Here is a 59,405-nt window from a genome sequence, read left to right as displayed (position 1 = left end):
AGAAAACCTTCTTCACTACCCTTTGAGAAACATCACGTGGTAACAAACCCAACTATCACTATTACACCACTTCTTCAAGGACTACCTAAGACTACAAAAAAAAAAAGACATTGACTGACTAAAAGACTGAATATTACTGAGCTCAGTAGGACTGTGGTATTATTTTTTTCAATTGTGAACTATGGTACCACATGTATATAGATGCCGGCTGTTAAGTTGTAAATAGTTTTTGTTGTTTATATTTAATACATTTATTCTTGTTGCTCAATTCTGTCTCCAGCTATTTCATTTGCACACCTGCCTTACCACTATTGTAGCCTTCGAGAATCTAGAATCTGGTCCAACTTACTTGATATCAAAATAACACTATCTTTGAGTAGTCGGGGGCTACACCAAGCTCGTTTCATTGCGGAGGATGAAGAAGGTTGTTTCGACTACATCAACAACTACATGCACAGTAAGACCTTACTATAATTAGAGGATGCAGGGATTGCACATTTATTGAGTTTAGAAGATATGATTGGTAACCTCATTCAGGCTCGAGTTTCGGGTTCAAAAGAGTGTAAAAGGTGTATCACAAAATTCAGTCACTAACGGTCAAGTTGATGGTATCAATGTTGAAGCAAGACATGTTAATGATGTTAGTGAAGCTGTTGAAAATGTGATTAATCCTGATGTAACACTGCAGAAGATGCTTGCTAGTTATGAGGAACTGAGTAAACAAATAATGCAGTACATACCTACACATACCTCGCCAAATGTTCTGCAACCAAAGTCGAAAGTTCCGTCCGTCCATGCCACTGGATAGTAATACATTAGAGACGAAAAGCAAAAGGGTACACTCCACACCAATGACGTCAGATATGCTGGTGTTGCTAAGAGAACTTTCATATCTCAATCGCAGGGAATTTAAGGTTCAGGGAGGTCAAATTGGCGGTCAGGGGTCAGACATCAGTTACAATAGTGTTTGTCGACAGATTGAAGAAGGGTTAAAGGAACACTTCGGCGATGCAGACGTTGTTAGAGCAGTCTTGAAAATTATCAAACCTGGGGATTTTAAGGACATGTTGATGATTAAGGAAGATTTAACTGTGGAAGAGCTAAAGGAGTTTCTTCACTCGCGTCTAGGTGAACAAAGCAACACAGAGCTGTTTCAAGAACTTATGTGCACAAAGCAAAAAGATAATGAAATGCCACAGCAGTTCTATATAGGGTTATAGGACTAAAACAAAAGATCTTGCTAGCTTCAAAACATGCTGACACTGATGTTAAACACAATGCAAGTACAGTACAGGATGTTTTTCTGCATACTTTGTATCAAGGTCTAGGGCACACACATGAAGACATTCGCAGAGAGCTCAAACCATTGCTGTCAGTAGGGAACAATACAAAACACCCAATCACTATCCCAAGAAAAACAGCGCTTAATCACAATAGACTCACCTGGAAACTCCCATCCCTTGGCGACCATCAGCAGTCCTGTAACAACACCAACTGTCACCAGTCCAACTCCATTTCAACCGCCTGTCGATCTCAGTCACCTTGATGACCAACAGAAAGAAATTGTAAACAAGATGCTATGTGAAGAGGCTGGAGCTTTTGCACGTGATAGTACTGACATTGGATGAATTCCGGGCCTACAGATGACAATCAACCTCCAAGATACAGTCCCTGTCCAGAAAACGTACTCATCAATCGCAAAGCCGTTGTTCAAGGGGGTGAAGGAGTACATACAGGAGTTTCTGATGAAGGGTTGGATACTGAAGTCCAAGTCCCCATATGCTGCCCCAGTTGTCTGTGTTCGGAAGAAGGACGGCAGCCTGCGTCTTTGCATTGACTATCACCTCCTGAATAGGAAGACTGTCCCAGATTGTCATCCATTGCCCAGAATACAAGACCTGACAAACACCCTTGGGGTACACCTGGTTTAGTATTTTGGACCAAGGGAAAGCCTACCATCAAGGCTTCGTCGCAGAAGATTCACGCCCCTTCACCGCCTTCATTACTCCCTGGGGTCTTTATGAGTGGGTCCGTACTATCCAATGCCCCTGCAGCATTCCAATGGAGTATGGGGGAGATGCTAGGACCCCTCAGGGATGATTGCTGCATCCCATATCTTGACGACATGCTATGTTACGCAAGAACATTTGAAGATCATGTTGAGACAATGCGCAAAGTCCTTCAGGCCCCTCAACGTCACGGAGTGAAGTTGAGACCTGAGAAATGCGAGCTCTTCAAACAAGAAGTGAGATACGTAGGTCGCCTCTTGTCAGCTGAAGGAGTTAGAGTAGACCCACGGGACATTGAAGCTGTGCGAACCTTGACAAGTAAGACACCAAGAACAGAAGGTGAAGTGAGGAAGGTAACTGGATGTCTGGGCTATTGTCGATCATACATTCAGGATTTTTCCCGGATTGCCAGACCAATCTATGAGCTGCTCCAAATCAAACCAGGGCAGGCTCTGAATCCACCCCTCAGTTGCCCTACAGAGAGCCCGTAGCATGGACCGTTAAACATCAGAAAGCCCTCGAACTGCTGGTTAACCTACTCACAAATCCTCCTGTTTTAGCTTACCCTGATTTCCACTAGCCTTTTACCCTGCATACAGACGCTTCAGACCAGGGCTTAGGAGCTGTTCTGTATCAGCCCCAAAATGGAAAACTGAGAGTCATTGGATATGGGTCGAGAACACTGCCGCCGGCTGAACGTAATAACCATCTGCATAGTGGAAAACTGGAGTTCATCGCATTGAAATGGGCAGTGTGTGAAAAATTCCGTGACTATCTGTACTATGCGCCCCACTTCACGATATACACCGACAACAACCCGTTGACCTATGTCATGAGTACAGCAAAGCTCAATGCTGTCGGTCATCGATGGGTTGGGGAACTCGCAGATTTTAGATTCGATGTCAAGTACAGGCCGGGAAAGTCAAACGCTCGGTCTCGCCTACCATTAGACATGGAGAAGTATGAAAAGACCTGTACAGAAGAGCTCTCCAATGAGACCGTGTATGCGACATGGGATGGAAGCCAAGCAGCAGAAAGAGAAGATGTGCCATGGGTTGCAGCGTTAAACATCTCTTCCTTTGACTCTAACCAACAATCTTATCATCATCTGCAAGCCATCAGTCACGATGCGTTAGTATAGGCCCTGAGAGAGGATCAAGCTATCAGAAGAATTATGGAGTTGAAAGAGTCAAACACAAAGTTAACAGACGAAGTGTGCAAAACTGTAAATGGAACGACCCGAAAGCTACTTCACGAGTGGAGCCGATTATTCATTGATAATGACCTTCTTTACAGAAAGACAAACCAACGCAAGCAGTTAGATCTCCCTGAAAAATATAGAACACTTGCTCCAAAACATCTGCACAATGAGATGGGCCATGTTGGAACAGAGAGAGTGCTCCACCTGGCAAGGGAGAGCTTCTATTGGCCATTCATGTCAAAGGAGATTGAGGAATATGTCACCTGTAAATGTCCATGCATTGAGTCGAGGAAGCCTGTTGTACATGTTCGAGCATCACTTCCAACTTTCCTTTAGAGCTCATATGCATCGACTACCTACACCTAGAAACTAGTTGTGGAGGGTACGAATACATCCTAGTGGTGATCGATCATTTTACCAGATTTGCACAGGCATACCCCACAAAGAACAAAGTGGAAAAACGGCAGCAGAACGTATTTTCACTTACTTCATCCCCAAATTTGGCTACCCGTCTAAATTATATCATGACCAAGGCAGAGAATTTGAGAACAAATTGTTTAAAACTTTGCAACATCTGTCTGGGGTCGGCCACTCCAGAACATCACCCTACCATCGCCACAGCAACCCGGTTGAGCGTCTCAACATAACTCAACAGATGCTGAGGACATTGACTGAGAGGGAGAAACTACAGTGGAAGGATCATCTCCCACATGTAATACCCGCTTACAACTGCATCAAACACGAATAAACTGGCTACTCACCTTTTTTTCTTCTTTACGGCCGTCATCCGCATCTCCCCGTTGATTTGTTGTTTGGGTTAGCTAACGAAAAGGAACAATACTCACCAAGAGGATATGCAGAGAAATGGACCCAGAAAATGTCAGAAGCCTACCGAATAGCCACCGAAAATAGTAAGAAATCCAGTGCTAAGGGAAAAGTGACCTATGACAAGAAAGCAAGAGGAGTCGCGCTACAGCCAAGAGACAGAGTTCTGGTGAGAAACCTAAGTCAACGTGGAGGACCAGGCAAGTTATGGTCTTACTGGGAGAAGACTGTCTATGTGGTCAAAAGTCAGGTTGTCGAGAGTCCCGCTTACATTGTTTGTCCTGAGCACGGTAACCAGCAGAACACCAGAACACTTCATCATAATCTCCTGTTGCTGGTGAATGATTTACCTGTGGAAATTACCCCACCCCAAGCCAAAACTGTTTCAAAGAACAAAGCAAGGAGCACACAAAAGCAAGGACAAGTGTCAGGCACACTAAGACAAGCAGACATGGAAGACAACCCAGAGAGTGATTCAGATGATGGAAGGAAACTGTGGATACTAACTGAGGAAACCTGCTGCAAGTGATCCAGCTAGAGGACCAAAAGACATTGTCATTCCGATATCTGGAAGGAGAGAGTGCTGTGCCCGAGCATGTCCTGTTGGGGGAGGGGAGTGAAGAAGAGGAAGGGCAAGAGAGAGATGGAGACTTACCTGTCCTGAGTAGACCTGAAGAAGCAGTACAACCTCCAATAACCCAGCACAGTCCTCAATTTAAATCCCCAGATTCCCCCAATGAGCAGGTAGAAAGCCCAGAAAGGTTCTTACTTATCACTCTTTAGGTGACCGTCAGTGCAGGAACATGGGACAGCCAATTCAGTGTTAGGATGCACTTTACAATATCCACCAATACGTACATATTCCAATACCCCACTACCACACACACTGATGCAGTACCATCCACCCTTCGGAATGCCATACTCACATCCTGTTTTCTACACCAACACACCTCCACATACATACCAAACACCCACGTCACATATTCCACCCACAATACTTGCATATTAAGAGTTTTAAGAAAGGACAAGAAGGTTCCACAGTTAAAGTCGAGTATAAGAATTGTTTTTGAAGGGTTAGGGTTAGGGTTAGGGTTAGGGTTAGTCATGAGCCATTTTTATTTGTCAGGGAGAATGTGATGCCCACTGAGTGTGATCACAGTGATGTAGGTTTTATTTATTTTGCCAAGACTTGATCCATAATGGATGGATGGATGTTTTTCACAGGACAGCGACGATATGCAAAATTTGGTGCAAGTGACAATGTATTGTCAGCAGATTCTACACTCAAATAAACCATTAATGCGGAAACAAAGGTTTGGACTCAGCTGTACTTTTTACAGATATCTGAACTTCGTGTATGGGACACTTTTTTTTCTTTTTTACAAATTTTAATATGTATCAGACAAAGTATCCATGTTGTAATGAGCGGTCTCAAATTGATACACATCACCGAATGTGCAATAGATTTTTAGCATTACGCTGATGTGATCACAGTGATGTAGGTTTTATTTATTTTGCCAAGACTTGATAGTATTTTATTTAAAATCTATCGTCTCATTGTTTTGGTTTTAAATGTCAGACGACGAGTACTCAATTTGGTCAGTAGATGGCAGTGTAAGACCACTGGGAAGCCTGAGTCACCTGCGACTGTAGTTCAGCCATTTTCTCATAGCCGATGAGACCTGGCGAACAACAGTCAACAAGTGTCGCTGGCCCCTTTTGTCTAAACACTTTAACCTGATTTCAGGTGGGTAAAACTTTATAAAGTATTTATAAATCAATATCAAATCAATATTTGCAAACATATTATTGGTCATTATATTGTAATACAGTTTATATATGCCATCCATCCATTATCTATACCACTTATCCTCACAAGGGTCGCGGGACGTGCTGGAGCCTATCCCAGCTGTCTTTGGGCAGTAGGCGGGGGACACCCGCTACAGTAGCTCCGGCTCATCGGTGAGCCTTTTCGTGTGTTTTTGTTCTTTAATATTACTCTACCTCATACCTTTTTCGTATAATTGATAGTCATAACTTGCGTAGCAATGGACACCCAAACTGCGGTATTCTTGCTGCTGCTGATGGCTATTTTTTGCGCGATCGTGTCCGGCGACTTGGCTCGGAGCCGAGCCCCCATTGTTTACAGCCGGAATCAGCTGTTAGCACTCCGTGCTAACCATGCGCCGGCTCCCGGGGCGAGACCCGATATCCCCCGTGAGCTGAGGAGGAAGAGACGGGGATCTCGTGCGGGGGTTAAACGCAGGGAAAGGAGGAGACGATACCATCCCGTCCTCCCGTCTGTTATCATGGGGAATGTTAGATCGCTCCCCAACAAGATGGACGAGCTAGCGGCGCTTACCCGGCACGAGAGGGACTTCCGGGAGGCTAGCCTGATGCTATTCACGGAGTCGTGGCTAACAACGCTAACACCGAACGCGGTCGTAGAATTGGACGGCTTCCAAATCATACGCGCGGACAGGACGCTGGAGAGTGGAAAGAGGAAAGGAGGAGGGCTGGCTGTGTTTGTGAACGATAGATGGTGTAATCCTGGACACATCACGATTAAGGAGCAGCTTTGCAGCAGGGATATTGAGCTGCTAGCTGTTGGCATGAGGCCATTCTACATCCCGCGAGAGTTTAGTCACGTGATCGCGGTGACCGTCTACGTCCCACCAGCTGCCAGCAGCGACACAGCCTGTGATGTCTTGACTGCAGCAGTGAGCAGGCTACAAACACAGCACCCAAATGCCCTGGTACTCATCTCTGGTGACTTCAATCATGCCTCCCCTTCCTCCTCTCTGCCTTCATTCACACAGTATGTCACCTGCCACACCAGAGACAATAAAACACTGGACCTTTTCTATGCCAACGCCAAGGAGGCATACACATCACTGCCCCTCCCCCCGCTGGGCAAAGCTGATCACAACCTGGTGGCTCTCCAGTCTGTGTACAAACCTCTGGTCCGCAGGCAGCCAGCTGTGACCCGCACGGTTCAGAGATGGTCTGGAGAGGCCGAGGAGGCCTTAAAGGACTGCTTCAGCACAACTGTGTGGGAAGTATTCAGCGATGCTCACGGGGAAGACATTAGTAGTCTAACGGACACTGTTACAGACTATATAAATTTCTGCATGGAGAACACCATACCCACCAGGACAGTAAGGTGTTTCTCCAACAACAAACCCTGGATCACACCAGACATAAAAGCTCTCCTGAAGGAGAAGAGGAGGGCTTTTGCGTCAGGCAACATAGAGGAGCGGAGGACTGTGCAGCGCCAGCTGAGGAAGAGGATCAGAGAGGGGAAAAGGTCCTACAGGAAGAGGATGGAGGAGCAGCTGCTGCAGAATAACGCCAGGGGAGTCTGGGGGGGCCTGAAGACCATCTCAGGCCACGGACAACCCAAGACCCGGACTGGGGGGGACCTGCAGTGGGCAAATGAGCTAAATCTCTTTTTCAATAGGTTCGATCAGATGCCTGCCTCCACTCCGTCTCTCCTGCTGCAGTCTCCACCTACTCCTCCTGCTGGGCGTGTCACCCCCTCCCCTCTTTTCTCCAAAGTCTCCAGCTCCCAGCTACACCAGATAGCCACCACTCCTTCCTGTCCAGCCTTGGCCTTCACAACATCTCAGGTGAGGAACCAGCTGAAGAAGATGAAGGCGAGGAAGGCAGCGGGTCCAGATGGCATCAGCCCCCAGCTCCTCAAATCCTGCGCAGACCAGCTGTGTGGAATTGTCCAGCACATGTTCAACCTGAGCCTGAAGCTGGGCAGGGTCCCCCAGCTATGGAAAACATCCTGCCTGGTCCCGGTGCCAAAGACCCCCCACCCGAAGGAGCTCAACAGCTTCAGACCGGTGGCGCTGACGTCTCACCTGATGAAGACCCTGGAGAGACTGGTCCTTGTCCACCTGCGCCCCCTGGTGAGCTCCTCAATGGACCCACTCCAGTTCGCATACCAGCCTGGCATCAGTGTGGATGATGCCATCATCTACCTCCTCCACACTTCACTCTCCCACCTGGAGAAGGCGGGGAGCACTGTGAGGATCATGTTCTTTGATTTCTCCAGTGCTTTCAACACCATCCAGCCCACCCTACTGGGAGACAAGCTGGAGCGGGCGGGGGTGGCGCACCACCTCACCACATGGATCCAGGACTACCTCACAAACCGGCCACAGTATGTGAGGACACAGGACTGTGTGTCTGACGTGCTCCTCTGCAGCACGGGGGCCCCACAGGGAACTGTCTTGGCTCCCTTCCTGTTCACCCTCTACACCTCGGACTTCAACTACAACACCCCTACCTGTCACATGCAGAAGTTCTCTGACGACTCTGCGATTGTCGGCCTCATCACAGGCGGAGATGATCGGGAGTACAGAGAACTTACTCAGGGTTTTGTGGACTGGTGCCAGCAGAACCGCCTCCTGATCAATGCGGGGAAGTCAGAGCAGACTCTTCCTACTCAGGAGACTGAGGTCTTTTGGGGTTCAGGGGACACTCCTCAGGAACTTTTATGACTCGGTGGTTGCATCGGTCATCTTCCAGGGAGTGGTCACCTGGGCAGGCGGCGTCTCGGCCCGGGACAAGAAGCGGCTGGACAAACTGGTCAAGAGGGCCGGCTCTGTCCTGGGCTGCTCCCTGGACTCTGTGGACTCGGTGGGGGACAGGAGGATGTTGGCCAAGCTGTCATCAATGCTGGGCAACCCGGACCACCCCCTCCAGGGCACCCTAACAGCACTCCACAGCACCTTCAGTGACAGACTGTTACACCCTCGCTGTGCAAAGGAGAGATTCCGCCGTTCCTTCTTGCCTGCTGCTGTCAGACTCTTTAACAAGAACATTGTGTAGTCTCTACAAACTGGCGGTCATTAGTGCAATTGTGCAGTCCTGCACCTGAGCTCGTATCGTCCAATACCCAATATTCCCCACTACTGTAATACCGTGCAATACTCAACATTCCCCACTACTGTTAGTCTAGTTTTATTTTTATCCAATGCTGTTCCTTACATTTCACTACAGCACTGCAGCACTGTCACTTAGAGTATTTTTTCCTCTGTACTATGTACAGGCCGAAATGAGTGTTCCTCATATTTTTTATGTAGATGTAGGTTGGTGTGTATACACATGTGTATATACACATGTTACTGCGTATATCTACATAGGTTTGATTCTAAATGTTTGCCGTCAATGTTATACATTAATGGCCACATTATGCCGCCGCCCCTGTGTGACCTATATCTTTGCTACTGTAACAATGAAAATTTCCCCACTGTGGGATCAATAAAGGCATTCTTATTCTTATTCTTATTCTTATTCTTTTGAGACCGCCAGCTCTTATACAAGCCAGAGGTGGTGCAACAAAGTACTAGCGGTGTGTTAGTGTTTTTGTTGTTTTTTTTCATCATTTGTTTCTTGATTTACTAAAATTTTCCGGTTCGTTTATCACTATCTGTCTGCAGCCTGGGTATCCTTCCGCCGTCTGTCTATCCGCCTTTTTGCCAAGCCAGATCAAATAGTGATCGCCTATCCACCGGTCCATCTATCATTTTAAACGTGCTTCCATTAGCTCTTTTGAACATGTTCAATTCAAAATTCCCTTGCGACAAGAAAGGAACTCACAAGTACGAACTTTGACGTGAACGCACATTTTGCTCCCTTCGCCAACAGTCGCAAATGTTTGCTGCTCAGTGGGATAGAGGCTTTAATGTGTACGGGGTCACTGGCAGCTCCTCATTTAATGCCCTCCACTTCTTGCCCTCATTTGAACACGAAAGACAAATTCAGATATTTGAATGATGAAATCATTGATAATTACTAGATTGAAAAGAACATCAATGTACAGCACAGATAAATTAATTAAAATGGAACATAATTTAATGTGATCATTGTTTTTTTTCCCTCTTTCTTCACATGCAGAGCTGGCTAGCAGGGGATGGCACTGCTTTACTGGCCTACCCTGACCGCATGCCCATTTATCCAGGAACACCAGTCAAGTCAGCTAACACACCAATGACAGGAATTACAACTAATAACATTCTGGCCGATATTATAAATGTATTTATATGTCATGATTAATGCAAAATATAAAAATGAAGCAACTGTATGCCCATACACAGAGAGGTACAAAAGTGATGACGATCCTTAGGGCCCAAGACTGGCAAGGATCCTGGAAGATTTTATTGACCATTTGTGACTGTTAATGATATCACTTCATGGGGCCCAAAATAGTGGCGCCCATTCCCATAAAATCTTTACAGAGGTTTTCTATCATAAAGTGTAAGGGGACAAACAAGACATTTTTCAATACTGTACAGAATCAATGTAAAGCACAATGCATAGAACAATCATAAGAAACCCCCTTTAAACACTGCCATGTGCATGGTCTGCAATCCTTAAATTGACATTTAAAGACTAGCTGGCTTTAGAAAGTATAACTAACAATTAGATGAATAAACCGCAAACAAGAGGTTAACATCAGGTGCATACATAATATAAATAAAAGACCATTCAGAAGACAAATTAGAGGACCATTGAAAATGTGATGACAGCAAACCACTCGATTTGTGCATTTTAGGTAAGAACGTAAAATTGGTCTTAATGTAGGTTCCTGCACAGTACTGTATGTGCGATGGATTTAAATTTTCATGCCATCACATTAGTTGGACTCTTCTGCATCACTGATGCAGGTAGTTAGTGTCATGACTGCCTGGCCAATAGTGATGCTGGCAAAACTCCCTGATTCGACCACACGCTTCCACCATCATCTGCTCTGGAACTGTCACCACAATGCGGAAGAAGTTGGGATACTCAAAAACCTGTGAGAGGAGAGGCTATGGATGTCACACTGCAGCTGGCTTTGTGGTATTTCTCTGACAAAAGTGTTGAAGGTGCATGGCAACTTACTGTGGCAGGCAGACAGAAAACTGACTGCTCGGTCACCAGCCGTTCAGTAAAGTCAACATCATTCTGAAAATCTGGGAAGCGCTCTATGTCGATTCCAATCTGAAAAAAGACACAAAAATTATATTCTAGAGATCTGTCAGATTAGGGGAGATCGTTAAATTTAATCATTTTAATGTCTATTCACAAAATGGCAAACGAACATCGGGACACACCCTCAAATTTCACACCAAAATAACTGGTCATGGAAACTGGACACATACAGTCTATAGTGTGAAACACTACACAAACCTATTGTTAGTTATCAGACATGGACTTGGCATTTAAAAAATAAGAATTTGCTAATTAGTATGTATAAAAGTCACTCTTGTTGTAGTGGTAAATTCACCTCTGCCTTTGGTGCTGTCAGTGTGGGTTCAGTTCTAACTCAGTGAGGGTGCGAACGTGAGAGTGAACTGTCTCTATATGTGCCCTGTGACTGAATGGCGGCCAAACCAGGGTGTGGTCCGCCTTTTTCCTAAAGTCAAATGGGATTGGGGCCAGCTCACCCATGACCCTGAGCAGGATACGTGGTACAGCAAATGGATGGTTATATCTAATGAGATCCAATACAAGAGCTGTATCAAAGCATCTCCCTTTACAGAGATATTAATGTTAGTAATTTATTGTTTGTTTGTTTATTTTTGTGGTTGTAGTTTGCAATGATGTGGAACGGTATAGTGTCATACTTAAAGTGGAAGTCAACCCAAACATTTTCTTTCCAATATTATGTTCTATGTATTCCCACTAGTCCAAATATGGAATTCTGATTAATATTAAGATTGGGGAGTATGAGTTATGTAGTAAAATCCACATGTTTTTTCTCCAGCGCAGCTGGCGGCCATTTTGCCACTTTCTTTTGACTGAAAATGACATCACAGTTGCTCAGGTAACAACCTATCATGGCTCACCTTTAGAAAAGAGGTGAGTTGTGATTGGTCCTTACAACATTTTTAACAGAGTTTATGGATCAAGTCAGATTGTGCAAGCGACCATAATGATGGTGTATGTTAGGGCTGCTCGATTATGAAAAAACATATTAATCGCGATTATTTTAGTAATAATTGAAATCACGATTATTCAAACGATTATTTTTTGCTACAAAACAAGAACAGTTTTAAACATGTAAAACATATTAAGACAAAATTCTTTGAAACGCTATAATAATTTAAGTTCGTTTTGGACCCAACAACATTTATTAAATTAATTATTTAAAAAAAATTAAAATTCAAATGTATAAATTAAAGTATTGTTTTCCTTTTATAAACAAACAAGTTAACTTGCTATGCACTTATAAATTGCCAAAGTAGAAAAATGCTTGGAGTAAAATGGCAATTTTGACAGAATAACAGACAAGCTATTTATACATTTAGACCTTTTTCTGGAGCCTTTTTTCTTTTGTTTTTAAAGTAATATTTACACATAGTAAACAAAGTTAAAGTAATTTGCTTCTGATAAACTATAAATTTAATCTGCTGATTGGGTCAAACTAATTGAAATGTTGACTGTTACATACTAGTACGTAATCTTTACAATACAGTACTTCTAAATTACACTAGGCCATATATAAACTGTATTACAATGTAATGACCAATAACATGTTTGAAAATTGCATTTGAAGCAATTTGAAACAAAAATGAACACACACAATTTGACTTCATATTATAGACTACACAAGAAATTTAACTTAAAGTCACAGTAATGATGTTGAGCATGGTTTCTATTTTTGTGGTAATAAAAGTAGTGAATATTTGCATAACATATGTTATTTAAAATAAATCCCTTGTGCCGATTGTGAAGTGGAGTCTGTGCCCTAAACATTTGGAAGCCTTGTCCGGGCAATAGATTCTGTTATCTTTTTGTGTCTCTCCATGTTGATGGGTGGGGGTTGCTGCGTACAGTGTTTATACGACTGAGATTTGCGTTGCGGACGACGCCAAATCTAACTCTGTGTTTTCTTGCTTTGGTGTATCATAACATCATCGTAAACCAAACGATGGTTGAATAGATTTGTTGTGTTGCCGGTGGATGCAGAGACAACTTGCACTTTATTCGTCTTTGCTCGCCGTCTTCCACGGCAAAACCAAAATGTAACCAAATAAGCGATTTCGACTTGCCTTGCTTGTTTACAAGTCATTCCCGTGGCTGTTATTGTGCCATTTTTAGGGCTGTTACGCTGTTAAAACGTTGAGTAGGAGCGTGTGCAGTGTGACTTGCGGGGTGCGGTGGGCAGGATGGCTGCCTGGCTAGCTAGCTAGCTAGCTTGGAGAGGGCGGCACGGCGGACTAACTCGTGTGCGCATGCCTCAAAACAACTCAAAATTAGTATTAATAATCGTTTTTTTACGATTATGCCAATTTTGTAATTGTGGAGTGTAATAATCGAAATTGTGACTGAATTTCGATTAATTGCACAGCCCTAGTGTATGTTTAACAGTTTCTATTGATGAAATATATACTGTACTGTACAAAAGTCTTAGGCCATCATTAGATTTTTTTTTAGCAATGTCGTAATGATCAGTAGAAGGCCATTAGGTAGACGACAGACATCACACAAGGCTGAACTATCCATCCACCATCATCTACCGTTTATCAGGGTTCGGGCCATGGTGGCAGCATCTAAAGAAGGGAAGCCCAGACTTCCCTCTCCCAAGCCACGTCTTCCAACTCTTCCGCAGGGATCTCAAGGCGTTCCCAGGCCAGCATGGAGTCATACTCTCTCCAGCATGTGCTGAGTCTTTCCGGGGCTTTCTGCCAGTGGGACATGCCAGGGACACCTCACCAGGGAGGCGTCCAGAAGGCATCCATACAGATGCCCCAAGCCACCTCATCTGGCTTTTCTCAATGTGGAGGAGCAGCGGCTTGACTCTGAGTCCCGCCCTCACTCGTGAGCAATACCCCAATATACCTGAACTCCTCCACTGAAGAGGACACTCCATCCGTTTCCCACTAAGGACCCTGGTCTCAGATTTGGAGGTGCTGATTTTCATCCCAACCGCTTCACACTCGGCTCGAACCACTCCAATGAGAGCTGAAGATCACGGCTTGAAGAAGCCAACAGTACCACACCATGTGCAAAAAGCAGAGATGTAATACTGTGGCCACCAAACCTGAACCCCTCAACGTCCTCGGCTGCACCTAGAAATTCTGTCCATAAAAGTTACGAACACAATTGGTGACAAAGGACAGCCTTGGCAGTGTCCAACTATCACTGGAAACGAATCCGACTTACTGCCGACAATGCAGACCAAACTCTGATGCAGGGACCGAACAGCCCGTATTTAGAGGGCTTCGATAACCCGTACTCCCACAGCACCCTCCACAGAATAACCAGAGGGACACAGCTGAACGCTGTCTCCAAATCTACAAAACACATGGAGACTGGTTGGGCGAACTCCCATGCTCCCTCAAGGACACTACTGAGGGTGTAGAGCTGGTCCACTGTTCCACAGCCAGGACCAAAACCACATTGTTCCTTCTGAATCCAAGATTCAACCTCCAGATGGACCCTCCTTTCCAGAACTCCCAAACAGACCTTACCAGGGAGACTGAGGAGTGTGATTCCTCTGTAGTTGGAACACACTACTCCAATCTCCCTTCTTTAAAAGGGGGACCACCACTCCGCTCTGGCAATCCAGAGGCACTGTTCCCGATGTCCATGCAATGGTTGACAGCATTCCTGACTTCTGGTGTCCACCAGCAGGTTCGGGGATTGCCGCCACGACAGGCACTGACCACCTTACAGCCACAGCTCTGATTGGCCGCCTCAACAATGGAGGCACGAAACATGGTTCACTTGGACTCAATGTCCCCTGCCTCCCGCAGGACATGGGAAAAGTTCTGCCGGAGGTGTTAGTTGAAACTCTTTTTGACAAGGAATTCTGCCAGACATTCCCAGCATACCCTAATAATACTTTTGGGTCTGCCAGGTCGGACCAGCATCATCCCCCACCATCGGAGCCAACACACCACCAGATGATCAGTTGACAGCTCCGCCCCTCTCTTCACCCGAGTGTCCAAAACATATGGCCGAAAATTCGATGATACGACTATCAAGTCGATCATCGAATTGCGAGCTAGGGTTTCCTGGTGCCAAGTGCACATATGGACACCCTTATGTTTGAACATGGTTTGTTATGGACAATCCGTGCCGAGCACAGAAATCCAATAACACAACGCCACTTGGGTTCAGATAGGGGGGCCGTTCCTCCCAATCACACCCTTCCAGGTCTCGCTGTCATTGCTTACAAGAGCATTGAAGTCCCTCAGCAGAACGATGGAATCCCCAGGGGAAGCACTCTCCAGTACACCCTCCAAGGACTCCAAAAAGGTTCAGTACTCTGAACTGATGTTTAGTGCAGGACCCGTCCCCCATGCAAAGGCAGGGGTTGGCTAGCCTCTCATCCCAAGGTCCCCGCCGCCCAGCTCACAGGGCACATGTTTGGCCCCTCCCACAGGTGGTGAGCCCATGGCAAGGGGTACACATGTTTCCTTCTTGGGCTGAGCTCGGCCAGGCCCCATGGGTGCAGGCCCAGCCACCAGGCGCCTGTCAGAGAGTCCCTCCTCCAGGCCTGGCTACAGAGTGGGGCCACGGTAACCTGCGTCCAGGCAAGGGAAAACGTCGTACAAATTCTTTACTCATCATAAGAGGTATTCGAGCCTTGCTTTGTCTAGTCCCTCACCTAGGACCAGTTTCTCATGGGTGACCCTGTCAGGGGCAAAATGCCCCAGACAACTTAGCTCCTAGGATCGTTGGGACACACAGACCCCTCCACCATGGTAAGGTGATGGTTCATGGAGGGAACAAGGCTGAACTACAGTTTTACAATTCATAGAACTTTGTGGGCTTATCCTTTGGGTGTGTTTGTCCATCTGGGCTACTTCCATATTAATGGACATGGGGTGCTAATATGATTCTGGGAGTTAGGGGATTCCAATAGAAATATACTGTAATTGGTTGGTAAAATCTAAATAGACCATTTGTGGGCCATTCGTCCACAAAGTTTTATGGACGTTGGTTCTGAATTCATTTGTGTGAACCTCCTGTATTCTATTGAATATTCTTTTTACAAGATATTGACTGCTGTAAAAATTAATAAATAAATAAATAAATAAATAAATAAATACATTAATGAATGAATTAATAAGTTAATTAAAGGGTTTTCTCTGGGTACTCAGGTTTCCTCCCACATTCCAAAAACATGCATGGTAAGTTGATTGAACTCTCTAAATTGCACCTAGGTGTGATTGTGAGTGCAGATGTTTGTCTCTGTGTGCCCTGCGATTGGCTGGCAACCAATTCAGGGTGTCCCCTGCCTACTGCCCGAAGACAGCTGGGATAGGCTCCAGCACGCCCAAGACGCTTGTGAGGATAGGCGGTATCGATAATGGATGGATGGATAGTTAAATAAAGGTCATCATAAAAACAAAGCTAGAGGTAATTGGACCTAAGATTTTGCACAGTACCTACTGTTAATGTACCATAATTCTGACAACACAAACTTATTTGATAAAGCAGAACTCTGACACAGTATAAAGTACTTACTTAATAAATGGAATGTTATAGTGACTGAAAATTAGTGCACTAATTTGCACAGCAATCCTGCCCACTTGTGATACTGACCATCAAGTACATGGCTCCTGAGGGCATGATGGGGTTCAATCCAGGTACAGTGGACAGCTCATTAAAACAAATTTCAGCGTTGGACTATGGAAGAAAAAGATACATACTGTATATGACACCATTGGGATGAAGTGCAATGTTACCAGACACAGTGGAACCTCTAAAATCGATTTCTTTTTGTGATACTCGGCAATTCCTTAACAATTTTTCTGTCAAAGGGGTGAGTTAACATTTTGATTATCTATTCTAGAGTAAAATCTCTCACCACACAACTCTTTTTTCCATTGTCTACACCACTGTCTTTATTAATTTTAATATGCTATCTCACTGGTAGGTTGCAAAAATGTTTGCAGACAGTTTTGACTTGTGGCAAATAAATTTCAGATTCAAAGTTCAGATTCAAATGTCTTTGTATATATGAAGTTAGTTAAGAATGCCATAGAGGGAGGTAAAGAAAGTGTCAAATCAACTGATGAGCTGGAAACTTGAAAACGAGGACGTTATGGCTAATGAAATTAGTGCTTATGCCACACAGGTTGGATGTGAACAAGAAGAGAAAGAGAAATCATGGGAGGACCTAGGCGAAGTAGTTCAGAGCATTCCAGAAAGAGAGAGAGTATGGTTTGAAGCAGATTGTATTGGACACGTTGCTGAAGGAAAAATGAGGGATGATGAAGAAGTGATTGGTAAATTTGAAATCCAGGAAAGGAACTTGGCGGTACAGATGGTGGTCGACTTTGCCATGTTATTGTTCTATGTTAGAATAGTACAGGAAATGAATGATGGCAGCAGAACAATGGTGAGATGTGATGTAGGTGTGGCAGGGGACTTTAATGTAGAGATGGGACTGCATCGAGGATTAGTTCAGAGACCCTTCCTCTTTTCAATAGTGATGACTAGACTCACAGATGAGGTTCGACTGGAATCCCCATGGACCATAATGTTCACAGATGACATTATGTTTTACAATGAAAGCATGGAACATGAGGAGGAACATTAATCAAGGTGGAGGCATGCGCTGGAAAGGAGAGAAATATAGATCAACTGAAGTAATACAATATATGTGCATGAACAAGAGAAGTGGAGGGTGAAAAGTGAAGCTACAGGGTGAAAGGGTAGCGAGGGTGGAGCTTCTTCAATACTTAGGTTCAACAGTTCAGAGCAATGGTGAGCAAGGTGAGCAGGTGAAGAAACAAAATCAAGATGTTGGAACGGGTGTAAAACATTGTCAGATGGTGTATGTATGTGATAGAGGAGTCTCTGCTAGGATGAAGGGGAATGCTAATCAGACATTGGTAAGGCCATGATGTATGGCTGAGACAGTGGCACTGACAAGACAACAGGAATCACAACTAGAGGTGGCAGAAATGAAAACGTTGAGGTTTTATCTGGGAGTCACCAGGATGGATATGTTTACACATGAGATCATCAGAGGGACAGCCAAGGTTAGATGCTTTGGGGACAAAATTAGAGAGGTCAGACTTTAACGGTTTAGACACGTCCAGAGGGGAGATAGTGAGTACATTGGCAGAAGGAATGGTCAATTGTGGTTGATTTTACAAAGAGGATGGAAATGGCTGTATTAAACACTTATTTTCAAAAGACAGATGAACACAGGGTGACAAACAAGACTGGTACATAAAGTTGGACTACATTATATGCTATGAAGATGATCGAAGACTCTGAGGTGGTGGCAGCAGAGAGCATAGCCCGACTGTTTCTAATTTCAGTGTGTAAGATTATTATTTAAGTAAGAAAAAGGAAGACAATGAAGGTTGTGCGAATAATCAGATGATGGCAGTTAAGAAAGGATTAGTGTTGTGTGTACTTTAAGAAGGAGTTGAGAAAAGCTCTGGTTTATCTTGAGGAACTGGTTGATGTTTAGGTTGATAAAGCAGCAATGATTAGGGATACAAGCAGAATGGTGTTTGGTTATCTGGGCAGACAAAAGAAGATAAACAGACTTGGTGTTGGAACATGGAGACTCAGGAAACTGTACAGAAAGAGGTTGGCGAGGTGGTGAGGAAGAGATGACATTGTGAGAAAATCAAAGAAAACGAGCAGTAGTACAAGGAAAGCATATGGGAAGTGAAGAGGGAGCTAGCAAAGTCAAAATAAAAAATACGAGTTGTATGAGAGATTGGACACAAAGGAAGGAGAAAATGAGTTGTACTGATTGGCCAGAGGGTTTGAGCTGGGAATGACTTTCAGAAGGTTAGGGTGATTAACCCATTAACGACAGGAGCGCGTAACCGCGTTTCTACCACTAAAGCCGGGAGCCCTGTTGCGTGTTTCTCCCTTTAAAGCCAGGAGAGCGTATACGTCATTTTCATTTTTTAATCCAATTCTCTGTCTTTTAGCCAATGAAATGCATCAGAATATACATGTGACATGTCGTGAGTTGTCGGAGTATATGCAGCATGTTTTTGAGGACTAATGAGGCACAGTTGATCACAGAAGCTCTGATATAAGTCACGGCAGTGATATAGACGACACGCTCGCGGACTTTAAAGCCGTGAAACCATCCAAACATGATGTATGGTTAAGATATATGTTCGTAGACAATGAAGATTTCAACGTCTTTGTAAGAGACGTACTTAGTCATGGTGACTAATTACCACTCGATTTTTTAAAATTAAAAATAGTGCTTCACTTGCGTCTTTGATTGAAACAGTAAAAATGAATAAACTTGCGCCTGTGTGAAAGCCACATGTCTAAGCTATAAAATTTTGGGGGAATCATGTTTCTATTTGCTACGGGGGCTGAGATACTATTTTGTAGGTGGCGAAAATGTCAATTTCAAGGTTGACTCCAAAGACGGCCGTAGGTTTTAGAGATGTCTCATGAGGGGCTTCAGGCTTTAATGGGCTAAAGACAGATGGGTGGACCCCACAGAGCCTGATTTCTGTTCGAGATTTCTTGCTGAGCGTTCCAGCGTACAGAGGGTGTTTTTCTTTAACATGTGCCCAGTACACATGACAATTTAGTGGCTGAGAGTAGACTAAACTTTACACCTGCTGGAACCACGTCTAAGTGTTGGCGCAGGTAGAGTAATGCTAATTTTGGGAATTTGATCGAGGTGTGTTGGGATATAGATTCTTTTGCGTACATGTGTGGTGGATGTCATCGTACTTCATTCATATTTATGACAACATCATGCATCAAACCCTCGGAATCACTGAAGAAATCAATTAATTGAATATTAGATCATGGCTGTGGCACAGCTGTGGAGGGTGGGGAGGCACACACGGACACGTAAGATCAAGTTGGAAGGCAGTCTTCAAGGGCCCACAGATCTCTGATCTCCCTGGCCAACTTTACATCATCTTCCCATGGAGGTCTACTTGCAGTTCCTTATAAACGTACTTTGCACACTTCGATCTCCTGCATGGCCTTAACCAATCATTTTTTTCCTTCCGCCATATCAAGGATTGAGCACCTCTTGCACACTAACTTTAAAGGGACTGAGAGGAGGCGATTGTCTTGGCCAAGTCAAGTAAAATTTATTTATATAGCCCTTAATCACAGGACAGTCTCAAAGGGCTTCACATGCCGACAGCATATATACGACATCACCTGATGTTAACCCCCAGGAATAAAGTGCCAGTGAATAAAGTTGGCTGTCTTGATGCCTATAACAGCGCAAAACGTCCTTTTTAAACTTCTTCAAGCTACATGCATCTGCAAAAATATCATAACAAATTCAAGCCCACCCCTGTGCATATTTAGACTGTGCCTTGCATCAAACCTGTGCTGGTCGTGATAATAGAGCTCATAATGTATGAGCAATGTGGTTCTTGACCTGCCCAATAAAATTGACTTGACTTGGCTATATCGGGAGAATGATGCTTGAAATGGAGCCACACAAATGGAGGCAAAGAGGTTGACCAAAAATTTGATTTATGGATTTAATAAAGGAAGACTTGCAGATAGCTGGAGTTACAACAGAAGGTAGAGATGGATCAGGACAATTTACTCTGGGGTCCCCTGAATAAGGTTAAGGTGAAATGAAAGTTTGGTCATAAGTTTGCACTCATTGTTGATGATGTGCAACAAAAGCAAGGAGGGATGGAGTGTGTTTCCTATGCAGATCTCTTTGAATCACATTTCCATTCCCGCTTTTTATTAATACTATTGTCAATTTATTATTGTATTATATTTATTAAAGCCATGTTATGTTGTGCGTCCAGGACAGAGACACATGCACCGAACAAATCACTGTATGGATAATTTGCATGAGACCAAATGAGTCTGCACTGCCTTCCTTAACTTTGGGCTTGAGCTTGTGAGGAAAACGGCAGAGGGTCAGTTACTATCCGCAATATTTACTGATAAGCGAGGAGACAATAGGCCCTATTTTTGTGCTGAGCGCAAGTCTAACGCAAGGTGCAGTCTAACTGTGCATGGGTGGAGTTTTCTTTGGTATTTTGCTGGACTTTGCACAGGTAGAATTGAGCGTAACGAGGCATTTGCGCTTTTGTGTGGTGTTGTGGGATAGAAGCAGAGTTTTCCTGGCCAATCCTATCACCATCCGTCATTTGCATAAAAATCAGGGTGTTCCGGGCACTGTACGCCAGAGTACACCGTGCTTGATATAGCGGAATAGACTCACTGGGGTCCATGCATGACACTGGAGAGTAAAAAAAACCCAAAATCTCCGTTTCATGCAGATGATGTCGTCGGCCGTGCATGTGACATGGCCAATAGGACACCCGATCTGTGTGGTTATTTTTGTGACCAAATTTACAAATACACTTGGAGGCGAGGCAGGAAAACCCAGTGAGGAATAGTGTGTCTACCAAATACACAAATACGCTGAACCAGACCATTGCCCCAGCACGAAAATGACGATGCGCTCGTTTTTATGCCGAGCGCAGACTACTTTCTGTTAGCAAATTGTTGGATGAGTCGGGGCAAGGTAACTCTGTGTCCTGGAATGGCCAGAAGCGCAACACGGCCCCAAACACGGTAGACTAGTCATGCTCCGGCACGAAAATGAAATTGCACCTATTTTGGTGCAACCATGGTTGCAATTCTACTAAAATTGGGCCCTATATCTCAAGTCCATTCCTAGTTCTATGGTCTCCTCTTTGCCATCACATAAAACATAGCGTAACGTAACGTAAACTCATGTTATGTAAGTCTCCTGACAAAAAGTCTCCTCTTTGCTATCACGCACCATTCAAACCACACACACACAAAACCCCAAAGAAAAATCTAATTACACTTGTCAAACTTTAGATGTTCATCATGCTAAAGTGTCCTAAGACATGCTGTACACCAAACCACATTGATGTTTACATTCTTGTGAGGCATTTTGTCTAAAAATTTTGGTTGAATTCCAAATTGTACAACCTTGGTGTTCAACTTTGGAGGTTCCACTGTCCTAAACTGTTACTATGTTGTAAATCTGCCTTCTGTTTACCTTGAGGAAATGAATGGTATCATCATAGAAACCTAGACGTGTGTTGTTGAAGATGCCCTCCAGTGCACCCTGGACAATGGTGCAGGGTCCAAGAATACGTTGAGAAAGCTTGACAAAGCCATGTCGAATCTGCAGATGTGACACAATGTATACAATGCACATTTTTTGCTTTAGTCTACATACATGGACAAAACAACGTAAACTCACATTACAAAGATTTATTATAAGTAAAACATACAGTATACTGTACAGACCAGTGGCAAGCTGTGCATTTGTTACCTGGGCCTTCAGCGGCGACTTGCCTGACTTTGCCACATCTAAATATCACCTCTGTCATATTGCAATTATAGAAACCATCAAACCATCAATACTGTAATTAAAAAATAAACAGTAAGGTAACAGCAGGCAACATTCTCACATCATCTGGAGTGAAATCAATGAGTCAGTATTTACCTAATGTAACATCTTAAGAATAACACTTTTTTTTGCTAAAACAAATGATCACAAATCAGGGGGTCATATAATACATGGGTACAAGCGAAATTAAGAAAATGTATCATATTATATATTATATTGGTCAAGGGCTTGTGAAAAAAAGTGTACTAATTCATGCCGATCTGATTGGAAATGTATAATGTTACAAATTAGATATTTTGTTATCATATCATTTCATATCATTTCATATCTATCATATCATAAGATAAATTTGTATGGTGCAGCCTCCACTACATATATCATATACCATACCTTGCCATGGCATACCATGCCAAACCATCCCATAGGTCCAAACATATCATACCATACTCAGTGTTGGGGGTAACACGTTATATAAGGAATGCGTTACAGTTATATCGGTCTTATGTTTAGGCAGGAACTGAGTAATATAAAGCTTAACTCATTATATTTTTGTAATATCACAGTTACTAGTTTCTGGAATGCATTACAATCTCAGCTGTCACCAGTGATGCTGGGATTCTCTTAAAATCATCATTTACTCCAACAGTCATAGTTTCTTTGAAGCCATGACAAACTTTACAAACAATACAGAAAAGGAAAACGAGAAATTAGTATGTTAGTCTTTTTTTTTTTTGTGACTGCTTTACTTTTTATTCAGGGTAGTCAGGTAATGTTCTTTTTGTATAGCCCTTGGTCAGCTGAAGTTGTGTTTGAATGTGGTGACACCACCCGAGATAAGCAGAAGAAGATGGATGGATGAATGGATGGACGGATGGAGGAGGACGAATGGCGGCATGGTTGTACAAAGTAAATAGACTGATTTTTGGCATACATTTAAAAAAAAAATAACTGCACATTTTAATCCAAATTGAAATACACTTTTTGTACTTGTAACCCATTTTATTAGATTCCTTATCCCAAGTATGTACACTCTGACATCAAATTTCTCATCATTACAACAGAAGCAAAGATATGGGCCTCTCAAGTACAGTCGGCGGCCATTTTTTTTTTTTAATGTGTGTATTTTAGGTATAAACTGTAATCTCACTTGTGTCTTAGGATAAATGTATTACTATGACCCTAAGGTACTTCCATGCCAAAGGGCACCTTTGCATCATGAATCAAAGTCAAAAGTCACTCAACCTATTTACTATCAGTAAAAAATAATCAGTCCCCTCTTACCCCGGACATCACCTGTTTGAACTTCTACCATCAGGCAGACGTTACCAAAAGGTGAAATCAAGAGCAGATTTAGATTTTTTATTTTTTTGCAAACGCCATCTCTGTAGTGAACTCAGGACACATTAGTTAATTTCCGTGTTTTATGGGGTTATTATGCTGTGGTTTTTTATTATTTATCATGCACTGTGACAATCACTTCAATTTTGTTTTTATTAAAATGACAATAAAGACATTTATCATCATTCATTATCCTCATTCGGCAGTCTGAACAAGGCCATTGAAACCACATTCGCACATGGTTTGACCAGCCAGGAAATAGACTAGCCATTCGGGAAAAACAACACATTTTCCCCCAAATTCCGATGGCCAGCACAGCCCTGGCGCCAATCGAAGTGCGGAGCAGTGACGTCAAAGACTACACGAGCTGGACGCCGCCTCTATTCCGATGTCATTGAAACCTGTCAGATGGGTCTATAATGTGGCACAGTCTGAACAGGGCCAGATCCCATTTGGACACTTGCTAAAACAGTGTGGACTGTCAGCCCTAAAAATCAGGTTGGATTTGAAAATAATCAGTATTGAGCTGTCATAAAAAATAAAAAAAAAATCTTATATAGGTCGCACATGGGTAAAAAAGTCTGATCTGGGTCGCATTTGCCTGCAGTGTTAACCTAGCCTAAGAGAAGCAAGTTACCAGCTGAACGAGCTTAATACAGCGGTAAGTTCACCTTGTACTATGGTCCAAACTTGACGGTATTGACAGAGAATGTAACAACCAGCAAATCGGGATAGTGTAATATTCATGAGTACTGTAAATATAAGAAAACAGATTTTGAAGGGGGATTCAGGGGTAATTTACACGGGAGCATGTTATTCTTGAGAAATTATGATAAGAGACGACAGAAATGTAAAAAAAAAATAGAATACGTCATCAGAGATGCTAATTATTAAATGTTTTCATATGTGCAGATCGCTACAGATTTGTTTTGCACGTTAAACCTGGCTTGCTCTGACCATCCAATCAGAGGGTAGAAAAATGCTGATGTCTTCAAAGCCCACTGAGGTAAATGTGAAATCTGATTGTTTTTTTTCTTAAATCTGATTGGAAAAAGAAACTGGCCCATTGCAAATATATTTTAAGTTACTTTGGCCAGTGCTACTGATTCTGTAGGCCCTGGGCAGAGAAGATTCCCATGGCAACCCATAGAGGGTGAAATGTGATTAGACAAAAAATTAATAATCTAACATCCATACACATTTACTGGAAGCAGTGCAGCCAAGGGAAATGCTACAAAATAAAGGAAATAGACTGTTTGGGAGAAAAAAACACTCACCAGTGACAGTTATATAAGTTATTGTATAACTAACCTCAGATCCAAAGATGTTGTTCCTGTCATGGATGAGGATCCATCCCATCCTCCAACCAGGCACTAGCCAGCGCTTAGCAAGGCCGCCACAGGAAATGATTGGTACATCACTGCTGAGAGATGCCAATGAGGGGCAGTCACAACCTGGGAAAACCTGAGAAAAACAAACAAAAACATCAATCCATCCATTATCTATACCGCTTATCCTCACAAGGGCGTGCTGGAGCCTATCCCAGCTGTCTTCGGGCAGTGGGCGGGGGACACCCTGAATTGGTTGCCAGCCAATCGCAGACAAACAAAAACATTCAATATTAATTCAGTTTTGTATTTTGCATGAAGTTTGCTTTTTTTTTACCTGATTAAAGACTGAAAGACAAAATGTTCAGTAAATCTTTTGCATGTAAGATTTTATGAACCGGGCGGCACGGTGGTCGACTGGTTAGCACGTCCGCCTCACAGTTCAGAGGTCGTGGGTTCGATCCCGGCTCCGGCCTCCCTGTGTGGAGTTTGCATGTTCTCCCCGTGCCTGCGTGGGTTTCCTCCGGGTACTCCGGTTTCCTCCCACATTCCAAAAACATGCATGGTAAGTTGATTGGACTGTCTAAATTGCCCCTAGGTGTGATTGTGAGTGCGGATGTTTGTCTCTGTGTGCCCTGCGATTGGCTGGCAACCAATTCAGGGTGTCCCCCGCCTACTGCCCAAAGACAGCTGGGATAGGCTCCAGCACGCCCCGCGACCCTTGTGAGGAGAAGCGGTACAGATAATGGATGGATGGATTTTATGAACCATCCATCCATTATCGATACCGCTTATCCTCACAATGGTCGGGGGGTGTGCTGGAGCCTATCCCAGCTGACTTCGGGCAGCAGGCAGTGGACACCCCGAATTGGTTGCCAGCCAATTGCAGGGCACACAGAGACAAACATCCGCACTCACAATCACACCTAGGTGCAATTTAGAGAGTCCAATCAACTTACCATGCATGTTTTTGGAATGTGGGAGGAAACCGGAGTACCCGGAGAAAACCCACGCAGGCACGGGGAGAACATGCAAACTCCACACAGGGAGGCCGGGGCCGGGATCAAACCCATGACCTCTGAACTGTGAGGCAAGCATGCTAACCAGTCGACCACCGTGCCGCCGATTTTATGAACCACAAAGCTTAATTATGTTGGCAGTTGGTACATTGTATTTACAGTCCAGGCACGTACTTGGACTAAAATTTGGCCTTGCCTGCGGTTCGATTGGCCCGTAAATTGTCCGGCTGTTAAAAAAAAATCCACACATTTTCACGAAATTCCCAATGGCCAGTACGCCCCTGTTACAGACATTTCAGGAACTGTAATGAATTTAAAAATAGATGTAAAATCTCTAAAATTTAAAACTGTTCCCAGTTGACTTAACATTTACTCTACTTAGTTAAAATACCCCAAGGGTAAAGAATTATAGCATCATTTACACACCCTTTTTTTTTTTTTAATTATTATTTGTCTTGCTGTTATTATGCTGTTTTAAAGGCTGATGAGTTTTTTTTTCGTTAAGTATTTTGGGGGATTTGAAATTTGCAATTACAATATAGCAGAAAATCTCCTTTTATGTTTGATGCCATTTATTGTTGAAGTGAAGAAAAATGTATAGTGTGGGTTTCACATACAAGAAAGCTGGTTCTCATTAAAGCTATACAATATTCTTGACACAGGCACAGGGAACTACCCCATGTCCTATTGGCCAAACCCCCCCCCCCAAAAAAAACCTAATCGGTACATACCTGTTAAAAGCCATTTAAGAAGTTTTAACTTGAACACACCACCACCACCACCACTTTGAAATAAAGTATGAATTTAATCAAATAAACCTTTGTGTTATTTATTTATTTTTTCATATTCAAAATGAGAGCACATGAATATATATATAATATATAATATAACCTTGTGATGTTCATTGACAGTGTCCGCTTAATGATTAAAAAAAAAACAACCTCACCCCACCCCCAATTTCGTTAACAGTGTCTTCCGTGCATCCATCTGTTTTGATTGCAAACATATGTAGCCAAAAAATGCACAGTCACTCTGCTGCAGTAAAATGGGGAATGTTTACATGTGGGCTGTGTGGGGAGGTTTTGTGAATGTACCCAACAACCCCAACCTTTCCACTCCCACTAATTCCTCCTCAACACAAGAAACATGCAAGACAGAGAACTAACGCAAGCAACAGATTTGTGCTGTGGATGAGAAATTAAAGTGCAATTGGTGAAAAGGTTCTTGGTAGCTCCTTTTATTTAATGCACGGATTTTCATTATTCACACACGCCTTAATGTCTGTCTTGAAAGAACATTTATCTGGTATTTTTGTTTAACTAACCAAATGCCATTGAATAGAAACTGTTCATTTGATAAGAAATATTCATTTAAGATTCTAAGTTGTTCATTTTTCATGGCTAACATGGAACCCTGACATTAATTTTTACCAGTCAAATAAAATTGCCACTAGGAGAAACTGGTTGACTAGAAAATATTACAGATGTCTCTTTTTTGAGGGGGTGAGTCAAGTGCCACAATTACACTGAACAGAAGCATTCATTTAATGTTTACCAGCATGTAAATTGTGTTTAACAGATAGTTCCTTTTAGTTTATAAAGAGTTCTGCTTTGTATGAGTAAAGTCATACTAAAACAGCTACATAATTTATTTCAATTTATTATAATTGTAAGATCCTTCTCTGTGAAAATCTACTCACAGTCTGATGTACAATGCTGTGAAAAAGTATTTGCCCTCTTCTCAAATTCTTATTTTGTTGCATAGTTTCCCCATTTTAATGTTGAAGATCATCAAACAAATGTAATTATCAGACCAAGATAACCCAAGTAAACATACATTGACCATCCTGTCACTCTGCACCAATTATTCTCATTACTGGTGTGCTGAAGCCAATCCCATCTGACTTTGGGCACGAGGCGGGGTACAACCAGCTCTGGCACCAGCCAATCAGAGGTCATACACAGCAAGGCCAGAGTCCAGATTTGAACCCACGACCATGTGACGGATGCGTTAATCAGTCATCCACCGTTTTACCCCAAGTAAACATAAAATGCTGTTTTTGAATGGCGATTTTATTGATTAGGGGTGGAAAAAAATACTCAAGGCTTTCTGGCCCTTGACCTAACAACTGGTAGGACCACCCTCTGCAGCAACAACTAAAATCAAGCATTTTCTAGAATTGGAAATGAGTCTTTCACATCTCTGTGAATACAATTTTGACCCACTCTTTGTTCCAGAATTGCCTTAATTCAACAAAGTGGAGGATTTTGAAGCATGAACGGCCTTTTTAAGGTCATGTCACACCGTAGACCAGTTGTAACCTAGATACAAATCATTGTTAACCAAGAAATAAATCGACATTTGAAACATACAGAATAAGACAAAGATAATTATATTATTTGTAGTTGTTTTGTAAAATATAATTGTCAGGAGTGCACTTGAAGGCATCGTTTTTCTTGCAACCAATCAGAAGCACTGTAGGTCACGTTCCAGCCTATGGGTTGAGAGGTCAGATTAAGCGGGCTCTTGCCCAACTGCTTCCTCTCTCACGGAATTGTATGACGCAGTTACGTGGAGGTGAAGTAGCAAGCAAGACGAGCAAAGGTTTTGGAGTCATTTGTATACTAAAATATAGTTGAACCTTCTTACTATTACTTATTGTTAGCGGATACTGTTCTGAGCCGAAGTTAGTCCAAACGCTGGTTGGACAGGAGTTAATGTATATCGGAGACCGTTTTTTTCTCCTTCTTTTTTTGCACCATCCCTTTGAGTAAGTGACTTGAACCCACCTGAAATCCAAAAAGTTGTGGTTAAGCACATTGTTCGGAGTCAGGATGTTCTCTCTCAAATGCAATCACCAGTGAAAATACAGCTTTTCTCTGGAAAGATCCCTAGACCTAATAATGAAACAGACTATGATACTTGGCGTTCACACGTTGAGTTACTTCAAACAGATCCCATTATATCACCCCTTAAACTACTTTGTATGGATTTCCTTTCACTTAATTCTGATAAAAGTGGGACGAAAAATATACTTGTAATCACAGACCACTTTATGAAATTTGCAGTTGCCATTCGCACATCCAACTAAAAGACCCGCACAGTGGCAAAGTGTCTGTGGGAAAATTTGATCGTACACTATGGGATCCCAGAAATGTTACATAGAGACCAAGGGCCAGATTTCAAATCTCGTACCATTAAAGAGCTCTGTCAGGTAGCAGGTATCCACAAGGTCACGACAACCCCATACCACCCGAGGGGCAAACCTGTTGAACGATCGAATCGCACCCTGCTCGACATGCTGGGCACTCTCCAAGATAGCAAAACATCTTGTTGGCGTGAGCATGTAAGACCCCTGGTCCACGCCTACAATTGCACCAGGAATGAAGTGACTGGCTTCACCCCATATGAACTCATATTCGGGCGCCAGCCTCGCCTACCAGTCGACCTGGCATTTGGGTTGCCAGTCCAGGGGCTCAACCACTCATCACACTCAAGAGTATGTGCAAAACCTCAAATCACATCTCAAAGAGAGCTACAAAATAGCTTTAGGCAATGCAGCAAAGATAGCTGAAAAGAACAAAACAAAATTTGACAGACGTGTAACTGCTTCTGATTTACAGGCAGGGGATCGAGTGCTAGTCAGGGATGTTCGCATTTGAGGCAAGCACAAGATTTCAGATAAATGGGAATCAATTGTGCATGTGGTGGTGAAGAGAGCAGGCACTCTTCCAGTTTACACGGTCAAACCCAAAACTGGGGAAGGTCCCATGAGAACTTTACATCGGGACCTATTGCCCCCATGTGGGTATTTGGTTGAAGAGGGAAACGTACAGCCTGTCCAGAAGCAGAAACCGTGCAGACGAAGAACCCGTGCAAACCCTTCTGTTGAGGAAGATAACTCTTCAAATGAGGAAGGTGAAGTACCCATTCCATACTATGCGACCTCCACAGACCATGAGAGCTTGGTCCAGTTAGGTCCAACTGTTTTGCCCAACACACAATTTACTGATCCTCCAGGCAAAAATCCTGCTGAAAGTCCTGTAAATGTGCAGAATATTGATGAAACATCTAAAATTGACAACCCACCTGACATGTCCAATAGTACTTCAGTGAGTCCCCTGAATCCCACTGAGTCTACCAACAGTCAGACTGACACTGAGTACTCTTTTTTTGAAAGAACCAAATGGATGGAACCAATAAGTGAAACTTCCTTAACTGAGATTGACTTACTTGAGAATGAACACCCTAAGGAGTCTAACAACTTACCTGAGGGCAAAGAAAAGGACCGCCGTAATGAGCAGCTCCTAGTGCTGTCAGATGTACCAGCGAGTGATGACAAAAGAGTAGATACTACAAGTGGAGATCTTGAGGAGGAGGATAATGAGGAACCAGTCACGATGGAAACTATATGTTTCCGAGGGAACTCAGGAACAGTCGCACACCATTAATTCTACAAGGAGATCTGAGAGGAACCGACAACCGCCAAAATGTCTGGACTAAACTGAATTTGGGAAGCCCGTAGTGACTGTAGGGAAGTCATTCCTGCAAGGTCTGACCACAACTTGGGCTGATGTTATAAGAGAGAGTGAGAAGTCTGCATTTTCCCCTGTTATGCCTCCTAGAGTGGTAACCATTGGAGTTTTGCAATGCAGGGACATGCATGAGTTCAGGAGGGGAGAGTGTAACCAAGATACAAATCATTGTTTACTAAGAAATAAATCTACAGTTGAAACATACAGAAAAAGACAAAGATAATTTTATAATTTGCATTTGTTTTGTAAAATACAATTGTCATGAGTGCACTTGAAGGCATCGTTTTTTTTTTTTTGCAACCAATCAGAAGCACTGTCTGTTCCAGTCTATGGGTTGAGAAGTCAGATTAAGCGGGCTCTTGCCCGACTGCTTCCTCTTTCACGGAGTTGTATGACGCAGTTACGCGGGGTGAAGTAGCGAGCTAGACGAGCAGAAAGTTTTGTAGTCATTTGTATGCTAAAATGTAGTTGAACATAATTACTATTACTTATTGTTGGCGGATACTGTTCTGAGCCGAAGTTAGTCCAAACGCTGGTTGGACATGAGTTAATGTATATCGGAGAACGTTTTTTTCTCCGTTTTTTTGTATGCATGTAAGCATTCGAAGCATACTGCAACGGTGAGCAATGTTTTTTGATACTTTGAAACAGATTATTTGCCATTGTGAATAGCCTGCTAAAACAAACAGGTTAATGGTAAAAGAAGCAGTGATGTTTGGACAAGAGTCAATCCATTTTCCATTGCCGAATGAGAGGACAATGCTGTATATGTTTTGTTTTGCGATGTAATTGCTGTTATGGGATTTGTATATTTCCAATTTATTTGTAAAAAAGATGTGATATTTGGACAATTTATATCAATGTGCAATGGAATAGTATGTGAATGTTTATGGTTACTTACCATGATATGTTATCAAATACTATTGAATTACAGAATCTAGAAGTATTTAAATATAATTGAGTGATAAATGTTTCTACTCTTATTTGAACATTGGTGTTGAACTGTTGTACAACAAGAACAAAACTCATTTCAAATTCGTACCGAATTACTTGGTTTAGAACAATATGTGGCACATGTTATTGACACCTAAAGCCTTTAGTAATTTTGTAGAATATAGATTAATAGATACAAATGCGACTTTGTCTTTAGGTCAAGTTTTTTGGTGTAGGACGAATCTCAGGACCAGTGCAGGATTACGGATCAAGTTTGGATGGCGAGCTAACCCAAGAACCTTCAAAGAGAAACAAACATACACAACTACACTTTCCCTACTGGACGGCTGGTCCTAGTAGGACGAACATTCTTTATATTTTCTGGATTATTCTCAGACGTGATAGACAATCACACAGGACAAGTGAACTTTTAGGACCTACCAAGGGACTGAACGATTAAGTTTAAAAGACTGAACTATTGTTTTTTTTGTGCGCACATTTTTTTTCAATTTATTATTTTTCATACCAATTGTTTAATTCATTGTTGTAACAATATACGCGTTGCTACGCAACTGTTAATCTGTGTTACGTCATTATTGTTGCTCAGCGTATGGCTCTATAAGAATCTGGGTTCTTCTGATGCTAGTCCTGATTGGCCAAGTTTAATTGATATACATATTACACTGTTTTCTTACTTAAACTGCTAAGTGGGTTACACAGTGATTTTTTTTTTTTAATTCTTTTTTCAGTTTAATTTTTTTTTTAAACCATTCATAAAATGACTTGTTGGTGTGTTTTTGATTGTTGTCCTGTTGCAGAACTCAATTGCACTTAAGCTTGAGATCACTAACGGATGGCCGAATATTCTGCCTCAGGATTTTCCGGTTAATCAGACTCAGAATAATCTTTGTTGGGCAACAACGGTATGTTAAACACACAAGGAATTTGTCTCCGGTCGTATGACCTACACAAGTATTGCGCTAACAAGCAACTACGGCAAATAACTACGGCATTCAGATTTTGTCCTTTTTTGTAGTTGCACCAAACCAGACTGTGATGGAGAAACACAGGGCTGATTCAATGACTCAAAAGCTCCTGTGACAGGCCGTGCTTCCTCAGCAGCCTCAGGAAGTACATCTTCTGCTGAGCCTTTTTCAGGATGGTGTTGATGTTGGCCTCCCACTTCAGGTCCTGACTGTGATTCCCAGGAACTTGAAGGTCTCTACTGTTGACACAGGGTAGTTGGACACAATGAGGGATCGCTGAAGGATGCTTCCTGAAGTTCATGACCATCTCTACAGTCTCGAGCGTGTTCAGCTCCAGGTTGTATTGGCGGCACCAAAGTGCCATCTGCCCCACTTTCTGTCGATATGCAGACTCATCGCCGTCTTTGATGAGGCTGATGACTGTGGTGTCGTCTGCAAACTTCAGGAGTTTGATATCTGGGTTAGTTATTGGTGTAGAGGGAGAGAAGCAGCAGAGAGAGAATGCATCTTTGGGGGCCGCAGTGCCATGGCGCGTGTCAGTGATGTTGTCCACCCCAGCCTCACCTGTTGTGTCCTGCCTGTCAGGAAGCTTTGGATCCACTGACATACTGAGCTGGAGAAGCTTGGAGAAGAAGAGCTTCGGGGTGATGGTGTTGAGCAAAGAGATGAAGTCCACAAACAGGATACTCGTGTAGACCTCTGCGCCTTCGAGGTGCTCTAGGATGAAGTGCAGCCCCTTGTTGACTGCATCATCCACCTGTTTGCTCGGTTAGCAAATTGCAAGGGGTCCAGCACGGGTCCAATGATGGTCTTTATGTACGCCAGCAGTCTGGGGTGTGACTGAAGTAGGGTGGGCAGATGTGGAGGGATGGAGTCTGGAGGTGTCCTTTTCAAATCTGCAGTCGAATGTGTTTTGGTCCTGTAGTTTGTGACTGATTTCAGGAAATTGCACACAGACCTGCGTCATCAGCAGTAAACAGTTCTTTCAGCCTTTCTGCATAGCTTCTATTTGAGATGTGATTTTCCTTTGTAAGCTGGTTTTTGGCCCATTTCTAAAGTGCCCTATCACCACCACCTCTTTTGCTTTTCTAAGGTTGACTGAGTTTAGCAGAAAACCATGGCTTGTTGTTGTTGAATGAGCGGAATGTCTTTGTGATGACACAAATGTCGTCACAGAAAATAAACTATGATGTTACAGTATCTGCGTATTTGTCCAGACTGCCAGCTGAAGTTTCAGAGCCCAGTCAATGCAGTCCAAACATTCCTGTATTGGCAGCTTTGCTTCAATGGTCCACCTATTCACAGTCTTTACAGCCGGTTTTTCACATTTGAGTCTTTGCCTTTATGTTGTGATTAAGTGGCTCAAACGGTGATAAGACAAGCCCAATGCTGGGCGGTCAACACACTGGTATGAGTCTTGCAGTGTTGTGTAGCAGCGGTCCAGGGTGTTGCCTTCTCTAATGAAACAATCAATGTGCTGCTTATACCAAGATGATGAGGGGTGCTTCTGGGAGTTTTAGTTCAAGTTCATTTACTTGGTCAGCCAGCATTTGGTGCTGAGCTTATGGTGGGATGTAAACACTGGTGAGTAGGAAGAAACAGAGCTCAAGTTGTCAGTAGAATGGCTAACAGTTTAGAAATAGAAACTCCAAATCTGGGCTGCAGTGTGTTGAGCTCCATGATATCGGTGCACCATTCCTTGTTGATATACAGTATACAGCATATTCCGCTGCCTTTTGACTGCCCCGATCGATCCATGATGCGGTCCGGCCGGTGAAGTTGGAAGAAGGGGGGTGAGCGCGGCATCTGAGATACGTTTGCTGAGCTTTGGTATTTTGGTTTTGGAAGTTTTGGTGATGCAGAGAGCGGCAGAACGTGCAAAGGCTTTGTTGGTTCTTATGAGGAGTAGTTCATCCATTTTTCTGTCAGAAAGCATAGATTTGTCAAATGTATCGATGGAAGCGGACTTCGAAATTCACAGTCGGAGCTTGACTAGCACATCGTTTCGCTTCCCTCTTCTTCTGCACCAACGCCTCCATACTCCGTAATGTGCAGCCACTTGGATGAAAAACTTTGTGGATTTGTGCAAGCTGGTGACAAAAGGCTGACAGTAGACTCTCTAATGCTAAACAAGTCTCCTCTCGTGTAAGCAACTAGCGTACGGTAGCCAAAAACGAACAAAAATGACCAAAACAAAGAGAACACCAGAGAGTGCATCACAGAGGCGACCAATCATGTTGGTACCATCTAGTCAGAATTCATTCATCACAGCAAGTCATCCAGGTTCTGAAGTAGCCAAACAGCCCCAGACCATCACAGTATCATCATGTGTGACCATTTGTATGGTATGATGTTCTTTCACAGAGGTCATTTCATGTCTCTGTAACATAATAGATTATTTAACATTGTATTTCACACTTCAATGTAAACAGCAGCAAAATATCAAGCATATTTTAAACCAAAAAATAAAAGGAGCAGGTGCACTAGACCCTTGAGTCATTTAAAAAATAGAGGAAGAAAAAAAACTCTAAAGCAGCAGCAGTTATAAACACCTTTAAACAAACTATAAAATATTAAAAGATTAAAAAGCAGGTGTACTAGCACCTGAGTTGTTTACAAAAATATAACATTAAGATAAAAAAAACCTTTGTGAAACTGCAGCAAAGTTGTCAACAAATTAGAACAAAAATATAAAAACTTAGAGCAGGTGCATTAGTCCCCTGAGTTGTTCACAAAAATATAACAATAACTAAAACGGTCTGTAAAACATAATACATCCGTGATTTGTCGGTGCTGGCGAAGGCGTCTGCAATTGTTTTTCGAGGAGATGAAGTTTCACCTTGGGTCCCACTTCTTAGTTTGAACTGGTCATACAGGGGCTTGTGAAGGCGAGTGCAGCAACAACGGTGAGGCACTGTTGGCAAATGATGTTTTGTTGTTCTCAATCTTCCTTTTTATAGCCGAAATACTTTCATATTTTGGATGTTGACTTTCTTTTGGGGACTAAATCCACTGCCGCTTCTGCCGCTGTCGTCTCCTCAATTGTCGCCTGTTAGTGTTTTCAGCAGAGTGGAGGGTGAGGGGCCGGTGACTGATTGGCAGGAATGAGGGGGTGAGCGAAAGAGGTTGTGTAAGAGCACGGAGTAGCTTGCTGCTTTTTTGAAGCTAAACAAAAGTTTGCGTGCTCTAAGGTAAAAAAATTCAAACATCGCACATCCTATGATGTGACTATAGCGCATGCGCACATCGCAATCGCGATGTTCAAAAGACCTAATATATATATATATATATATATATATATATATATATATATATATATATATAAATTATATAAATTATTTGTGCATTCATGGTGAACTGATATCAGCCACAGTAAATTGATGATTTTAGCAAGGTGGGCATGTACTTTTTCACACAGGGCCTGGTAGCTTTGAATATTTTTTTTGCCTTAATAAATAAAATCATCCATCCATCCATCATCTATACCGCTTATCCTGTCAAGGGTTGCGGGGCATGCTGGAGCCTATCCCAGCTGTCTTCGGGCAGTAGGCGGGGGACACCCTGAATTGGTTGCCAGCCAATTGCAGGGCACACAAAGACAAACATCCGCACTCACAATCACACCTAGGGGCAATTTAGAGAGTCCAATCAGTTTACCATACATGTTTTTGGAATGTGGGAGGAAACCGGAGTACCCGGAGAAAACCCACGCAGGAGCGGGGAGAACATGCAAACTCCACACAGGGAGGCCTGGACCGGGATCGAACCCACGACCTCTGAACTGTGAGGTGGACGTGCTAACCAGTTGACCGCCGTGCCGCCCTAAATAAAATCATCATTTAAAAATTGTATTTTATATTCACTTGGGTTGTCTGTGGGATACGTACATTTGTTTGATGATCTTAAATGAGAAACAATGCAAAAACTAAGAATTTGAGTGGGCCAATACTTTTTCACGGCACTTTATATGCATGCAGGCCATATTTGGTATCTCACAAAAGTGAAGTACACCAGTGGCATTAAAAAATATTGGAACAACACTCAAGGACTGTAAATTAGTTACAATGTAAAGTAGGTAATGCAAAAAAAAAAAGCTTGAATAACAGTCTATGTTTCCTGTGCCTTCAAATTCATTCAAGACACAGCCATTAACTTCTAAACTGCTGGCAACTAAATTAAGTCCACATATATCCTTAGAAATCCTATGAGAAAAGCAAAAAAACAAACATCTTTTAAACGTGTTTGGATACGCTGCCGGTTTGTACTACTGAGTGTCATTAATTGCATATCAACCCTAATCCTCTGTGACTACATTTACATGCAGCCACTAAACCTTTTAAAACCGGAATATTGGCAGTATTCGGGTTTTTAAAAGCCATGTAAATATGCGCAATAATCCGAATATGCCCTTATTCTTGTTTTTAAAATTCCGAATATCATGCCTGGGTTACTCCTTTTCCAAACGAAATATGCGTGCATGTATACGCCGACCGGAATATCTCGAATGCACGGGACTCTCTGCGCATGCTCAACTGCAAGGAACCTTGGTCTTTGTTGTACAGGAAGTGCTTGTATGCGTGGTGTTTGGCGCCAACCCACAGGAAATACACATTTTGTGATAAACAAAGCATGGCGCAAGCTTGAGTAAGCGCCGTTTCAATCGGGTTATTTAAATATGGGGTGGTAAGTAGTCCACTCAAGCCATGGAAACGTGTTATTCAGAATGCTAAGAATTTTGATGAGAGAGAGAGAGAAACTGCCAACATGGACTCACCATGTTGCTGTAGATTTCATCTGCCAGGATGGGCAGACAGTTTGTCGAAGCCACTGTGCAAAACAACAACCAATAAATACATCTATCAAGGGGATTTGTTGCAGGAGTTGTGGCAGTATTGCTGCTGACCTGTGAGGATCTTCTGTAGGTGTTCTTTGGTGAAAACAGAGCCACATGGGTTGGACGGATTGGTGACAATTAGAAGTGATGTCCTGTCATCAACCAGGCTTTCCAAATGTTGCAGATCCACCTCCCATGACTTCTCCGGCTAGCAATTTCAGAAGAATTAATGAATTGCCCACTTATTGAATCAACTCTGTGACAACACGAGAAACAAACACCTCTCTACATCCGTACTGTAGTTTAACTACTGTTAATTACCAATGAAAATCCTCGCAAGAACCAGAACACACACATTGCAAAAAAGGGGGGGATGTCAGAGTGAGACTACCAAGCAGTAAAGCAGACGAGTATACAGAATTTCCAACCAGCACATTTTCCCACATGTTTCGGTATCACATCCAGACTATCCTATTCTGCTGTTTTGCAGATATATACTGTAACTCTATTATTGTCAAAGATATACATTACAGTCAATATAATACTGCCTCATGATGTTCTGGATGATGATTATTAGGGTGTAACGTTTTTTGTATTTGTCCCAGACCGTCTCGGTACGGGCTTCACGGTTCGGTGCACGCAGTTATACAAAACAAAAACAACTTAGCCCCACTACTTTTAAGCAGCCTGGAGAAGTGAAAGCACACAGAGCCAAAGTCAGCATATATATATATATATATATATATATATAGATATAGATATAGATATAGATATAGATATAGATATCACATTTCGGTTTTTTGGAAACTTCGGTTCGGTATAATTTCGGTACAAAAAATGTTGTTGTTTTTTTTAAATACATACAATCACAGTTACAATTATTGCTAACTACATTAAAACTCTTTACTGTAGTACTGTCTGTAGGGTGATAATAATAATTGTACCCAAAACCCATTGCATTTAATGTGGCCCCTCAGAAGATTGAGGTCTGGCGACAGGTCTTGTCAAGACACAGTTCTGAAATAAGGAAAAGAAAAAAATACTACCGGTAATCTATTTTAGAAATTATGAAATTTCTTCTGTGATAACATTTCTAATGTTAAATAAATAAGCTCATGTTAAATTTACAGCCAGAACCCCTTCTCAGAAAAGGCTTACACAGTACAATATAAGTTCCCTTTGTTCATGTGTACGGGCCAATGTATTTTCTGCAACATTTCTGACAGCTAAGTGTTTTCAAGCAAAATCCGATAAAACAATATGGTGTGGACAGAGTGAACATTGATTTTGAATATACAGTAACATTTCTATGACTATAGAGTACTTTGGAAACTGTCGATGACAAGTGTTTGTTGATTTAAGACTAATTAATTTTTTTAGCTAGGCATTACAGCACATGCATCAGAGTGGGTATGTTCCTGCTGATAAGGATCTGGCAAAAAGAGTATTGACAGTCTAACCCTGGTCAGTCATGTAACAACAACAACTAACATGCTTGAGATTAATAAAATTCCCATCTTTGATGGAGTTTAACTGCAAATTTGTCATGTGAAAGTTTCTGACAGCTGTTTTCAAGCAAAATCTGATAAAACAACATGGTGTGGACATAGTGAACATTGATTTTGAATATACAGTAACATTTCTATGACTATAGAGTACTTTTGAAACTGTCGATGACAAGTGTTTGTTGATTTAAGACTAATTAATTTTTTTAGCTAGTCATTACAGCACATGCATCAGAGTGGGTATGTTCCTGCTGATAAGGATTTGGCAAAAAGAGTATTGACAGTCTAACCCTGGTCAGTCATGTAACAACAACAACTAACATGCTTGAGATTAATAAAATACCCATCTTTGATGGAGTTTAACTGCAAATTTGTCATGTGAAAGTTTCTGACAGCTGTTTTTCAAGCAAAATCTGATAAAACAACATGGTGTGGACATAGTGAACATTGATTTTGAATATACAGTAACATTTCTATGACTATAGAGTACTTTTGAAACTGTCGATGACAAGTGTTTGTTGATTTAAGACTAATTTCTTTTTTAGCTAGGCATTACAGCACATACATCAGAGAGTGGGTATGTTCCTGCTGATAAGGATCTGGCAAAAGAGTATTGACACTGTCTGACCCTGTGGTCAGTCCTTTAACAACAACAACTAACATGCTTGAGATTAATAAAATACCCATCTTTGATGGAGTTTAACTGCAAATTTGTCATATGGATGGCTGAATGCCATTTTTGGGAGTGTTTTTTTGTTGCTGGAGGGAGTTAACAAAAAGAGAAATGTCATGTGTTTTATCAAGGGGATGAGAATCTCAAACATACCAGCAGGTTGTAGAGTCTGACCTCGATGTCAAAGGATAACGCCAGAGTCTTATATAATGAGAAGCCTGGACGTGGAACCAGGATGTTGTCCCCTGGATTACACAGGACACTGATAGCCAGGTCAATGGCCTGACTGCAGCCACTAGTCAAAATCACATCCTGCATAGGAGGTAGAAGCAATTTGCTCGTAGGACATCACATTACAGACCTATTAATATTGTATGTTGTTATCCTTGTCATCTTGCAGGAATTTTCAATAAGTCACGGGTGATTTACAATGCTGATATCTCACCTCTGCTTCTAGAGGAGCCTCAGCGCAGCCGTAGAAGCTGGCTACCACCTGTCGGCTCTTTAGGTAACCTGCCAGAAAAAAAAATAGAGAGATCTTAAGATACTGGTTTGACAAAGAAACAATAACAAGCAAAAGCAAATGAAAGAAAGAGATTGATGTTAACAATTTTAACAAAAGTATGTGCATACACTATTATGCAATCTAACATTTGTGTTCAAAACACCTTTAATTTTATTTTTTTACACATGACACAAGTTGGAATAATTTAGTGACAATTTGAATTATTCATACTATTTATTTCAGATTAATATTAAATACATCAATAATAGTTTCTGACCAGGTACAAAGATTACTCTTGAGTAATTGTGGGCAAATTTCCCTCTAATTTTCCATGTGTATGAATATTCACACAAATTCCCAGAGCAATCCTTGGACCATGGAGAGCAACATCCACAGACGTATATACAGTATGAATAGGCTAACCAGGCCACTTACTCGCCGTAGTGAGAAGTGAAGCCACTTGCAGCCATCTTGCGTCCATTGCCATTCGTTAAGCACACTTAACTTGAATACATTGATTTCTCTGTGGCATTTTCATGTTATTTTCTGTCCCCTCAGCAAAAATACAACTGTGTGTGGCATACAGTTGTATATATACATATACCATTTCATTGGAAAGAATACAATTTCAAATCCTCTCTTATCAGGTATATCTGCGAGTGCTGCGCAAAGATTCGTATGCATCATGTTGTCCGAACCATGAACAATGAAGTTAAAGCAAAGCCCATGGGGACAAAATTAGTTATGAAATGGAAACCTGATTCATGATACTGAGATAATATACTGTGAATGGTTGATGCAAACAGTAAAGTTCGTTCTCTGAGAGGCTCCATCCAGGTATACTGGTGTAAAACGCTCACTGATAACAGCTTTCAGTGGAAAAAAAAAAAAAATACAGAAATTGGCAACGCTTGAGCCATGAGGGGCCAATGATTAGTCCAGTCATAAATCCAGGGGTGCACAGAAAAAAGATTGGCGGGGTCCGCAAATAAGCACCACAGGTTTTTGTTTGGTGCTCATCATGGAAGACTTGCGGCACATCTGGGCAAGGTCTACATGAATATTTGGAGATATGCCATTTCTCTCAGGAAGCGATCCAGTGCCTAATCTTTTTTTGCACCACGGAACCGCGAGCTTTATATAGCATCAGCCTCGTAAAATAATGACCTAAGTCATTATTGTCATATTGTCACATGTCCTCAGGATGCTGGCCACTTTTGATAAAATTACAAAAATACATCCTTAGTTAAACAAATCCTTCAATTTTACCCATGAAATGAAATTGAAATTGTAATTGTCACAATCATTACACATAAAGTGGTAACATGTTTTTTTTTAAATCCAAACTTTGTGTGCAACCAAGACAAAAAGGAAAGGTGTCCCTCCTTGTGTAGCTTCTATTTGTGTGCTCTGGCTTTCTCCCACAGTTCAAAATGTGTATTTTAGTTAATTAAGGCTTTAACTTGCCTTTTGGTGTTAATGTGAAGCACTGTGAGTGGTCATAATTAGAATGTTTGTGGGTGTTTTATTAATTTTCAGACAATTAAAACTCACCAACAGAAGGAGCATAGCCATTGTATTGGTGTGAATCTATGGCATCTTTCATGGCTTGAAGCACCGCATCATCGGTAGGAAGATTTCCAAAGACGGTAGGATCCCCTAAGGAGCACATGTGCAAGTCAGCTTTGTGTTAACAAGTCAGACAGTGTCTTACTAAAAGAGGATACTATTTAAGATGTTGCCGAGGCATGCATTGTTCTCTCATGATGTCACACGTACTGTATGTTTCACTGTTTAAATTATGTTGCTTTGCTTTTCCGTGAATGGATTCTCAGAACTCTGATATCGCAAAGAACCTTCTCACCAATCGAAAGGGCAATCATGGCTTTATCTGGGTTTGGGAAGAGTTTCATCCCATCCACAATGGTCCTTATGGGATTAAGGGTGTTGTTAGCCATGAAGGAAGGCTTCACTTCCCATGTCTTCCTGCGGCGCTTGTCTTTGGCAGGATTAGAATTTCCATTGACACTGACATGGTGAATGGCCTTCCCATTGACTTCGTCCCAATTCAGGTGTTTGCCGTTGGTATTCTCATCCATCTGAACCAAGTACGACTTGGTATCATTCCTGGCACTGTTATGGAGAATGGTTTTGAAAACAATAAAATATAGGATCATTTGACACAGTTGAAAGAAAGTTGGCCTACGTCAATCTCTTAGAAACAATTTACTTGCTTTTCATACATGATATGACTATTATTTAATCAAAGATTGAAACATAGTAACATACCTGTTAACTCTGGGCTGTGCTGAATCTTACAAAAAGTTGTAATTTGCCCGTACATTTCGGTATATAATCTTACACAGTATGTATATCTAAATTTACACAGTATTTGTCCCTCAGCAGGGGGGGATGGCAGAAACAGAACGGATATTTCTATATTGAATCTTACACAGTGTTTATCGCGCAATGGTGGGGGGCGGGCTGCTAAATTTGCTCGTGAAAGTCGGCCAAAGTTTGCAGTCGAAATCGCTAACGGACGCTCCGGATTAGAGCCGAAAAGGGCAAGACGAGATCGGCCTAACAAAAAAAAAAAAAACGAGTTTTTTTTTTTCCCCGTACAAAAATTGTTATACGGCGTCCACAATTTGAAATGATCAAAACATGTATAAAATATGGGGAAAACGTACAGTTTGACAGGTATGTAGTAAAAATATACATACTCTACTTCATCAACCATGCATGCAATTACATGTGCCATTGTTATGGTCTTAATGTAATAATATTTACCCCTTGTATGGTGTTCGTATTTTGGTGGACCCACTAGAGTTTGGGGTTTTCAAAACAACACAATCAAATCATTTTCTGTTCAAATACTCAGCAGATGTTGGCTACATCCCAATTGCAAGTCACATGAACAGCAAACATTGTTAATATTTTCCTAATATTTACCTTTGTTAGATCACATTTATGAATTAATAATGTGCTACTCTTTTTTTTAAAAATGAAATGTAATAAAAAAAGAAAATCCCATAACAGTGTGTTATCACCATGAGGATAAGGTTTCTAATATGTCTTGGGTCTTTTTCTTTTTTTTTTCAAATAAAAACTGAACACGGGTCCCACAGACCTGTGAACACCATACAAGGGTTGATAATTAAAATATTATAAATATTTAAAATATTATAAATTCCTGAGTCATCCCAATAATTTGTATTTTGTTTTTGATTGCACGGCTCATACTGTTTTATTATTATTAATTGGTATCTATAATAGTAGATACAAGGATTCTTGCAATAAGGAATGCAGAGGGAATTGATTGGCCCATTTTATAGCAAGACTACCTTTCACTGAAGTAATAGCATGAAGATTTACTGAAATGTGTCAAAGTCTGAGTCATCAAGCAGACTGTAAATGTAGTAATGTGTAATTGACACAGTAACCAGCATTATCAAACTTTGAAAATCAATTTATAACACAACGCACACACAAGCTCAATTTAATATCCTCAGAACAAGAGGTGAATAAACCCTCCACAAAAGTCTTCTAAGTGCAAATATTCATATTTAATGCACTTTAAAAACATTTATTTGAAAGCAGATGGGCAAGGCATCATCCTCACATCATCACAATATAATAAATAATATACGTCATTTTTATTAACGAAACAAAATGCTAATCAAATATGAGGAAAATAATGATAGTCTTACCTCATGATAAACTCACTCTTATGTTTTCCAAAATCAGCTTTACTGTCAGTTAGGGATTCTTGCAATAATGAATACAGAGGGATTTGATTGGCCCATTTTATAGCAAGACTTCTGAAAATGGGTGTTGAACCCAGCCCATATTTCCATTGGTGGAGACTGAGAGGGTTGCGCTACTACACCCCCCTTACATCACTAACAAGAACCATACCACCTCGAATCCTCACCAGCACCTTATCGGCGAGAAGAGGGGGTGGATTCAACAGAGCAAATGCTTCCTGATGTTGCTTGCAAAAAGGGCACCAAGCAAGCACTCAGCGTCAAAACAGAAATGTGCAAAAAGTGTAGTTCACACAGAAGTGATGAATCCATATTTAGTTTACATTATATTTTATGATGTACATTGCCCACTTAAGCAAAACCAGTGACTGAGTACAGTAGATTGTCTTTTTATTTTAAACGTTCACAATATTTCAACTTAGTATTTTGTCACGTAACTAAATGATCAAATCAGTTTTACCTACCTATTATTTTGTTATTATTCTAGTTGTTTATAACAAAAACAAAAAAAGCAATTGGAAGATTGGGGGCAACACAAGGAGATCAGGAAAATGGATCAAAGTTATCGTTCAGAAATATGCGAGTAATATGTGAGTAATACTAATACTACCTTTTTGTGTTATTGCAGTAAAAACACCTAACATTGTCAAAAATCATTCCTCTATTTTACCTGACTAACTATTGAAAACTAAAATATGTAGAAGCACCTCCTTAACTGGAACATGGTGTTGAAATGTTTGTTAGTTAAATTCAAAGTTGAAACTCGACTCCCATGTCACACCTTACACTGCAAACAGCCTCAGGAACTTGAAGAGCTTTTCACATTTGGGGAGATGGGTCGTTTATGTTCAGCTCATAATTATACTCAACTTATTAAGCTAAATAATATGTTTTGTCCATCAGAATATGCACTCAAAAACGACTTAAGGTAATATTTGTGTGCCGTTTGTAATGTTAGTCTTCAAGTGTGATTACCTTAAAATATTAATGTGTTAAGTTAATTGTTAATTAATTAATTGTCTAGAGTAGCACCTTACCATAAATGTGTGTTCATAACAATTTGTTTGGCAGTAAATGGTAAATTGCATATTAAAACAGAAATGCATACATGTACTGTACCTTGGCATTGACTGTTTACCTTTTTACCTAATTCAAGTGCTGTGTTTGTTCTGAAATTATTTCACTTGAAAATTGAAACTGAATTGTACCCAGCTAACACAGTATTCACACTGAATAACTAAATATTTTTTTCCAAACTATAACTGTGTGATCAATAAAAGTAGCCATGGGTCAACAAATGTTATTTGACTTAGTACTTGCCACATGCCCCCAGAATGTCCAGTGACATTTTTAAATCAATATTATCAGTCAGAAAGAATTTGGACAAAACACACCAGTTGGCATGTCCTCCTGTGATTGTGTATCTTTTCCTTTCATGGTGAGTGGAAAATTAAACACTGAATATAATCCTCCAATAATAGGTTCCACATGCCAATGATATGCCAGGCCGGAAATACTATACTTTCCCTTTCGAAATGATACTTTGGCATAATATGATGGTGGGTGAATGGTAAGGGCAATTGCTTGAGAAGAATGATGCAATCTAGGGATGTAACAATTCACTCAAGCCCCGATTCGATTCGATTTTCAGTTCCCAATTTTCGATTCGATTCGATTTTTTTGAACTCGCTACCATGCTTGTCTCTGTGCGCTAGTGTGGTGTGCAGCCATCCACAAACGCAATACGCAATGATGTTTGGTGCAAGCGTGTCAAGTAGGGCTGCCACAAACTATTATATTGCTAGTCGACTAGTCACCCACAGTAGTTGTGAATAGTTGACTAATCGGTCGCGGCATAATCACATCAGGCTCTTATATGACCATCAGTAGCTTACAGATAGAATTCTTTAAGGTACAAAATGTAACTACCTTTAAATATTAAAATAATTTAACTTTTCTTGGATTTTCTCTGGGTACTCCGGTTTCCTCCCACATTCCAAAAACATGCGTGGTAGGTTAACTGAACATTCTAAATTGTCCCTAGGAGTGATTGTGAGTGCGGATGTTTGTCTCTGTGTGCCCTGCGATTGGCTGGCAACCAATTCAGGGTGTCCCCCGCCTACTGCCCGAAGACAGCTGGGATAGGCTCCAGCACGCCCGCGACCCTTGTGCGGATAAGCGGTATGGATAATGAATGAATGAATGAACTTTTCTTTTTTTGTTTAATGTAGAAGAGAATGAAACTATAGTGTTTATCTTCTCCTTCTCCACGTTTTGCTTGTGCGCGGGGCTGGAGATGTGGCCGGCGTAGTCAGTCAGGCTCACCAGCGACACCTTGCACACCCGGCACTCGTGGCAGCAATCCCACCCTTTGACTTTCTCCAACTCGCGGTGATGGAACATGCTTCTAATGTGCTCGTCCATCTCCTGTCAGGTTCATCAGATAGACATGTATGAAAACCACACAAAATAAGATGAAGACACTCTTTGAATTTTAAAGCTTGTAAGGAGAACGGTGAAGAACTGTACAATACAATTCTTTCAGGCGTTCTAAAAAAGTCTAGTAACAATTCCATACTGCTCTGTGAGCGCGGACATTTTCTTTTCTTCGAGAAAGCGAGCAAACCGGATGTATGGCACCGAAGATCGGAAATGATATCATCAAAAAACGGACGTGTGTCTCGCAGTAATACTTTTTCTCAACATAAATGAATCGTTAATTAACCATCCAAATCGACTAGTAATCACTTTAAAGCGGAAGTCAACCCAAACATATTTTTTTCAAGAATATTTTCCCAGCATGCCCACTAGTTGAAACACGGCATTCTGATTAGTTTTGTGTTTGTTGAAAATAAGTTAAGCAGCAAAATGCACTCATTTTTAGCCATCTCTGGGGCGGCCATTTTGTCTTCTGTCGACTGAAAATGACATCTCAACTGCTCACAACGACCAATCATGGCTCAGATTCAGAAAACAAGTCAGCTGTGATTCGTCGTGAGCAGTTGTGATGTCATTTTCAGTCGACAGAAGACAAAATAGCCGCCTCCAGAGATGGCTAAAAATGAGTGTATTTTGCTGCTTAACTTATATTCAACATACGCAAAATTAATCAGAATGCCGTGTTTCAACTAGTGGGCCTGCTGAGAACAGATTCTTGAAAAAAAATATGTTTGGGTTGACTTCCACTTTAAACAACATTAATGTTTTAACAGTATTCATTACAACCATGAATATATTTACATAGAAAAAGCCTTAAAGGCAACACACTCCCTGCCTGGCCTACTGAGGCCACTATACTCATCAAAATATTTTACACTCATTCCTTTTGCATGAGAAGAATAACTTTTGTGATTGGTCGGACAAAGGTTTTTGCATTGCCTTGGTCCCATGCCTTTACCTCAATCTTTCTTACTCGATTGTCTTTGCCTGCGAATGTAGCGGTGACTCTTGCCAGTGGCCAGCTGTTACGTGTGACTTGTTTGTCCTTAAGCAGAACTAGGTCATCCACCTATAGGTTTCTGCAAGATACAGTCCATTTCTGTCTTTGTTGCAATGTGGGCAAATACTCACGCCTCCAGTGTGTCTAGAACTAATTGGCAAGAGCCTGAAGCTGTCTCCATTGCTTGGTGTACAGGTCTTTGTCCATGAAGTCTCCAGCTGGGGGTAAAGGCAAGATTTCCGTGTAATGAGCATTGATGGAGATTGGATGAAGGGGTTCTCTGGATCAGATGAAATTGGGAGGAGTGCCCTTGCATTAATGATGGCTGTAATTTTTGCTATAGTGTGCATAACACTTTGTGAGTCAGTTGCACCTTGTTTTGTAGTAGCATAGAGTCCAAGATTCTACGGGCAATGCCGATCAAGCGCTCCCAAGATCCTCCCATGTGGGAGGCGTGTGGTGGATTGAACTCCCACCTACAATCCTTGTCAGTTAGGTATTTCTGCAGTGATGTGTCCATTCCTAGTTCCTTTGAAGTGCCAATGAAATTGCTGCCACGATCCGATAACAACTGTTTGGCAGGACCTCTTAGTGCAAAGAAGCGGCGGAGGGCGTTTATGCAGCTGGATGTGTCTAGAGACTTGATCACCTCAATATGTACGATGATTGAGCTCAGCTTGCCCGCCCCTGGTGCGCCTGAAAGGCCCAAAAATGTTGAGGCCATCATAAGTAAAAGGAGGACAAACTTGAAGGTGCTCCGGTGGTAGATCCGCCATGTGTTGGTGTTCTTGTCTATCACGTAGTTTGCGGCATGTTACACATTTGTGGATTACTGAATTGATTAGTCTTTTGCCACCCAAAAGCCAAAGTCCAGCAGCTCTAACTGCTTTTTCCGTCAGGTGACGGCCTTAGTGTCTCACTTGCTGGTGGTGGTAACGAGTGAGCAAAAGAGAAACATGACTGTCTTTAGGGAGAATGACTGTTTTTTTTTTCCAAGTTTTCAATCTCTGAATGTTTGAGTCGGCCTCCAACAGAAACAAGACCATCCTGTAAAATTGGGTTGAGTTTTTGTAAGGGCCTCTGTTTTAGAATTGACTTGCTGGTAATGATGATTCTTTTTCAAAGTGCGCCTTCTGTGTCTCTTTGAGGATGATGTTTTTTGCCTGAACCATCTCATCGGTTGCCCGAGGCAAGTGGCATTTCTGCCAGCCTTTACATTCACTGTTTAGGTTAGTGCTGTTGAAAGATTTTGCGACGTGGATAAGATTTGCTATTGCTCTGACCAAAGACTTAAAAATGGAAAAACGCTCAAAACGTTTACTGCTGAGGACTTGGATGTATGTGGCTTAAGTTTTGACCTCGGGCCGAAATTCAGAGTCTTGGTCTGGTTCAATTAAGTCAAACATTCCACTTACTTGTGTTGCCAGTGCAGGAGAATGGTGGATGAAGCCTGGTCCGGTGAACCACGTAGATTTTGTGAGTTGAGCTGCTGACAAGGACCTTGACGTATGGTCTGCTGGGTTCTCCTCAGTGCGCACAAAGTGCTATTGTCCGGGTTCTAACGACTGGTGAATACATTGTACTTGTTGTGGACATGTGTAGAACCTTTTTTGACACGTTACAGATATAGCCTAGCACAACCTTGCTGTCTGTAGAAGTGCACTGCATCAAAATGCAAGTCCAACTCATCCTGAATGAGATCAGCCATTTCTACTGCCAAAACTGCTGCACATACTTCAAGCCTGGGTATTGTAGGTTCTGACAGGGGAGCTAGCTTTGCCTTTCCCATCACGAATCCGACTTGAACTTTGCCATCTGTTTGTACTGCTTTTAAGTAGGCTGCAGCGCCGATTGCCTTAGTTGACACATCAGAAAACAAACAAAGCTCTTTGTTTCGATACCGATACCCCGCTTTACTGATTGAAGTGGATGTGTAGGTTCTAGGAACATTCAGTTTTTTCAAGTCCTGAAGGGAGTTTCTCCAAGTTTCCCATTTGATTTGTTTGTCCTCCGGAAGGGGTGTGTCCCAATCTGAATATTCTAAAGTGAACTCTCTGAAGAGCGCTCTTCCTTGAATTGTCACTGGTGCTAATAGGCCCAGGGGATCAAATATACTGTTAACAGGGACAGTACACCACACCGAGTGAATGGCTTATTAGTAGTAGCCATTGAGTAAGTGAATGTGTCTGTCTTAACTTCCCAAATAAGGCCAAGGCTTCGTTGTGATTGCATTTCTTCACCCCCTAAAGCCAATTCTTTAGTGAATGGTGCACAATCTTCAGGGCGAAAGGCCGACATCACTTGTGAGTTTGAAGCGAACTTATGCAGAGGTAGGTTGGATTCAGAAAGAGAGGTTTGTGTTCTTTGAAGCAAGTCTTTAGCTTCAGCAGAAGAGGACACAGTTATCAAGCATCCACATGAAAGTGCCTCGCCACAAATTTGACTGTATCAGCACCATTGTCCTTTGCACCTGCATTGATGGCTTTGTGTAGTCCGTAAACTGCCACGACAGGCGAAGGTGAGTTGCCAAATACATGGACTTTCTTGCGATAATCGATGATTCCTTGTAGGCTTGTCACAATACTAGAATTTCAACTTCGATACCGATACCCAGTTCGGTATCGATGCTCGATACCATTTCGATACCGATACCCAGTTCAGTATCGATACTCGATACCATTTCGATACCACATGGAACAAATTAAAACACAGGCTTTTTTTTTTTTTTTTTTAAATGTAAAACTTTTTTATCGTCCAAAACGTAAATGATCATTAATACAATCGTTTTTTTTAAGAGATGCAAAGAAAAAGTACAACTTCAGTATTTAATTTCGACAACCCTCTGTACAGTCAATGAGTGGAACACATTTTAAGTTGTCTGAGCCTGGGGTTGTGCAAAACAAAGGAAGAAGTAGTGGAAAGAACAAAACAAACTGTCAGGTTCACACCAAGTGAGACATTCATAAACAATGCACACAATGAGGAGAGAAGACACTCTACAACAATTGTTGCGGAGAGCTAGGACTGTCGGTAAATATAGGGAGATTCGCAGGAGCACCTCATCCAAACAGTCGCTCGAGTCAAAAGCGTGGCCGGACACGATGGTAGAGAACAATTGGCTTTAATCGCACTTCAATCCACTTCACAGAACACAAAAGCTCGCTCATCACGGCGCATACACACGACCGCAAAAACCGCACGAGTTCGCCGCTAATCGCTAACGGCTAAAGGACCACAGGCTCGATAGGACCCTTTTTCTGTCCAACAATATGCCCGACTTAAATCAACGAAAACAAAGAGGACCCATTAGCTGCCCGAAACATGCCTGGTGCTAAAGCACACAAATTAAAAAATAAGCAAACAATGCATGTGCAAACAAAGCAGTAATGAAGAATTTATAACAGCCGCCCCCAGAATAGCTCAGCTATTATGAAAAGGATACTAAATGTCCGAAGGTACTGCGGGAGTCTGGAATCGCTGGTAACTGAACCAGCCGTGCCACTGGCCGTAGGTAGGTCTTCTCTCCGATTCGAACCTCAGCAGACCGAACACGTCCATCAGCACTCTCCACCAACTTAACGACTCTTCCGATCGGCCACTGCGCTCGTGGAAACTGGGGATCGACGATCATCACAACTGCGTCCTGAACGATGTCATCAGTGGGGCACCGCCACTTCTGCCTGGCTTGCATCGAGGGTAGGTAGTGACGTATGAATTGGGTCCAAAAGTGGTCCACCATCATCTGACAGTGGCGCCATCGTCTCTTTGTGAGTGTGTCCGGAGCGTAGGATACTTGAGTGATTGTACTTCACGTTCCCAGACACCACCAAAATGGGGTGCTGCTGGCGAATTAAAGCGGAACTGAATCTGGTTCTTAGACAGTCTCTCCTGAAGCTCTGGGACCATAGATGCGAACGCCTCTTTGATTTCTCTCTCGGCCCCTCGGAAATTTGTCCCTCGGTCTGAGAGCATCTCAGCAGGAGTTCCTCTTCGAGCTATGAACCTTCTCAGTGCCAGAAGGAAACTGTCTGTGTCAAGGCCCACCAGCAGATCTAGGTGAACACGTGTTGTCAGGCACTTGAAGATCACTCCCCATCGCTTTTCACTTCGGCGACCAACTTTGACCAGGTAAGGGCCAAAACAGTCAACTCCTGTCGAGTAGAAAGGGGGCTTCAAGACCCTAAGGCGGGCTGGAGGAAGGTCTGCCATCATTGGGACTGACGGTTTTCCCCTCCATTTGGTGCACTCTGGGCAGGTTCGTTGATATTTTCTCACAGCCTGTCTCCCACGTAAAATCCAGTACTGCCGCCTGAGTTCGGCGAAGACTCTGGCTGCACCTGGGTGGAACAAATGAGCATCCGTGTCTTTGACGAGGAGTCTTGTAACAGCATGGCTGGGATCAAGCACGATTGGGTGAATGTCAGTAGGACCGGACTCGATATGCCTGAGTCATCCGCCAACTCGAATAAGACCGGATTCAGGGTCCAACTCTGGTGGTAGTGAGCTCAACCTGCTGCTGGGAGAGACAGGCTTACCCGATGTGAGGCGCTTGACGTCATCAGGGAAGCTCTCGGCTTGGCTGGACTTGAATAGGTGGACCTCTGCCTGGCGTGTAGTAGAAGAAGGGTCTGATGAATCTGCAGCCGCCCCGTGAAACAACTGTTGTGTGGCTTCCAACAAGTCAACCCAGGTGCTGAACTGTGCAATGTCAGGAACCATATCTGGAGGGCAGATCTGCACAAGGCCACAGAAAACGCTCTGCTTGAGCTCCAGGGAGTCGACAGGGTTAACTGAGTCTGGGGCTTGAGGCCAATTGCGTGGTGGAGAGCGAAGGAATGCAGGGCCTTGGATCCAACGGTTTGGCTTGACCAGCTCCATCAGGGTCTTACCCCTCGTCAAGTCGTCGGCCGGATTGTTCGTAGTGTTCACGTACCGCCAGGCGTGGGAAGCAGTCAGGTCTTGGATTTCGGAGACCCTGGTCCCAACAAATACCTTGAACCTGCAAGACTCAGATGTCAGCCAAGTCAGGACTGTAGTTGAATCGGTCCAGAGATAGGTCTCTTTGATGTGGATAGTGAGCTCTCGATGGATCAGTGAAGACAACTGAGCTCCTGTTAGTGCTGCGCAGAGCTCCAGACGTGGCATCGACTGTTGGCGCTTCGGGGCTACTCTAGACCTGGCCATGACGAAGGAGACATGGATTTGGTCGTTAATTGTTGTGGCAAGATAGGCGACTGAGCCATACGCCTGCTCCGAGGCATCACAGAAAACGTGGAGTGTATATTCCGTGGCATCAGTGGCGACTTCCAATGGAGCGTATGTTTGGGGAATGCACACCTTTGCCAGTTCAGGAAGCTCGACCAGGCTGCAATGATCTCAGAAGGTAGGTTTGGATCATCCCAGCTCCTCTTCTTCGACCACAATTTCTGAACAAGAACCTTTGCCGTTGTTGTGTAGGGAATGATGATGCCAAGGGGGTCGTATTGGCGGGCTAGCACTTTATAAACGTGTCGCATCGTGAGTGGGTGGCTCTCGGAAGGTTTGGCTCGGAACCCCAGTTGGTCAGTTGGACAATGCCACCGTAAGCCGAGTGCTGGCTCTTGAGAGTCAGGGCTCTTCTCTGCAAGCCACCGCTCTGTGCTCTCTGAGCGGGCCGAAGATGGTAAATGAGCCACAACTGCTGAAATGTTACTCGCCCATTGCCGAATCTCGAACCCACCTGAAGCGAGGACCTGCCGTAACTTGTCAATGAGAAGCTTTGCTGCCTCAGTTGTTGAGAGACTCTGCAGGCAGTTGTCCACATGAAGCACTGTTCGATGGACTGCAGAATGTCTTCATTACCTTCTATGTGGTCTTTAGCATGTCTTTGTAGTGCAAAGGTGGCGCAGCAGGGGCTGCTAGTCGTCCCAAATGGCAGGACATTCCACTGGTAGACATCAGGTGGCCGGTCACGTTGCAGATTCCTCCAAATGAATCTCAGAAGTGGCTGATCATCAGGCAGGAGGCGGACCTGGTGGAACATTGCTCGAATATCCCCGCTGATGGCCACCGCATACTGACGAAATCTCAGGAGGACACCGATGAGAGATGGACCGAGGGTGGGACCTTCCAGGAGCTGTTCATTGAGTGAGAGGCCATTGTGGATGAAGGAGCAGTCCCACACCAGACGGGTCTTGCCATTGTGGTGGACGAGATGATGAGGTATGAACCATGACTCATCAGATCGCTGAATCTCATCTTCACTGAGCTTGACAACATATGCTCCACTTATGAGTCTTTGAATCTCTGCCTCATATTGAGTAGCTAGAGATGGGTTTCTTTGTAGGCGTCGCTCAGTTCTCCGAAGGAGGGGCAATACTGCTTCGAGGGTGGTATTGAGTGACGGGGCACCTTTGACACGAAGTAGTGGTGTGGCGTAGCGAAGCATGTCACCCACCTTGACCCGTTCGGTGCGGGTTTCAAGGATGTTTAGGGCTTCCTGGTCCCTGCGGGATCGTGCTGCTAGCTTCTCGTTATGGAATGGGAGGACGTCTAGCTGCCAAAGGCGTTCAACATGTTGGTAGAGGTCATCTGATGCTGGCATGAGCGAGGTGAGATAACATGAAGCAACATTAGTAGACGCCAGAGTGTCCGGACCTTGTAGTGCCCACCCGAGGGCAGTATGGATTGCTGTCGGGCTGCCCTTTGGATCAAATCTCACCGGCCCTTTAGCGGTGATCAAATGTGTATAGTCCGCACCAATCAGTAGCAGTGGTTGCGCCCCGCTAAAGTCTGGGAGGGAGAGACCACGAAGATGGCGGTACCGTTTCTGTAGAAGAGCTTTGGGATAGGACTGATCCGCTAAAGCTAATTGGCCTGCTGTATAAGCATCTTCAATGAGGTAGTGCTCCTTTGAATGTGATAGTGGGGCTACATGGAATGAGACAGACTCACCAGTAAGGTGGACGACGTCTTGGCGAACTGTCCTTAAAGTGAGGGTCTCTGTTTGACCCTTGAGGCCTAGCCTCTGAGCAGCATCCTGTAGGATTATTGTTCGTTCAGCCCCATCATCCAGAATGGCATGTGTCTGCACCGATCTGCGTCCATTACTTATTGTGATGGGGACCACCTTAAGGTACACCTTCCTTCCCTGCTTGCCGTCGCCGAATGCTGCTTGGCCGCGTGGAGTGATGAGGTAAACACGTGAGTCCGACTTGGCCACATCGTGAAGAACACTTAGATGAATCTCTTGGCACTCTCTACATGGCTTCTTCAAGGTACAAGCCTCAGGTAGATGATTAGTCCTTCCACACTTACAACAGCGCTTACTACGTTCGAGCCACTTTTTGACTTCCTCTGTTGGGCGCTGTACGATGTCGGTGCACTGTGACAAATAGTGTTCAGTACTCTTGCAGAAGAGGCATAACTTCTTGGACTTTGGTGAACTGGTAGCAGAACGGTTCGCCTCTGTAGGATGACTGTCATCAGGTTTGGTGGTATCGGAGCCATGGTACACAGACACAGATTTTACTCGATGCTTGGAAGCGGGAGCGTATCTTTCCCTTTTGGATGCATGGGGCTCTCCGGGACGGTGGCGCTGTGCCATTTTAGCCGAAATCCTTTGCGCTTCTGCCTTGACTTTCAGCCAGTTGGAGAGGTCCCTGAGGTTGTAAGGGTTGAGTTGGTTTGTGTTGAGACAGCCTTGTGATTGGAGGTGCTCTACAAAACTGTCTCTCATGTGTTTTGGCAGCTTACTAAGCAGTCTGTCAACATGACCAGTCGACTTTGTTTCTGTCCCATCCGGTCCCTCCAATGATGTCAGCATTCCTACTAGCAAGTTAACGCTGAGGGAGAAGTTTTGGAAGCCTGTTACATCTCCTGATTTAACATCAGGGGAATTTAGAATTGCAGCGATCTCACTCTGTGCGAGTTGATGAGGTTGTCCATACTGGCGCTGTAATGCCTCCATCGCAGCAGTGTAAAGTTGGGCATAATGCCGGCAGGACTGAGCTATTAGCTTAGCTTCATCCAGGACCAAGTGCTCCATGAGTACACGGTACTTGTAGTGCTCTGAAAGCTCTGTATGGGGCTCAAGGAGGTGATCTAGCGCCATTTTGAGGTCTGTGAACTCCCTCTCGCTGTCACTAACTAACTTTGCAACTCGGGTACAGGAACAAGCTGCTTTGGCAGGAAGAAACTGCTTGAGGATTGCGGCATGGTGTGCTGTGGCACAGAGGTATTGTGCACTTGCGGAGCTGGATTGGCCATAATGTGCATCGGGTGGTAGACAGGTTGTAGAGGTGGACCTGACTGGTGACTTTGCTGCTGCAACGCCGGCTGCGCAGTTACAGCTGGTGAAGACTGGTACAGAGGTTGTGGCAGTACAGGAGGGGGGTGTGAAATCTGGTAATATGGCGCAGATAGAGCCAGGGGTCGACAAGTTGGCGTTATCACAGCTGAAGACGGCTGATATGCTGGATAGGCGGGGGACTGCCTGCCTAGGCTGGTATTGAATTGATATCTGTGGAGCTGGGCTGCTATACTGGATGCTTGCGGCTGTCACCGTTGGATACATTATTTGATAGGTGGGTTGGTATAACGTAGACACTGGTGGCTGTAATATGCTTGTTATCGTGGGAAGTGGCTGCTTGGGAGCTGCACTAACTTGCGTTGTGGATGTTAATGTTGCTGGAAGGGACTGAGTTAGCATGGTAATTTGGTCACGGTAACGACTTGAGTGAACTTGTCCTAGTTGCTGTGAAGCGGGAAAGTCGGGCTCACCGAGAGAGTAATCTGTGGAGCAGTGACTTTGCAGGTCGCATTCACTTAAAGCAGGAGATGGGGGCCTTCCATACATCGTCGGCAAGTTAGGAGGTGTGCTAACTTGTGGTGCTGTATTCCACTCATTCATCTTATTAGCTGCTGTTGTTGGCGAATGACAAAACGGGCGCCCGAGTGCTGGGAATAGCTGGCCATCTTGACTAACAGACCTGGTCTGTAGGCTGAGTGACTGCAGCCGCTGTGCACTGGCATTTATATTGTCATGTTGAGAAGCAGTATGAGGAATAAGAGAATGAGGAAGGCTGACCCGATAATCCTGAAGATAAGATGGTAGCTGCCGTGGCCTTACTAGGACTGTCGGTAAATATAGGGAGATTCGCAGGAGCTTTGTCATCAGTCACTGTTGTTCTCATCGCGTCCATTTTGCTGATATGGGTGAGGCAATCCGGCTCGAAGGACCAATGATGCGGAGAGCTAGGACTGTCGGTAAATATAGGGAGATTCGCAGGAGCACCTCATCCAAACAGTCGCTCGAGTCAAAAGCGTGGCCAGACACGATGGTAGAGAACAATTGGCTTTAATCGCACTTCAATCCACTTCACAGAACACAACAGCTCGCTCATCACGGCGCATATACACGACCGCAAAAACCGCACGAGTTCGCCGCGAATCGCTAACGGACCACGGGCTCGATAGGACCTTTTTTCTGTCCAACAATATGCCCGACTTAAATCAACGAAAACAAAGAGGACCCATTAGCTGCCCGAAACAAGCACACAAATCAAACAGCAAACAATGCATGTGCAAACAAAGCAGTAATGAGGAATTTATAACAACAATATTGTCTTTTTACTTGCAAGGAGAGCGCAGGGAAGTGTACGATTACAGTTCCTAAAACGCTCTGCCCGGCTCCTGCGCCCCCTTTCTTTTTATTATTCTTCGGTGTCCCTGATAACAAAGGTGTTCCAGCTCTAAGGGAAAGGGGAGCGAAAGCAGCTGAAACACTATGAACTTGTATTGTCTATGTGTGTGTGTGTGTGTGTGTGTGTGTGTGTGTGTGTGTGCAATTAACATACATATGTGAAAGCAAAGCACACCAAACAAGTTGGCCTAATGATAAAAATCAAACACATAAATAATAAAATGCATTATTATTCTTACACAAACAAAAAAAAACAATTATTCATCTGTAAATTGTCTGAACTAGTGCAAAGAATTAACCATACTGTGCAAAACCAATGGCATATCATTTTCAAGTTGTTTGAGGAAGTGAAAAAGAATAACACCCATCACTTACAGTAACATAAATTGACAACAAAATCTGTAAGTTGTCTGAGTAACGAGACCCACATGTTTATCTATTAGGGCAAGCCAACAAGTCACAGATAATAATAACAATAGTAATAATAAAAACAATTGAAGAAAAATAATTAAAAATATTTTCAGTTATTGGCTATCCAGAACAGTAGCAGGTAGGGTTGAGCATTGTTTGAATTTGGACGATTACGTTTCCGATGTTTTGATTCGATTCTGGTTCCTAATGATTTGCAATTCCGATTCTTAACAAAAAAAATAGAAGGAGTTATTTTTGGACAATTCACAAGAACTTCTCTGTTCTTCAATTTCATGAACTTTTTACTATTTGTGAACTTTACCATGACTGACTCAAAGGGCTGTTTTTAACCAGTATTTATTTTAATACATTTTTTTGCATTATTATCTCGTATTATTTTTCACAAGAGCTTTATTTTTGAGAAGTTCAAGACAATAAAATAATGCAGCTGTCACTGAAAACATGCTACTGAACACCAATTGATTGGCTAACCTTGTCTTGCTTTAGAAAGAAAATATATGACAAACACAACGCTGCATTTTATGGGCAAGCAGGGAAAGGCTATCTAATCTCAGCAGTCTATGTAAACATATGATGCATATGTATGTACAGTGTTTATGTAAAGGCTGCAGCTGCGTATGCTATACGCCAAATATTAGCTGAATAGGTGCAATTGTGTGTTGAACTTGTTGGCTCAATGTTTCCATTAGACGTACTTCGCCGATTCTGACTTTTGGGTCATAAACTGCATCGCGTCAGTTCCATGGCGAGGCGCCGGCCGAATGAGCGAGCCGCGGCCCGGGGAGGATCAGCGACCCCACAAAGAGCGACCGCTGCCACCGCGGCGGCAGCTGGGGAGATCTGTCGGCAGTGCCGGGCGCACGCCCAGAGTCGACGCCACTGCGGCCCGCGCTTGCCGACCGGTTCGAAGCGAGCGGGGGGGGGCTGACCGAGAGGACCACGGCAGCTCGAGTGGGGGCGAGCTTCCGTGCTATTGCGACGCAGCTTCAGTGGCAGGCGCCGTACCGTGCGCGCTGTGCCGTGCGCACACACTTTTTTTTTTTTTAATTGGTCGTACTTCGTTCGTAGCTTTTCCGCGCGGCTAACTAGGGAGTCAACGAGCAGTCTGCACCCGGCAGGGAGGGAGGGGCACACGGGGCAGGCTTCGGCAGTGTGTGCGGGAGCAGCAGACCATTAGGAGCACACGCTGGCAAAGCGCTGTTGGTATCGAAGTCAGTGGTTTGGTATCGTTAATATCGATGCCACAGCAAGATAGTATTGTATCCGTTCGAAATGTTTAGTATCGAGTAAGTACCGAAGTATCGATATTTTTGACAAGCCTACTTCCTTGTTTATATCATTGTCCTTATGCCACAGAAAGCGAAGGAAGTTGCGTGGTCCTCTTGCACCTTAAAACAGTGAAACATTTACTGTATCTGCCATGACAGCAATGCTCTCTCTCCGGAAGCGAAGCAGAACTCCAATGAGTGTGTTATTTAAATCGGGCCCAGTAATAAGGACACTTTTCAACGAGACACCGGAAAACGGGGCCCTTGAATCGAGAACAACCCTAATCGAATTTGTTTTTTGTGGGTGGTAAACTCCAAATCTTGGAAGGTACCAGCACTGATTTGGTGGAGGTGCTATTTCAGCATGACCATTGGAAAAGATCATTTCCATGAATGTCACATATTGTTCCTGCATTTCTGGTTTCCTGTTCAAGTTGCGTTTTAGGGATGAGAATCTACTGATGGCCTGTTCCCTATTGCTTGGCAGTTGCTGGCGAGGATTTTTAAATGGAAGTGGGGTGACCCAATTGTTATCTTCATCTCTGTACATAGCTTTGTCCACGATTTTAAGGAGCAGCATGTCCTCAATTGAGAGAGCTTGTTTGGGTCCAGTTCTGGGATGTACTTTGCTATAGACTGGAGGTGTGGCTGGTGTAGCACTGTGCTAGGAGTTGAGATTTCACTCCTATTGTTGGCAATATCTGACACTCAATAAGTGGGGGTAGAGGGATCACTAGGGACCCATCAAGTGACTAAATCTGAAAACCTTCCACCATTTTGCCCCAAGTT

General features: G+C 43.0%; 1 protein-coding gene across 1 annotated transcript; it reads right to left on the bottom strand.

Moving 5' to 3' along the window:
• Window positions 1-10,158: 10,158 nt before the first annotated feature.
• On the bottom strand, window positions 10,159-43,869 carry tat (tyrosine aminotransferase). The gene is made up of 12 exons (XM_086027243.1): window positions 43,739-43,869; window positions 41,893-42,161; window positions 41,583-41,687; window positions 39,969-40,036; window positions 39,677-39,835; window positions 37,415-37,553; window positions 37,286-37,338; window positions 25,022-25,174; window positions 22,016-22,144; window positions 16,591-16,674; window positions 10,933-11,031; window positions 10,159-10,844 (listed from the first exon to the last, which is right to left on the bottom strand). The coding sequence occupies exons 1-12, from the start codon at window positions 43,741-43,743 to the stop codon at window positions 10,704-10,706; spliced, it is 1,404 nt and encodes a 467-aa protein (XP_085883369.1). The 5' UTR covers window positions 43,744-43,869; the 3' UTR covers window positions 10,159-10,703.
• Window positions 43,870-59,405: the final 15,536 nt, after the last annotated feature.

The sequence above is a fragment of the Filicampus tigris genome, chromosome 4, assembly GCF_054856515.1.
Source record: "Filicampus tigris isolate MCC_2025a chromosome 4, RoL_Ftig_1.0, whole genome shotgun sequence".
Taxonomy (NCBI): Eukaryota; Metazoa; Chordata; class Actinopteri; order Syngnathiformes; family Syngnathidae; genus Filicampus; species Filicampus tigris.
The sequence above is the reverse complement of the archived record's forward strand: the minus strand, read 5'-3'. Positions and strand labels throughout refer to the sequence as shown.

Coding starts and splice junctions, on each gene's coding strand:
- tat (XM_086027243.1), bottom strand. Junction 41,688..41,892: donor CATGATTGCCCTTTCGATTG/GTGAGAAGGTTC, acceptor TGTGCTCCTTAG/GGGATCCTACCGTCTTTGGA. Junction 40,037..41,582: donor TGGCTATGCTCCTTCTGTTG/GTGAGTTTTAAT, acceptor TTTTTCTGGCAG/GTTACCTAAAGAGCCGACAG.